This window comes from Chamaea fasciata, unplaced genomic scaffold, assembly GCF_029207755.1.
Source record: "Chamaea fasciata isolate MVZ Bird 193981 ecotype frontalis unplaced genomic scaffold, bChaFas1.0.hap1 SCAF_4, whole genome shotgun sequence".
Lineage (NCBI taxonomy): Eukaryota > Metazoa > Chordata > Aves > Passeriformes > Sylviidae > Chamaea > Chamaea fasciata.
Window position 1 is genome coordinate 22923607 of NW_027094089.1, and position 72089 is coordinate 22995695.

The 72089-nt window shown below is 39.5% G+C and overlaps 2 protein-coding genes across 5 annotated transcripts; both read right to left on the minus strand.

Annotated features, from left to right (window-relative positions):
* Positions 1 to 1573: 1573 nt before the first annotated feature.
* On the minus strand, positions 1574 to 26221 carry C9 (complement C9). The gene is made up of 12 exons (XM_066181079.1): positions 24815 to 26221; positions 19226 to 19343; positions 18371 to 18518; positions 16946 to 17093; positions 15160 to 15298; positions 13451 to 13669; positions 10094 to 10334; positions 8679 to 8807; positions 5225 to 5403; positions 4788 to 5016; positions 3854 to 4033; positions 1574 to 1729 (listed from the first exon to the last, which is right to left on the minus strand). The coding sequence occupies exons 1-11, from the start codon at positions 24898 to 24900 to the stop codon at positions 3873 to 3875; spliced, it is 1797 nt and encodes a 598-aa protein (XP_066037176.1). The 5' UTR covers positions 24901 to 26221; the 3' UTR covers positions 1574 to 1729; positions 3854 to 3872.
* A 701-nt stretch (positions 26222 to 26922) lies between these two features.
* DAB2 (DAB adaptor protein 2) lies at positions 26923 to 51523 on the minus strand. Of its 4 annotated transcripts, XM_066181081.1 has the most exons (15): positions 51342 to 51455; positions 44671 to 44792; positions 39461 to 39587; positions 38138 to 38277; positions 37407 to 37505; positions 36965 to 37096; positions 34927 to 35010; positions 34349 to 34396; positions 34099 to 34161; positions 32650 to 33279; positions 31667 to 31820; positions 30523 to 31050; positions 29988 to 30079; positions 29063 to 29130; positions 26923 to 28313 (listed from the first exon to the last, which is right to left on the minus strand). In XM_066181081.1, exons 3-14 carry the CDS (start codon positions 39552 to 39554, stop codon positions 29068 to 29070), a joined length of 2127 nt encoding a protein of 708 aa, XP_066037178.1. In that variant the 5' UTR covers positions 39555 to 39587; positions 44671 to 44792; positions 51342 to 51455; the 3' UTR covers positions 26923 to 28313; positions 29063 to 29067. The 4 variants fall into 4 exon arrangements, with proteins under 4 accessions (XP_066037178.1, XP_066037179.1, XP_066037180.1 ...); XM_066181082.1 differs by lacking the exons at positions 44671 to 44792; positions 51342 to 51455 and adding an exon at positions 51462 to 51523; XM_066181083.1 differs by lacking the exon at positions 44671 to 44792 and having other exon boundaries at positions 29063 to 29127.
* Between the last annotated feature and the right edge of the window lie 20566 nt (positions 51524 to 72089).

A 72089-nucleotide genomic window follows, 5' to 3' on the forward strand; every position in this document is an offset into this window, starting at 1 on the left:
GTGCAGTTTTGGAAAGACATTAATAACAGGACAAGGAGAATTCTGCTGTTAGGAAAATAATCTGCTTGTCGGAGACGGATTACTAACTCTACTGGAAAGATGCTTGCTCACCATGTCTGCTCACACTGTGTGTTAAATCCTAGATTATGGTAGGTTACCTGAGGCCTGTCCTCTTTGTACTTTTTTAAAGCAGGAATATTTTCACATCCATCTCTTTAGAATTTGCTCTGTCTTTTGAAAGTTTCCTAATATCTGATAGCTCTACTCTTGGTGGAGAGTTCTGCTGCTCCCACTGTGAGACAGTAACACCAGATCTTCACCAAAACATGCTTTATTGCAGGTGCACAGTACAGTAAAAGTCCTGTCAGAAAGCCTCCTGTTTGAGGCTTTCTGAAATGTCCCAGGAAGACTGCAGGAATTCTAGGTGCCTGTGTGTTCTGTTTATTGGGAATATCCCATGTTTGCACTTAGGAACATTAATTACTGGAAACCTTTTAGTGGAAACCAGTTGCCATTCCTATGGCCTGAAGGGACTGTTCGTGGTGGCAGGACCAATGAAAGGCCTTTTTTTGGTTTAATTTTTGTAGCACAGTAGATTTTGTGGTTCACTGTTTTCTCTCCTGCATTCTTTTGTGATGTTTAATCTTGGGCACTCAGAGTCTTTAGAGTCACTCATGGTGCGGAAAAAATGTTCCAGGAGATTCTTCCAGATCTGGACTGCCACTGTGTAAGGACTAATCTCATTGATCTGATGGCATCTACTATTTCTGTATTTCCAAACCACGAAGCCCTCATTTTTCTTTGTTATTAACCATTTCCTTATATTTTGCTTCCAAGGGGATCTTCTGATGCCTAGTGGTATAGCTAAGTTAACGTGGTTACCTTTTCCTCTAAGGGGACACTGATTTATCTTTGTTTTCCTAAGTTTGCTGCCTTTTAGAATGATAGATACCTCATTGAGAACTATCCTTCCTCCTCATTCCAAACAATTTTTCTGGGAATTGTCTGCTGGTTTCAAAAGTCACTGAGGAAAACAGACAGTTAGGTTCAGTGACATCAAAATTACATCAATTACATTTCTTTGTTTTGGAAGTTCTGCTAAAAATATTGATGGTAATAGGAAATTTTTTCTATCCCTCTTTAATGTGCCTCTGATTTCACATAAAAACTTTAACTCATTGACATAGTCAAGATAGAGTGATGGACTATTCTGCAAATACTGCAAGGACAAGCATAATAGCTCTAGTGAGGCTGCATGTCTTCATAAACATCCTGGTGATCTGTGCCATTAGTTACATGTAAAACATAGGGCTGAAATAAATCTCCAAGGGCATTTTGCTGAAGGTTATGACTCTTCAAAGTTCTTCTCTAACAGTGTATCATCAACCAAATGATGCTTATAATTGTGCTGGATTTAAGTTCTTGAAAATCAGTTTGAAAACATGCTAGAAATAATTATGAAAAAAACATTGAGAAAGGGACACTCTATTGACTAATGAAGATGGAGTATTCATGTTCTAATGACAGCCACAGACAAATAAAACGTGGACCACAGCTACTGTATCAGCACATCTATGTTAATATATTTATAGTTTATTACTTTGTTTTGATTACAGATCATTTAAGCTGCAGGTACTTTTAATTATGCCATTCCATGCCGTTCTGGTGTAGCTAGCTGGCCAGCAGAAACTGTGATTCGTGGAACTGGCTTGAAATCCATTAATGTTTTCTAAAAAAAGATGAAAAAAAGTGAAGAAGTGATAGGAGATAGTAGCTACAACATATATATTTGGTCAAAATTAAAAAGAAATTTTACTCTCATATCTCACCAAGGTCATGATTTTATTGTGTTCCAAATATGACTGTAATGTAAAAGAATTCTAATGAAGAACCATCCGGACACAATCATGTGCCACATGCTCTGGGATAACCCTGCCTGAGCAGGCAGACTGGACCTGATGTCCCAGTGTGGTCCTCTCTAGCCTGACCCATTCTGAGACTCTGTGTGGTTCTGTGAAGGATGAAACAAAACTCATAATCTGACTTTCAGAAGACTTAAATATCAGACTTCTGCTTCATGAGTGAGGACTCCACATGTTTGAAACTATATAAATACCAGAAGCCAAAGTTAGGTTAATATTTTTTTCTATGCCATACCAGAGGAAACATTGGTGAATATGTGCATGTCATGAATAATTATTATCCTTGCTCTCATGGCTGAAGAGGAACATGTTAATGATACAGTGCAAGAATCAAATTAAGCTGCTTACAAGGTTTGTTTTTATTTTAATGACACTAGCTTCTTTGAATCAAGCAAAAGCTAACTTCATAGCCTGAATTTAACAAGAGGGCAATAGCACTGACCTACGGAATGTCCAGAAGTAGGGAAACACATAGAAATACAATTCCCAGAATAGTTTCCAATCCTGCAAAAATTGATTCTTTAGGGACTTCCTGAGTCAGCCTAATCATCTACCTTTAATAACCTTCAGGTTTTTTTGTGTTGAGGTTTTAAAATGCATGTTTGCTTTTGGTATGCCTATTCTGTGAAGGACGGGTCTTCAGTCTGTTTAAAATCTACCACTTGCTGGTTTATTTAATTTATGCTACTTATACCTGTCCTTGTGATATTACTCTTGATCTTCCATATCTGTATCATATTCTTCTCTCAATGTTAATTTTTCACACCTGTGGAATAACTTATGGAAAAAGTAGCTGTTAACAGTCTAGAGATGTGATGCTGTAGGAAGGTGTTTGTAATTTCCCTTTGTGGGGCTGTGAAGTCTTGCTGGCCATGATTTCTTCAATGTGCTTCACAGGTGATATACTGCATGTAACTGAGATCTGCTGAAGCTGAGAGAGGGCAGTAAAAATCTTCCAAAATATTTTTAGTGCAGGTAGAGAACTTCCTGCAAGACTTGCTATCAAGCTATTTCAGTGGGGAAACATTCAACATTTTTCTCCATCTTTCCACCACTTTTCCTCCTTCGGCCTCTCGGAAGATAAGGATCTTATGGCAACATTTTAAGCATAAAACCCAAACACTTTTTTTCTGGGCATAAAAACTACTAATGTTTTCAGCAGGTGAAGAAATTTGGGTCTGCCTTGCCATTTTGGAGACCAGAGCATACATTCTCGAAATACTGTTCTGTTTGTTTTCTCTTGTTTCATGTTGGTTTTTGTTTTACTTTTCAGTAAATAATAATAATGATAATGATAATGATAATGATAATGATGATGATGATGATGATGATAATAATAATAATAATAATAATAATAATAATAATAATAATAATAATTTAACAATAATAATTTAATAAACCCCAGCAACCAAAAAACACACCAAATCCTTTGACAAAACTATGTACTTTGACATTTCTTAAAAATATGTTTCCTCAAGCTGAAACTTTCAAATCTGCTGTAACACTAGGTATGTTGGAATTTAGTATTCTTTTTATCAAGTAAGAGACTTCAGTGTCTCAAACTGTCTTAATATTTTTTTTCCTGGGAAATCAGTCTCTTCCCTTTCCTTAAGACATAAGATTATTGATGGGTAGTCTGACTGAAGATGAAATCTTTTTTTTTTTTGAGAGCTGTATTTTTAGTCTATTCTTATCCAGAATTCTATTCTAATCTAGAGTTCTCTAATATAATGTTACTTGTCAAAACATTCAAATAGAAATATAATCATTCAATACATGATGGCTGATTAAGGTGGTATCAAATCAAAGTTTTAAGTGAAATGTGTAAGTGAATTTACCCATCACTTCATCAACTGCATTTCTGAAATGCTCCAGATATTGGCTGAGCATTCATTCTAAACTGCAGTAACACATTTAAAGAGTCTGCTTACCTGGTTTTGAGTAGCATGACTATTTCCCTTCTTCACAGGGCCGTTTTTCAATGCTTTCTCCCTGGCATGGTCTGCCATCAGGTCCTGGTGCAGGATTATTACACTGCCGAGTTCTAGTGCTCTCTCCATGGATGCAGGTGGACCAGGCACTCCAACAGCTCCAGCCACCATCAGTCACAACTGGCATTAAGACACACTACAGGATTAGACCATCTACATCTTTCAAGGTGGACCATGATTCAACTCAATAATGGTGATTCTGCAGATCATTGCAGTCTCCTGAACGCAACCCATCACAAAGATTTGGCTTTTAAAAATGCATTCGTCAGTGGGAGTGCTTAAGAGCCCTGGGCTTTCAACATTTTTATCATGCTAGGAAACAAGCACTAAGGTACATTTTGGGCACCTGTGCATTAAAAACCTGGCCACAGAGAATGGATTTACTGCACAGTAATTTTTTTATGTTGTCGGGACTACATTCTTTTCCCTTTTCCCCTACCTAAACTAGCACAGTAATTGTGAAACATGATCATGTGCTAGCAGACACCAAGCTTTTGCAGAAAACTGAAGACAAAATAGTTTAAGACATGGTGAGATTGCTTTTGCCTGAAATCAGTTTACCAGTACTGCACCAAGTTTCAATAATACTCCTGTGTACTTAAATGAACTTAGTGTCAGTTCTTGTTGACAGTAAGTGAACTTACTGTGAACAAGACACAGTAATGTATGTGGGACAATGAACTCCAAATTAGAGTACGCTCTTTATGGAAAGAACCCAGTAACTTATCTTACCTTCCACACCTTGCCCTTGAGAATTGACAGCAGTAGGTATAAGGAAGTGCTATGAAATGCTTCTTTCTTATGAAGGCTTATTTTGTCAGCATATTGTTACAACAGATGAGATAATTTTAATTTATTTGGAGTATTTACTAACCTTTTACTAATGTAGATTTGGGAATTTGACAAGCAATTCCCTTAAAATGACTTGAGCACAGACATGTACAGACTCCATCTACCAGCACAAGGGTGCCTCCATTTTTACAGGGTTCACATTTGCACACACTGTATTCGGTAATGTAATCTTCAATTGCTCTTTCCAAATTTTGTTTCTTTAAATATGCATCTCTCATCTTAACTGGAACAAGTGTATGTATTGGAGAAGGCTGTTGAAGAAAAGAACCAATGCATAACACACTTTTCCAAAGTTCTGAATCCTTTTGATATAATCATCACTAGAATAAAAATCTGACGAAACAATTAAGATAAAGACAATGTGTGAAAGTTCATGATAAACTTGGAGTCTCGCCTCCATCTTAGAACAAAAAGCTTTCAAACTGTAAAAAGCCACAGCTTTGAAGAAGCTGTACTCACCCGTTGCTGTATCACTACGGGAGCATCAACCAAAGATTTAGCCCACTGTATGTAATCCTCTACATCAACCACTTTGGATCCTCGAAGTAACATTTCTTTGATTTTAACTGAAAAGTCAATCTTCCCCCCCTCAACTAAGGAAAGGACATCATCAATGACAGCCTTATCATTCATTTCTGCTGCAGTAAAAAGAAGAGGATGAAGAAGGATGTTTAATGTCCGTGCATCTGGAAGAACAGCTGTCCTAGTGCAGCCAGTCCCTCTTTGTACAATGATTATAGAGAGAACTGTTGGTTGTAGGAGAATTCAATATCTCTTTGCTCATACCTCTTATGTGGAAGGAAATGTTTTATTTTGCAATTGAATTAGAAAATCCTAGATCTGAAAGTAAAAGAAAGGATATGACAAACTGAGACACGTTATGGAGATCACAGTCCTTTGATGACAAGCAAAAGATAATGAGTAATTCAACTGTATCCCCTGAGCTAAGTCAATATAGGGCAGGAATTAGAATAGTAGGAGCTTTTCTTCATAATTAAAATACAAGAGCAGAGCAGTGAAAATTATTGTCTCTTACGCACATATTAGTAAATATCCTTCCCTTTTACAATTTTTATTCCATGTGAAACAAAGCCCATCTCCAGACACATAAAGGAGCAGAGGGCAACAATGACAGGTAGGGGAACACAAACAGGGTAGTCAGAGAAAGGGAGGCCCTCCTTTGACTCCTCCCAGGCCTGTTCCAGCAGAGCCATTAGCCCTGCAGGATGGAGCAGCAAGATGAGTCAATGGAAGGGCTCTCTGGATGCAAAACATGGCGTTTTGGGATTAAACAAATATAAATACTAGCATGTATTTACAGGAGTACCATTGGTAAGGGGGGGGGGGTTCAACCTGGCTTTGGGAGGAAGAAACTTTAGAAAATAAAGGTGTAAAGGCAAAAAAAAAAAAGTGGACTGATTGCATATAGAAAAATTAGTGATCTGTGAGTTTCTCTGCTGTGTACTATCCTTCATCTTTGCAGTCTGTCCTGGCTTGCCATTAAATTCCATTCTAGCTCTTCCCTAGGGTGTAGGGACTGTATTCTGTGTGCATACCTGTGTACAGAGCCCTAGAGCTGCTGAACAAACTAATAGTGGGAAATGAAATTTACATATTTTTCCCATGTCCCTTTTCATAGCCTGAGTACTTGATAGTAGTATTGTTGTTGGTGCTGCAAGCAGCAGGTGCTTATTTTCTGATCTCCAAAATCAATGTGGGAATTGCCTTTTCTCACTTTATTCCAGCGTGATCACTTTAATCCAGCACAAAAGGCTGATAGGCACTTGGTGTTTGTGGTGGTAACAACTGGAGCAAGTGACAATACATATGCCAGTGTGTGATGACTAGCAGGTGAATATAGGATAAGTGGCTTGGGAGCCAAGTACCAGAGCAGCTGTTGCTGTGGCATAAATCTGGTGGCTTTCTGTGATGCAGTGACCAACAGTCAGCAAGGGACAACCAATAGATGTCATCTACCTGGCCTTCTTTAAGACCTTTGATGCAGTCCCACATGACTTCCTTATCTCCCAACTGAGGACAGGCATATGGCCCCAAAGGGTGGACTTATTGGTGGGCAAGAAACTGGCACAGCCAGAGGGTTGTGGTCAATGGCTATGTGTCTGGGTGGAGGCTGATGATGGGTGGTGTCCCTCAGGGCTCTGTTTGGGTCCAATGCTTGTCAGTATCTTCATCAATGATAGAGAGTGGGGTCAGGTGCACCCTCAGAAAGCTTCCAGATGACACAAAACTGAGCCATTAACACAACAGAAGTATTGGATTCCATCCTGAAACACCCAGACCAACTTGAGAAGTGAGCCCACAAAAACGTTACGAAGTTTAGCAGGTCCAAGTGCAAACTGCTGCACCTGGGTCAGACAATAAGAGGCCTGAGCACAGACTGGGAGAAGAAGTCACAGAGAGCAGCCCTGCTCAGAAGGACTTGGGGGCGATGGTGGGTGAGAGGCTGGACATGCCCCGGCCATGGCACTCACAGCCCAGAGAGCCAAACGTGTCCTGGGCTGCATCCAGAGCCCCATGGGCAGCAGGGCAAGGGAAGAGATTTTGCCCCTCTACTCTGCTTTCATGAGATCCCACCTGCATTCAGCTCAGGGGTCTCCAGCACAAGGAGGATGTGGACCCTGTAGAGAAAGTCCAGAGGAGGCCACAGAAATGGATGGAATGGTGGAGAACCTTTCCTATGAGGGACATGCTGAGAGAGATGGGGTTGTTCAGCCTGGAAAAGAGAAGGCTCTGGGGAGATCTCATTGCAGTCTTCCAGTACTTAAAGGAAGCTTATGTAGAGAAGGGCAATATTTTTACTTGGTTAGGTAGTGACAGAATAAGGAGGAGTGCTTTTAAAGAGGAGAGATTTAGATTAGTTAGAACTCACTCAGTGTGCAGCAGAGCAATGGAACAGATTATCCAGAAAAATTGTGCCTTGTCCCTGTAAGTGTTCAAGGCCAGGTTGGATGGGGCTCTGGACAGCCTGATTTAGTGTGTTGAGTCCCTTTCCAAAATGACGTGTTGGAACTAGATGATCCCTAAGGTCACTTCCCACCCAAACCATTCTATGATTTTATGTCTGCAGAGTGAGACAAGTGGAGGAACTGGATACTGGGTTTCTAGGCCAAATGCTGGAGAGACCTCAGCATTCTGGGTTTGACTGAGATCTCTCTGCATATGAGTGCATTTCTGTCTAAGGTAACTGGTGGTAAGAGGATCTAAGGTCCAATTGCTGGATCAAATGAGCACCTAAGGCCAGTCCCTGGAGACATCCACAGTGTGTGTCTTGGTGTGCATCAGAGAGTCTGCACCAGCAATGGGAGCGGAGCTGTGGGTCTGGTGTTATATATCTCTGTCACTGACAGGAGAGGCTAACGATGCAATTGTTGGATCAACTGGATATTTAAGGTCAGATGCTGGAGTTATCGGTACTGATTATATATAAATATTGTGGGGGACTGAAATACCTGAGGCTTGTGTTGCCTTGGACAACACGGCCTCCAGAGGACTCTCTCAACCCTCAACCATTCTGTGATTCTGTGATATTGCCCACTAAAAGACTTTCTCCCAGGTCAGATGGAGAGGAGAAAAATATGAAGCCAGTTGTGCCATTTGTGTTTGCCTGAGTGCTGTCTGTATTTTTCCTCTATTTATTTGTGGCCAGTGATGTATGTATGTGCGTGTGTATGTATGTATGCATCATGTTGGTGTCTTCATGTGTGTGCATGCTGGGAACAGATTTTCAGGCTGTCTTGATTTGGGCGCTTGGAAGAATGTGAATCTCACATGTATTTCTCTGCTGGATTTGTCTTTTCCCTAACAGCAATAACTATATTGATTATTCAAGGGAAGCAACTGGTATTATCTTTCCTTAAGCAAAAGATATAATGGAAATCAATGATATACTTACATTTGTCCTTCATATGAATACTTTCACATTTACCACCATCAACATTAAAATTGGCTTCTATGTTTACATATGCAATATTGGCATCTAAGTGATAGCCAAGGCATTTTTTCACATCTTCTACAGTGATTCCTGAAATTAGAAATAGGTAGTTAGATAGATTGAATAACCGTAAATAAAGAGACATTGTAATTACCGAATACATTTCAGGGCTACTGGAAATATTTGTGATCCCATTTTTCTTTTACTTGTTCCTTGTTGATGTAGTGAATATGCAGAAGACTGTGATTGAAGTGCCTGAACAGATGCAGGTGAAATCTATGGTGACTAGGAAAATACCAAAAATGAGTTTCTGTTTTCCATTATCTAGTTGAAAGTAGGTCTCCCTTTAGGAACCAATTTTCCCTTTTATTATATTGAAATATTGTCTTTTGCAGTTGCTCAGTGTTTACTCTTTTTATATACCAAAGGACTGAATTATTTCAGTCTCTCTCTTCTAAGACCACTGATGTCTCAGAAGTGTGATTTCTCCATTAATTCTAACCCTCTATCCACTACTGTTTCCAACACCTTTTCTCCTTATTGAACCCAAACATATCATCTGCAAAAAGCGTTGTGTTCAGAAAGAATTTTTCTTAAAATTGGGACTTAAAAACTCCAGAACTACAATCTTGAGGTGCTGAACAGACTAATAGTGGGAAATGAAATTTACATATTTGTCTTATGTCCCTTTTCATAGCCTGAATATTTGATAGTAGTATTGTTGTTGGTGCTGCAAGCAGCAGGTGCTTATTTTCTGATCTCCAAAATCAATGTGGGAATTGCCTTTTCTCACTTTATTCCAGCGTGATCACTTTAGTCCAGCACAAACCTGCATGTATCTGAACTGCACATGAGGGAAGATTAAATTTCTACTCTCCTGTTTTAATCAGGACATGGAATATTCCAGTGTGAATGTTGAAAGCTATGAAATCAATTTCAACTCACTCATGTGCTCCACGTGGTTTCTAGAAAGCACTTCAATTTTTTTTTTTTTTTGTTTTGTCACCCCCATACTCTTGGAGTGATTGTACCACAAAATGGTGCCAAGTACCAAATAGGATTTACGGTTTAGGCAGGTCTTCTTGTCTTTGGAGATCTCTTGTGAATCATGCAATTATTGCTAATGGATTCACGAGGTTTGTTTAAGGTGTTTTTGCCCTTCGGTCACAGATTTAAACCAGAGATTTCAAATATTTCTGTAAGTTATAAAGCTTGACTCTTTTCTCTGTTATCTCATGTAATTCTATAAGGTTACTAGTGTGCCACAAGCAGCATGCACTGAACTATGCTGTTCTCAGTATTTTTCCACATATGCAGATCTACCCCCATGTCTCCTTGAAAGTCTGGGAACTTGGTCATAGGAACAGAAAACATACCTTGTCGAGACATAGCATAATTGTCCAGCACGTAAACAAGTTCATATTTTCCTCCTACAGTTCCAGAGACTGCATAGTGAGTTCCATAATCTTCAAGGAATTTGAAATACTCCCCCTTGTCATATTCAGCAGGGAGAAATTTTAAATCATCAAGGAAGCTATCTGTGAGACGGATATCACGACTCCGAATTTGGAATCTTCCCAGCTGAATCTGTCCTTTTACATGCAGAAAGGTTTGGTTCTGAATGCAGGGAGAGGAAAGGAGAAGAGAGTGACATTCTAGTATAGAGCAAAGCTTGAAAATCTATTTTACCTGTAAAGAAGCTGCAGCGCTTTTCAACATGGCATTCAATCTAGCAGTCTATAAGTGGGACAAACTTGTTTTATAAGAATTAAAAAGATCTCTGATCTGAACTGAGGAAGCAGCAAGAGAGTTATTTTAGTTCTTCCGATTTTGTAGAGCTCCTCCCTTACTCATTTCAGCAAGGCCTTTGTGATCTATTTGACAACAGGTTACTTGAAGCACAATGCCTACTGAAAAGTGGCTTTCTGACTTTCATAACATTGAAAAGTAGTTCTACATGGCTTGCTAAATAGCAGAAGCTGCCCACTCACATCAGATGAAGTTTCCTCTTTGTTTATAGTCAGTGCAGATCTAAGGTCTCTCTCTTTTTGGATCACTTCCCTGTTATTCTCATATTGTCAGAAAGAAGGGCACAACTCCAATTAAAAAACAAAAACAAAAAAACCCCCCAAAAAACCACCAAAAAAAACCACCAAAAAAACCAAAGGAACACCATAAAAGGAAAATTAATGAGGAAAAAACTCCATATTATGTATTTGAGCCATACATATGTTGTAAGTCTAGGTATTGCAACTGATATTTTTGTGATTTACTCTCCAGATGATTTTATATCATATTCTAAGTTGGAACCTAGTTACTGCTGTAACTTGTGAAATAAAAACCTTATAAAATCTTGTGAAATAGTTGCACCTAAGACCTAAAGGAACACATTATTCTTCCAAACATCATTATTATTGGCAGTATTTATGTGACTCCCTTAATAGTAGTGCACAATAGGAGGAATGTAAAAGGGACCTAGCACCAGGCCATCATGTTATCGAGCACCATTTAAAGGGTCTTGAACTGCTGCCTCAGATGCTGCTTAAGTCTGGCAGAAATCTTCAGGCACCGAAATCACTATGAGGAAATTTTTGTAGGTGTGATATTCCTGCCAACCAGCATACATGTATTGTTTCTTTCCAGGCACCTCCAGGCACCTCCAAGATACCGATTTTAACTTTCATTTGGGCCCTGAAGGGATCTCATGTCACTTCACTACCCTGCAGCTCCTTGACTTTGCAGTGATACTCTGCTTGGGACAGATTGTGACTCATTCTCTGAACTGATCTCTCAGCAAGAATTTGAGTCCAAAAATCCTGTCACAAGCCACTAGACTATGACCAGACATTTGGACCCCCTGAGCTATAGATCTTGATCTTTTATGTCTGTGAAAATTCATGGTTTGAGGTTTAAATGGTTTGTTTCCATCCCAAGAAAACTCATACCAGTACAAAGGCAGTGCTGGATTCAGCTTATCTTTATAGTGCAGGTCTTTGTCTTCAGGATTACTTTCATCAATCATTGATAAAACTTAGCTTAGCTTTCCCTTATATCTATTTCACCTCCAGAGCTCTGAATGGGCCCTAGACAACAAGACTGACAAACTTGAAAATTTTAATTAGTTGAGGCAAACCCAGTATTCCTTGCACATGGTGTACGTCAGCTCTATGGAGTTGATATGCTTTGTATGTGATGGCATATTGTAATCACATAATCACACAAAGCCTTGGCATAAAGTGTGAAAAAGCATGTATGACCTGACCAGTTAATTTCATTAGCACACAGCTGCTGGATTAGGCCACAATGCTCAATTTTGCTCAGTTTGGCTGAGGGAAAGGTTAATTTTCTTCACAGTGGCTAGCACAGGACTGTGTTTTGGGTTTTGTGCTGAACACAGGGTTGATAATACAGAGATTTTTTTGTTATTGATGAACATTTCTTACATACAGACAAGGCCTTTTCTGATTTTTGTACTGCTATGCTGGCAAGGAAGTTTGGGGTGCTTGGGCGGTTGAGGGAGACACATCTGGGACAGATGTGACTCCACATCTGGACTCAAATTGATCCAATTGATTTTCCATACCATATGACCTTAGGCTCTGTATGTAAAGTGGGTTGAAGGAGGAAAGGGGGATTTTTGGAGTGATGGCATTTGTTCTCCCAAGTCACGTTACACGTGATAGAGCCCTGGTTTCCTGGAGATGCCCGAGCACCTGCCTTCCCATGGGAAGCAGTGACAGAATTTTTTGTTTTGCTTTGCTTGTGTGCATGGGTATTGCTTTCCTGTTCAACTGTCTTTATCTCAACTCACAAATTCTCTTGTTTTTTACCCTTCCCATTCTCTCCCAAGCCTGCTGGTGGGGGAGTGAAGGAGCAGCTGCCTGGGGCTAGTCTGCTGCAACCACAGTATGTCTAGCATCGTTTTTTGTGGTCTGTCTCATTTTGACCTCACTAAATGCTAAGGCTGCTTCTTTACTATCAAATAAAATGGGGTAGGGTCTTTCCACTGTTTCAGGGCAGGTAGAGGTATGGCTTATCTGCAGTCCCAAAATGGGCTTGCTTTTTCCAGACTGTCTACAGGAACATTCCCTTCAAACATACTGTTTGGAAGTGCAGGATGGGCATTGCTTATGGGAGCTAGCACTGAACTGACTGAAGTCATGGCAGCATGCTAGTAAAACTGTGAATTATCCTGTATCACTAATGCCCATGCCTTTTAGCCCTGGGTAGTTCATTAGTACAAATGTACCCCAGTGTCTGAGATCTGACCTTTCGGTCATTATTCCAAAAATTTATTTTGTGTTTATGTAGGCCCTACTCAGTGACAATTTTTGATCAAAGGCTTGTTCTAATCTGCCCACACTACACTAGATCAGAGATGCTCTTAAATCAAGATAAGACCAGAGGTCTTGATCCTTTCTAACACCAAGCCCCTGATGAAGACAAGGGTGCTTGCTAATCAAAGATAAACAGTGGGAAAAAGAAGATCCTTTGAGTTGCCATTTGGCTGTGTCTGAAATCTTAATGCTAGTGTCACCAGTATTTCATTTTCTTAAAAAAAAAAGCAAAATTAAAAGAAAAGCAGCAGCTAACTAGAATACTTAGATTATTATTGCCTAATTCTAACACTGCATAAACTGTATCAATTGTACCATATTGTACTGTTTATGCATTTACTGCATGAACTGTACCATAAATAGTCACATTAAAACCTTTAGAAGAATTATTCTCACCCTTTCTTTGTAGCTTTGCAGGATAGAACCAAAGGTATAATTCTTTCTGTAGTCATATTTGAAATTTCCTTCTGAAGTATTTTTGTTACTTCCATCAGTAGGTGTGTATTTCACAGATAAGTCAGCACTAAAATATTTCTGTTTCTCTATGTAAACTTCTCGTATCATTTTCACACAATCACGGTAGTGCACAGATGAGAAAGTTTTGTCTGCTTTTGTCTGAGAAAAGATAGGCAAAAGATTGTATGAGAAAACAACAGGCAGTAGTAGAAAAATCTAGGTTGCACTTTAAAGCTGTACTTTTTACAGAGCATATCTATATATTTTCTTACAGCCCTTTTTCCTTTTAAACCAAAGCAAATGAAAATACCACTCCCTCCACAAATTGCCTCATTGGGATCAGTTCAGTGGTTGAAAAGTGAACAGAAAACTGCAATGACAATAATTTAGTGAATATTAGATCTCAAAATGTAATGCATTCAAGGTAATTTATGGGTGTCAAAAGCCTCTTTACGCTATCTACAGCTTCCTTCTGAGGGAAGAGGAGGGGCAGGCACTGATCTCTTCTCCCTGGTGACCAGTGACAGGACCCGAGGGAATGGCCTGAAATTGTGTCAGGGGTGGTTTAGTTTGGATATTAGAAAACTTTCTTCACCCAGAGGCTGGTTGGGCACTGGAACAGACTCCCCAGGGTGGTGGTCACAGCACCAGCCTGCCAGAGCTCAAAGAAGTGTTTGGACAACACTCTCAGGTGTGACCCTTGTGGTGTCCTGTGCAGAGACAGCAGTTGGACTCAATGGTTCTTCCAGCTCAGGAGATTCTATGACTCCATGTGAAGAATAATAGTCTCTCTTTCCTAAAACACAGTTAAGATTTGCTAGAAGCTCCCAACTTGTGCAATAAATCAGAATTATGATTCTGCCTTTTTTTTCTTACAGCAAGCAATAACTAATTCAGAATACCTGTTTCAATGTTGTTTATTTGAGTATACTTTAGTAGTACATCACATTTTGGCAACTGAAAATTGTTGTAACAATACATAAACATAACCAGAGATCTCTGGGTCAGATTTATTCATTTTGGGAAGGATCCCATTTAAATTGTATTTGTTTTATCAAGTTCCTACTTACAGTAATTTAGGAGACAAAATTGTGCTTCAATTTCTGGAAAGTACCTGACTTCTTTTTCAATAATCATCAACATTTTTGTTGTTCAAATCTCAGTGAAACTCATAGTCTGAAACTTAAAAGCCTAACAATTTTTTTTTTCCCAGTGGGACAGGGAAAATCACCACTGGTTAGAAAAAGACAACTAGGACCATAATATTGTGTTATTATGTCTGCCTTTTTATCCGTGGCTTTTTCATGTCCTTGAAAATGTAGCTTATTTGCTCTTCTACCCAGCAGAAGTTGGGTATCATAATCCTTCCTGTATATCTTCTGTTCATTTCTTCTGCTGATACTTTAAATTTCCCAGAAAGATAATTTCATTTATTGTGCACAGGTGCAGCATGAAGGTGTGGGAGTTTTTCTGGCATAACTGAGCTTAACTGCTGAAGTATGTGATAACAACATCTTTTCCTCTGGACTGCAGCACAAGCCTAAACAGCTGCTACCTGACTGAAAAGATATGCTGATATACTTTCAAAAGTATGCCAGGAGTTGGCATTCAATTAAACACATCCTATCTTGCAAAGGACTGAGACTTACATCGTAAGTGAGCACAGCCACATTCCACGGCTTGCGGTAGTATGTTCTTGTGTTCCCATCACGCACCCGCTCACAAAGACCATTGAAAAAGTCATTGTCAAATGGACTGGCCATTGGCTGCATCCCTAAAACATTGATTCTACAAGAGAAATACAAGAGAAGTTACACTTCAAAAGAGGGGGTGTCAGCACACATGACAGAGATGGAGACTATAGCTGGGAAACTGAATCCTGCTCTGTCCAAGCAGTTTGACTCATCCCTTGTGGCTTCTCATCTGTATACTGGAGATAGTTACATCTTTTGTAAAGTTCTTGAAGGATCATGTATGAGAAATAAACAAATAAAAGACATTAAGCCTCAAACACAGCGAAAACTTTAGGCACAAAAGGTGGTAAAAAGCACTTTCCCTTGACCAATGTATTTGTGAGAATGAACATTTGTTCTTGACAAGTACATCTGTGAGAAAGCATTCCTTTTAGATTTAAAATGTACATCTCAACAGCCATATATATATATTAATAACTTATATTAGTTTGTTTGCTGGTAGGCACTTGGTTGTCAAGTGTGTACAACATCCATCAAATCTTTAGAGGGAATATACAGCTACTCCAGCGTTGCCTCTTCTTGCAGTGTGTGACCTAGTGGAATAGCAGCATTTCCTGGACCATAAGAGAGGAAACCTAAACCATTACAAAACCAGGGAGGCAGGCACATCAGCTGTATAGCCCTATGCATCTATATACTGATGTACAAGAAGTACTTCCAAAAAAAACTCCTTAGAGGATACTGAATAATTTGTTTGCCGTTTTGTGCCTTTTTCATACATTTCAATTCCTTCAGTGTTTCCTCTATTTACAGATGTTTCCAACATCTTTTCAGTATTTCCATTATTTACATCTTGTGAATGTGTGTCTTTCTGTAGAAAGTGGTAAACAAGTCATCAAAGTCACTAGTGTCATTTCTGCATCTCTACACTAAACATTTTCTCATGCAAGATTTTGGTAACAAATTGTAGTAGAAACTTCTAAAATTGCCTATGTACTCGGTTTACTTCCCCATGCTAAGAAAGCAGCATTTTTGCTCTTGCACTGTAAGAAATGAAATGAAAAGGATGTATGATTTTCACTAAACACACGGTGGTGCTGTGGTATACTTTTCTATGCAGTTTGGATTGCTGCCTTCTAACTCTATGTGTAGGTAAACAGTATGTCACATTTTCTTTTTGTTAGAGATGAAAGAAATCCAGCAGGATCTGAGAACAGAAAGATTAATTTTTTAACTTAGATTAATGATGAAAGCTCCCATAAACAATGAAGATCTGGGAAGTGGACAATGCAATACTGGAAGAAAGCTGCACACAAAATGTTGCAGTACGGCATCCCATTGTATAAACAGTCAAGAGATATTTTCTCCCTTTTAGACATGCATTTTAGCAAAGTAATTGACAATTACTCCTTGGTAGTGAAATACCATTAGAAGCAAATCTATATACTTATAAACTTTACATTTATATAAAATGTAAGTTTGTTCATGTGACATGTATGTATGATTCTGTTTACTAACATTATGATTGATTTTTACAGTCTGCATATTTTATCCTCACAAGGGTACAATATAAAATGGTAGTTGAGTGTTCTTGCAAATGCTGCTTAGCATTTCTGAATACAAATGCTACCATGATTCATATTCCTCTTTTGGGAATGTTACTGTGCCCCAGATTTTTCAGCTGGCTTTGGAGACAATCCCAAACTCTACACTAGGCTCAATATTACTTTTTACTACATACCCTTGTCCTGCAGTCCTGCCAACTTCAGACACATCAATATCATGGTTTCGGCATGGTGATCGTGGGTCAGATTCACAATCATCTTCATCCGAATAGTCTCCACAGTCATTATCTACATTGCACACAAGTTTTTGCTTTATACATCGACCTGATCAAGGAATAAAACATTGTTTGAATGCATTTTTGTCAAGATGGACTTTAAATGGATCCCTCAGCTACACTTTAAGGTCTTCCTCTACATGTATTTCTACTGTTGTGATGAGGGATTAAAATCCTATGCTCTGCCACTTTTAAATGAAAACAAACCTGCAAACTACTGTTACATATAAGTTAGTAGGATGACTGAGAAAAGTCACTGGCAGGAGGACTGCTTTCATCTGAAGAAAATTGTTGCATCCTAGACTGTTCTGTAGTAAACTTCAAATGTCAGCTTGGTTGATGGTTTTTTTATTTGTATTAAGAGAATACAGGGAGATATAAATTCAACATCAACAAAAAATTCTTTCTAAATCATTTAAATTGTTACTATTTTTATATTATTTGAATTAATATGGACATGTAGTGTTTAAAACTATAGTGATTTGTGCTCCAAAGCAATGAGGAAGTAGTAAATTTCCTGAGTTTACATATCACAAGTTTTACAAAGACTTGTTTTTTTCTTACAGGATTTAAAGACTTTGGTAAATTAGCCGTAGCATAATAAAACAACACTTTGATATCATCAGCCTCCCCTCTAAATGCCACACAATCCCGGTGAACTAATAGTTAAAGGTCTAGTTTCTAATTTTAAATTGCTTTATTTTCACTTTTTGGTATTTGAGTATAAAGCAATATAAAAAATGGCTTGGAACTTCAAATTCATTTATCATCTTTCTGTTTTTGTTTTTACTAGTTTTACTACAATTAACTTTTCCTACTTTATTTTAATTTCTGATGAATCTTGAGCACTGTGTTCATATGCCTTGTATCCCTTTACAGATGTATATCTTATTTTGGATCTAGATGCATGCTGGTCTCTGACTAGCATCTATCATACCAGTTAGATTGGTAAGCTTCCATATCCATTCTGTTAAAATTCCTTCAGTCCTAATTTTTTTTTTCTGGTGTTTTTTCATAAAACCTAGTGATTCAGTAGCGAGTAGGGCAGTTAAGGTAGAAGAAAGGGTATGGTCAGTATGGTCAGCTTCTAACTGCGAAGTAGAAGTTACAGAAGAATTTAAACAAGGTGCAAATTAAAATGAAAGATGAGAGGAATATACCCCTTCTTAAGTGGTTTTGCTGCTGTAACTTTGGCATTGTGGCTTTGAACTCACATGTCCATGGACTGTTTTTAAATGCTAGCATGAGGCTAATGTAACTTATTCACAGAGCTAAAATGTGGTTTCTCAGTTACTGCTTTTCTTGCTATGGCTCATAAAAACCTACCTGAACTGCACTGAAAATCTGCACCACAGTCTGGTTCTGGTTCTTCAGGACAGAGTTTGCTGGTTTTACAGGTTTGTGTGTCTCCTAGGGCCTCCAGGCATCCTTTTCCACCAAACTGCCCAAATCTTTCAATACGTCTGGAGCGAAACTTGAAAGAAAAATATTAATATTGTTCAGTGAGGAAAGAGAACTCTACCAGAATTTCAGGGTTTCCAGCTGAACTTAGAGCTTTTCCAAACAAAACATCTTTGGTGAATTTTTTTGTTGAAAACCCACAGGCATAATTAATGGATAAAATAACATTGAATTAATAATTATGATTAATAATACTTAGCTAGTATGTAAAGATGCTAAATTTTCATTATTTAGTTTACTTCATTATTTTATTTCCCTCCCATGTGGAAATGGCTCATTTATATTTTGTATGTTTTCAAGCCTTAAAAGAACTCCCCTAAGGAAATAAAAATTTGCTTTTGGAAAGAAATTGTGGGTGGGTTTTTTATTTGTTTGTTTTTGTTAGTTAGTTAGTTTGTTTTGTTATTGTTGTTTAATTGTTTTTTGTTTTTTTAATCTAAAAAATGAAAAATTTATTGAAAAATAAATGTTTTAAACAGAAACACACGTATGGCCAAAGCAGATACTTTATATGAAGAAAACTTTTTTGAATGAGTATACTTGAGCACTACTTGGATGTAGTGTTCTCTTACTCTGTGGCTTCAAATCTGACATAATTATTCATCCAATCATGAACATAAGGTATTAGGAGCTGCAATCTGACACTTTCTTGTAACTAACAGGCAGACAGATATCCCTTTGGTTGTGACTTTGGAACAAAGACTTTCCAGGATAGCTTACCCTTTGATTGGTGCATGGGTCGCAGGGCCCCCATGAGCTCCAGCTGCTCAGTTTGCAGTGTATTGGAGATGGAGCATTCAGTTCCCTTGTTCCCCTGTGGAAAGCTTTTTCTGAAGAGCTGTCAAACAAAACATTCCAGTACAGTCCTGGGCAGTATACTAAAATCACATGTGAGTTTATATTTAAACCATAGACCGATATTTTGAAAGCATCTTCCACCTGATTTCTGTTTCGCTTTCATAGCAGTACTTAGTTGTATCAACAGCTGCCTAATATTAAATTCTTTGGTGGTTTAAAATTACATTAAAAACGATTTTGAAGACTTAATAAGCCAAGTCTTTTCCCCTTTTTTAGATCTGTGTGCATATGAATGATCTTATGGTGGGTCACGTATTGAAGAGAATGAAACAATAATACACAGAGAACATCTACAGTCAGACAGTGGTTGTGCTCCCCAATGAGTAAAGCTAAAGACTAACAGACAGCAGCACATGTCAAATGGATGAGGCACTTCAATATATTTTAGTGATTTTAGCTAATTGACTTTGATGGTGTTGCTCCTAACCCTGCATAAAAGCATATTTGCCTTCCAAAGCTGAAAGAAGACTCATAAATAAAGGTATTACTTGGTAAGAGGATAATTTTCATTGCTAGAAAAAACAGACATGTTTAGCTATCTTACTATTCTTCAGCTTGCCAAGTTGAATACTCTTGCAGTTAGGCCTATTTTTTTTTAAGAGTGACTTGTCATTTTGGTGCTCAGTTTTAAATATCATCAGTCTTCCAGTTCTCAGTATATGTAAGGCCATTACTTAATAGAAATCAGGTTTCTTTATAGCACCCACTGGTAGATGTTAAAAACTGATGCATTATGGAACGACTTATCAAGTTTAAAAGCCAAGGCTAGTAGTTTACTGGTGACCATATCTTCAATGGTAAATAGCAGAGGAATAAAGGAGCACTGAAGTCTGACTTGCTTTTTTACCCTCAGTAACTTACTCCAATTTGGCCTTACATGATGAGTATTCATTCCCTGTGAAACAATTCTCTCTCTACATCTCTCCAAGTTAATGCTCTTGCCCCTGCTGTACAATGAGACCTTTGCTGAGCCCAGCTGTTTGGCAGATCTGCAGCTCCTGCAGTGGGAGGTACCCATGGGTTTTCACTGCAGGCAGGGCTTTGCCCTCAGCTCTTTGACCCCCTTACACAGTACAAATATCGCAGGAGTCCAAACAAATGTAACCTGATTTCATAAGATGGAGAAATCTGAAGTTTGAACAACAAAGACTTAGCAGCTGGTCCAAGTCTCTAGTGCCATTTATTCTATGTTAAATTAACATGTGTACTAAGTTTATATTGAGAAAATAAATCAACTTCTTTTCAGCTATCAATCCTTAACCAGCTCAGGGATCACAGACTTCCCATGACAACTATTAAACAGAGAAATAGGTTACCCAGGGAAATGGTAGAAGGTCCTTCCCTGGAAATATGCGACACTTGTTAGAACCCCTGGCTAGCCTAACCTAAAGCCCTGTTTTGAACAGAAGATCTCCAGAAGTTCCTTTCAACCTAGACTTTTCAATGTATTCAGCAGTTCTGTGAAATTCTGGAAAGTATTGTATTTGAAATTTGATGAGGCTAGCTCCCTAGCCTCTTCAAAATCAACTCTGCCATTTCTAAGTAACTCATCTTACAGGTGCCTCATACTAAGCAAGTAATTCTTTAAAAGTTCCTGTACAGTTTTCTATGTATTTCCCACCACTCAGCATGACAGTAACATCAACAGTGGGAAAAAATTAAAATCTACTCCTCTGGTAAATCTGATGAGGGTCAGCTTGTTCCTTACTGTATCTGCAGGATGCCTTTCCATCTTCTTACTGATGGGAAGACTGCAAACCCCTGAGTATCAACACCTATTCTGGCATCTTGGGTTGAAGATGGGCAGATTATCCTTAAAGACAGTAGGAGCGAGAACCCTTAGATGATAGACCTGTAAAATATCTTGTGGCATCTGATGGTATGTCTGGAAGCAAATAGTTAACTTATTCCTACCAATTACAAAGTATTCTGATGTTAGACTCATTTACATTGACATGTATTTCTTAACTGTTAAGTTCTTGCTGTAAAAATAGAGCCAAAAACCCTTACAGGCAATAAGGATTAATCATGGAAAGCAGACTTGTGCCTAAAGAAGCAATTAGACTCAAGCTACTTCAGGTCCTAAAGATTCTCCCAGAGGTTGTTGGAAGGCATTATTTACAGTCTAAGTAAAAATCACAGGCAGAAGATACTGAGTTGAAGTCTTCTATGCAAATGGAAGTCCTGCCATCAACTGTCTGCAAACTAGAGCTGATGGTAGTCTCTGACTGACTTTCAGGTAACAACATAATTAAAGATCTTTTCCAACCTAAGTGATTCTATAATTCTACGGTAATAACAATTCAGCAATGTTTGCAAGAATATTCATTGAGTAATGTACACACTCCCATAGGCCTTCTCCAGCATAGTGTATGAGATTAACATGATTTGCTGCAGATTCAGCTTTAGGGTTTTGAATTTACTTGAGGTTAAGAAAATAAAAATAAAAAATAAATAAATCAGAAAAATCTCATTGCAAATGATCCATGAACTCTGAAAGAACACTAATGCATCCACTATTCAGATTATCTGGGAAATCAAAGGGACATATATTCAACAACAATGTTTAAAAGAATCAAGATACGAAAATTTGCAAACTTTTCACCTCCACATTAAATTTGAAGAAAAAGTGTTACTGAAAAACCACATTGAAACAGATGCTAAGTCACACAAATTAAATAGGAGAGGGGGTAAAAACAGTTCAGCCACTGAAGAACATCACTGAAGGTGACAGTTGAGAGCATGAACTTCAAAGGTGGGCATGGAAATCAAAATACCTTTTCTGCTATCCTTTATTGAGAGGTTTGAGGGACAGAAGAGTACTCTTTGGAAAGCAAAAGACATTTCATTATCAGTACACAGAACGGATTGCACCTTGTCTTGGATTGCACTCTATACACCCACTGGCCACATGGCTCTGGTGATTAGTTGTTGAGTCATATTTCAGAATAGAGAGCTGTTGACTTCATCAACTGACTTCATCAGTTACCAAAGAATGTAATGGATGACTCAAAAGAGAGGTCTTGATTTTATAATTGTCACTGACCAAGAAACAAGGCACATCTCTCTTGAATTTGAAGACATGATAGCATCACATGAGGGCATGTGCCATTTGCCAACTGTAGTTGCTAACACCATCTTCAAGCTGCACAGCCTTTGGTATGCTGGGGAGCCAAGCTCCTAGCCAATGTAACCTGCTATGGATTATCTCTAATAATCATATCTTCTGTCTGGACCATTTCTAACTGAACATGCTAAACCTGTGCTTTAATTGGATCTGAATGTTAAAATAATAATAACCATCAAAACATAAGGAGCAAGTGCCTGGCCAATCTAGTGGCCTTCTATGGTGGAATGACTCCATCGGTGGACAAGAGGACTGTAGATGTCATTTATCTGGCCTTCAGTACAGCCTTTGACATGGTCCCTCACAATATTCTCTCTGAACTGGGGAGAGATGGGCCCAATTCCATATTGATAGATGGATAAGAAAGTTCTTGGATGGTCACATGCAGAGGTTAATGGCCAATGGCTCAGAGTCCCAATAGACATCAGTGACAAGTGATGTCCCTCAGGGGTCTGAACTGGGACCAGTGTTATTTGATATCTTCATTAATGACACAGACAAAGGAATTGAGTCCACCCTCAGCAAATTACAGATGAGACCAAGCTGAGTGGTGCTGTTGACACTTCTGAAGGATGGGATGCCATCCAGAGCAATCTGGACAAGCTCGAGAAGTAGCCCTGGGGAATCTGATGAGGTTTTATACAAGGCCAAGTGCTGGTGCTGCACCTGGGTAGGGATGGCTCCTGGTGTCAGCACAGGCTGGGCATGAACAGACCCAGAGCAGCCCTGCCCAGGAGGACTAGGGGGTGTTGGTGGGTGAGAGGCTGGACATGCCCCAGCCATGGCACTCACAGCTCAGAGAGCCAAACGTGTCCTGGGCTGCATCCAGAGCCCCGTGGGCAGCAGGGGAGGGAGGGGATTCTGCCCCTCTGCTCTGGTGAGACCCACCTGGAGCTCTGCAGCCAGCTCTGGGGTCCCTGCACAGGAAGGACAGGGACCAGAGTCCAGGGGAAGTCACTAAGGTGATCAGAGGGATGGAGCACTCCTCCTGTGAGGAAAGAGTGAGAGAATTGGGATTGTTCAACCTGGGAAAGAGGCAGCTTGGGGCTGATCTAACTGCAGCCATAGCCATGCAGCGCTCCCTCCCATGCCTGAAGGGAGCCTACAAGAAAGATGCAGAGGGGCTTTTTAGAGCATGGAGTGACTGGATAAGGGGGAACAGATTAAAACAGAGTTCTTTGATGTGAGGGCGATCAGGCACTGGTACGGCTTACCCAGAGGAGTTGTGGATGCCCCATCCATGGAAGTGTTTAAAGCCAGACTGGATGGAACTCTGAGAAACCCAATCCAGTGAAAAGTGTCCCTCTGCATAGCTGGGAGCTTCAAGATCATCTTGTCCCTACCTTCCTGCTGTGTGCAGGGACACCTCCCACCAGACCACGTTGCTCAAATTCTAACCCAACCTGGCTTTCAACACTCCCAGTGCTGGTAATCCATAGCGACCCTGGGCAACCTGTTTCAGTGTCTCACCACTCCCACAGTAAAGAACCACTTCCTAATAGCTAACCACGTTTTCCCATTTTCCTTCAGTAATGGGTTCAGTGCACCCATTACTTCTCCTCCTATCACTATCGTTCCTGATGAAGAGAACAGCTGCAGGTTCCCTGTAGGCACCTTCAGATACTGGAAGGTCTGGGGACTATAAGGGGTCCACACAACCTTCTCTTCTCCAGGCTGAACAGTCCCAACTTTCTCAGTTGTTGTTGTTGTTGTAGGAGAGTCTAATTAAGTCTTCTAATTAATGTCATGGCTTCCTCTGGACTTGCTTCAACATGTATCTATTATAAGGCTCACATTTTTTCATCATTTAGTTTTGGCCATTCTTGTGAATGACACGTTTCTGGAAGCATAGCTCTTCAGTTGTTTCCACGTAAACGTTTGGTAGAGACTAGGCCTTCGTTGTCCTCCTAGTGATACTTGCAGTGAAAACATTTTGAAAGTATTTCCAAAGATTAGAAATTTCTGTCTAGGAGATTTTAAATATTAAGAGAAGCACCATCAGCATAAAATTGTGCCGTTTCAGAAGGACATAGATTGAGATTAGGGATTTTCACACAGCACACAACAGAAAAAAGGAACCTGAGTTTCAACAGCCTGGAAAAATATGCCTTTAACTTCTATATAAAGCACCTTTATTGTGTCACATATATCCAAAACAAACAAATCATTGCTATCTGCCTCCTCAAAATACAGCAAGAAGTAGTTTTCTTTTTCGTAGGATTATCTAGGCAAGGTACCATTAGAAATGTCCACAATGGATGTTTATGCTCTGTGTTAGAGAAACAAAACAGTGGAGACAGCTGCAGAAGAAAAAGAGCACTTACCTTCTGCTTTCCCCCCAGACTGAGGCAACTGTCTCAACAGTGCATAGTATGGCTATAAGTTGCAGAATAACATGCATGATTCTCATTTTGTAGGTGAACAGACTAGAATTGTCATGACTGAACTTGTAATTTATTTATTTGTTCCTTTTGTTATTTATTACCAAGAGAACAAACAAAAAGCAGTGTGTGCTGAAGAATGCCAGTAACTGGCTAAAACTGCCTTACTGTAAGTACTCTAAAGTCCACTTTTCAGAAAATTTCACTTTTTCCCTGAATGGGGAAATATTGTGAAGCACTTGCAAGGTTAAAAATAATCCAATTTTGTTTAACAGTACTTTTTGAATATAGGAAAAAAAATGATGTATTGAATTAAGAGACCCATTAACCGCCTAGTAAAAAAGCTGTTGTAACAGTGACTCATGTAAAGAACAAATAGTTCCTAAACCAGAGCTGTTTACAAGAGCAAGTTCAGTGTATAACAACTTTGGAATCCTCATTTGGAGTACTGGACGACTAAAGTCCCAAGATTCATTTTTTAATTCCTTCTCCAGCCAATATAAAAGAACAACACATTATTTTGTGTGGGTCTGAATGAGACTAAAACTCTTTTAGCTTTCACTCTGTCACAAAAACCCAAACCACAAGCCTGCTCTTTAGAAGAGCATTCCTTTTCAGAAGTTTGCTGTAATCCAGATTTAAGGCGTCATGTGTTGGACACAGTCACAAGTCACTCATAAATAGCCTGCTGTTAAGAATTACATATCTGGATACAGTCTTAAAATAATGATCCAGGGTAAAGATATTCCAAATGATCATGAATTATTACCATAACTGAAAAAAAAAAATTAAAGTAGTTTTATTATTTTCTGTTCCCTGCTTTTTGTGGCAGGGTGAGGGAAGTGTGTAGAGTAAGGCAGGCAAATTTCCCCCCTGCTCAAGCCTTGGTTTGGATTATTTAATTTAAAAAAAATTTCATCTGCTGTAGCCTCAGTCCAGCTTGATAAATCTAGTTAAAATAAACTCATTTATTAGGCAAAAATGTAAGACACAGACACTTGTAATATTGTATTCTTTCATCAAAACTGCTATCACAGTTCTTTAAGACAGAGACTCAGAGTAAACACCTATTCAAAATTAGCTAGCAGACCAGCAAGCATCTTTGGCCAGCTTGTAGGAGGTCCTGCTCTAAATGACCATCCTGAAGGCCATTTCAAAATTTAACAGCAGTGATTTAAATCCTTAACTCAAATGCTGGTAAACGTATTTCATCATATGGGCAGTCAATTGGCATAAGACAGTCAATTGTCCTTTTAGTTTTAGTACTAAATCATATGTTTCCATGCAGTCAAGAAGCTAAAAGGAAAAAACAAACAAACAAAGCAAAACAACCCCCTCCCCCCCCAAAAAAAACCCAACCAAAAACAAAAAGGTAAACAAAATCCCAAAATTCAAATAAACAACCCTCTCCCCCCCCAAACCAAACCAACCAAAAAACCCCCACTGTGGCTCTGTAACTCCCCTTAAGACCTATGTTTCAAGATGGATAACAAATTTCTTGAAATGAGCTCTTTTTAACCCCTTAACTATCAAACAATATTAGAAATAAGCCAAATAGTTAAAAAATAATAAATCCGTTAGTAAGCTGCTGTTTTAGACTATCTCTGTTAAAGAAGTTATATAATTTCTTCTGAACATGAGAACATGCTCTAACTGAGATTTCCCAGCATCAGTTTAGATGTCCTGCAGAGCTGGAATACACAGGCTGAATTACTGAAACTTCTGAGTGCAATGCAATTTAAGTACTCAGCTCCCATGTTCCTGCAGAAAGAAGCAAGAAAGCATCTTTAGCAGCAACAAGCTCAGGCTAAGCAGCCAAAGGGACAAAGTTCTAGTGACAGTTTTTACTAGATCAGTTGGAGTTTTGTTTTGTTTTGTTTTTTTTTTTAATATAGCACAGCATTTGTTGAACAGGCCCAATGCAAGAAATTATAGAAAGACATTTTGCCATCAGACAGCTACAGAACCTGTGAGGAATGATTCTCGGCAGGCTTTGTCAAGCAGACCGCAAGACTGAGTTAGAGAGGACAGAATTAACAGCCACACTGATGTTCGTTTGGTATGAAGAGTTGCTTCTTTTTAATGCCATTAAGTAACAGATACTAAAGTTTTATATAACAGTGTAACATCAACAAGTTTCTACATTTCCAGTTTGAGACAAATACTTAAATTTGTGATTTTTTTTTTTTTTTTTTTCATCACAGAAAGTGCAAGAGAAGTTTGTATACAAGACTAATTGCATGACTGGCTGAATTGGATACTAAGGCTGAATTCAAGTTGACTTTCTTAGCTCTCCAGTTTAGCAACATTAACAGAAAAAACTTCTGACACATCAGTCATCACCACTGGCCAAGAATGTAGCTGTTACAGGCAGTTGTAACTGTTTCAAAAACCTGTTAGTAAAAAGGCTCTCCAGAAAAGGCACGTTTTCCAAGAGATAGAGTACTACCTCACATTAATGGCACAGAAGCGGTGCATCTGTTCACAAGGAGACTAGGCATGGAGTGAAGCCATTCTGGTGTTTCTGTTTTCCAGCGTGCTGGAAACATATCCCGCTACACTGTATGACAACTCAAACCGAGCACATCAGGGATTCACTGTGATATAAGCAAGAATCCTACCACCTTGTTTCATTTGTTTGCCAAGCCATCTTAATAGAAAAGTAATCCTAGTAGATTTCCCTCCCTGAAAACACCCTATTAGCACCAAGACAATGGTTAGTGTCCACGACTACCTAAATGTTCTGCATGAAGTTTTTCAGCTTACAGTGTAGGCCTCTAGTACTCAGGGCTTCAGCAGCGCTGTTACAGACTCCGCAGTCCCTTAATGTTACATTTATGGTGGAATGATAGCTTTACTTTTAGTTAAATAGACTAATATTAGACTATTTCCCTCTACACATAGTTACATTTTTATGGCTAAGAGACCAAGTCATCTGTCCAGTCACCAGTTAGAACTGAGTAGCATCCACTTAACTCTACAACTGGCTGCTGCTGTCATAATGGGCAACTGACCTAGTTGTTTAAGGTGTGGAGTTTTAGCTACCAATTCACCACCCCCATGTAAAGGCAACACCTGTCCCCTAGGTACATTAAGTTCCTCTATTTTGGGACAGTAAGTGCTATGCAAAGGGAAATGGTACAAGACACATTACTCAGTGCTGCCAAACTCTGTAGAGGAGTGCAAAGAACTAAAGTAAAGGTAACATCCACCAATTTGAATTTGGGTTTTCAGCGTGAGTCAATATCCCCATTTGCTTTGCCCTGAATTATCATCTTCACAGCATGTTCTTTGAGGGTCCATGCTTCAATCTACCTGGATATATTTTAGATTGCAGACATCATGAAACAACAGCAAGAATAGCAGACAGCAAAGTGAAACATGTAGAAAAATCACGTTGTGAAGAGGTCCCATTATTCCATTTGTCCTTTTCTGGTTACTCCTAATATGACAGAAAGGAATTAGTGTTAGGATGGTTATCAGTTGTGTTTTATTGCTTAAAGAGAGCTACTGAGAACAAAACTAAAGCAATAAATACCAACACTTGTCTTTTATCAGAAGCTAAACAGTATTTCAGGGAAAGGCTGAAAGTTATGGCAGAAGATTTGCTGGATCAGTAGATCATGCTCTTCAGTCAATGGTATGACATTTCAAATCATGTAAGTTTTTAGCAACAAAAGCACTTGTAACAGCTTTTGATTAAAATCAGAGTTCGAGTCTAATAGCCTTATTCTAGTGTTATCCTGATTAACTCAGAATCCAAAACTGCAATTGTTGAGGTAATTAAACTTCAGAAAGCTGTATGCTGTATACAGGGCACTCTATGCGAACATTCTCCCACAGATATCTGAAGGTATTAAAGTCAGCCCCTCTGAGTTCTGAAAAAAATATTTAGTCATTAATTTTTCTCAAGGAAAGGAAATCTAGATCTGTTGTGGGCTTGGGATTTAAGTCTGTGGAAAAACAAAGTCTTTATTTCTAAGAAAGTGAAGCTGGCTAGGCTTAGACAGAATGCAGCTACATACAGGTCTGCTGGAGTTACTCTAGCAGAAATTCTTCCGAGCACTGTTTGCCATATTTCAGAGAGCATTAGTGTTAAGCTACTGCAGTTTTTAAGCTATCTCTTTATCAAACATTTCCTCAGCAAATTTCAGAGGATGAAGTATGTTGGCTTATTAGTGGAAGACTTACCTGATCTACGCAAATGGGTTGCCAAATTGATCACCAAAAGGACCAGAAGGTGGATTCTGAGATTCCTTCTAAGGAAAGAGAGAAGCAGTTAGTGGATCTCCAGTTTTCACCAGATTTACACTGCAGGGCTCTATCAACTATTTCCTGTTGAAACACCTGGAAAGAATACTTCAAAGCTCCTGCTAAACACACATTTATTGTACCACTTCAGCAAAAAAGGGGGCTCTAAGCTGTGTTAGCAGTTATGCTAATCCAAGGCAAGGTATTTTCCAGAAAATCATGTTTGCTACTGAACATGATATCTTTTAGTCAAATGCTAGAAGCCTTAAGTCAGCATTCTGGAATTGGTCCAGAATTTTCACTGAGGGCTTCAAGTGCTCTGTCCCAAATGGAGAGATCTAGTGAAGCCACTTTCTCCCCCACAGAGTCCTGAACATGGAACCTCCCATTTGTTCAGCTAGAGAGCTTCACAATCCACACTGCTCAGTCTGCTCTAAAAAGGGTTATATATAACCAAAGCGGAATATTTCTGCAGCTACATTACTGGACACTCTTTTGTAAAGGGTCCCAATACTACAGAACTTTGTACCTTGGGAAACTGGTTGTGGAGCCAAGCCAAATGGAAAAACGCTTTGTTAACCTTCTTGCAACAGATACCCTCTGCTAGATTACATATTAGCCTCAAAGATGCAAAAGGTTTTTGCTGTATAGCCTCTAAAACCAGGACTGAAGTAGTGCTCAAACATAGGAAAAACAGTTATTAAGGAGAAAAAATGGGTTTTGATGGCTTTTTTTTTTTTTTTTTGTGGTGGTGATGTCATTTGGGGGTTTTGGTGTTTGGGTGTTTTTTTGTTGTTTTGGTTTTTTTTGTAGTTTGTTTTTTGTTTTGATGGTTTGTTTGTTTTGTTAGGTTTTTACTACTTACAGATGAGGCACTGAAAGGGTCTGTTTCATCTTGACTTTCAAACAGGCCATCAGCTGGCAGCACACTTTGTCGAGGAACGGGCTTTGGTGGTTCTAAAAAAGAGAGACATGATCACTTGACAGATTTAACAAGAACTCAGGTCTGCTTGTATAGCAACACCACAGCTAATCTAATTAGAAACACAAAAAAAAATTTCATGGAAGTTGCTTGGAGTGGCTTTGAGCCACAAAATTAACTCCTGCTTGTCCCTCACCAAGCCTAAATCAGATGGAAATTCTAACATTGTTGTACACACTTAGGTTTAACTGGTTCTAGTCAAGTAATTTAGGCACTAGATGTCAGTGTTCAGCCACTGCCACTGATCAAGTCTTCAATTTATTAGCTGAGACAGCCCTTCAACCCTCTATTTCAGCACCCATTAACTCCAAAGTGATTTTGGCAGACAGCTTGCTAGCTCCCAGTTCATCATGATCCGTACTATCTTCAGAAATGCCTACTTTACTATTAAAATTACTGCTGAAACCTCTAGAAGCACCTGAAAGGTTTTGCTGTTCTCCTCTCCTTGCTGGTACCGCAGGTGGCTTTGTCAGCTGGAAGTCTTTGAACATTTCCTTGACATCCTTCATTTCTTTATCCCCAAGTGGATCCAGAGCAATGAATGCATCACTCTCTTTCTTGGACAGCTCCTTCTGAAGTGTAGCTCTGGGTGGCAGCTGAGGTGGGCTAGCTGTTGTTGACATGGAGGGCAGTGCCGAGGCTGTCTGAGCTGGTAGCGTTGGAGATGTGAACACACTGCTCTGGAAGGGATTTACAGCACTGGTTGGCTGTGCCCAAGAACTAGGTGGAACTGGTGCTGGCTGCAACCAGAGACCAGAAGACTGAGTGGGTGTAGCACCAAAAGATGTAGATTGGTTCCAGCCTTGCACTGCTTGAGTACCAAAGGCGAGTGGTGGAGTAAATCCTGGAGCCTGAGCAGGCATCACAGATCCATGAAAGACTGATGCAGCCTGAGTGAAGGAAACTGTTTGTGGGGTCCACGGTGATGAAGTTATTGGCAAGCCACCTGGGGGGAGATTGTTGTTACAAAGCACTTTAGTCATCAGAAGACCACAAGCAGGAACATATCAATTTCGCAAAGGGTACCAGCAAAAGATCTTCATTTACTGTTTGCAAATATCTCTTAGTTTGCACTTACAAATCAAACTGTTTGGGGGAAAGGGGGTGGAAGAAAGGATTTAATTTTTTACTTTTACTTTTTACAAAGTTTTACTTTGCTGCATTTCAGTGCTGCAAGGACAAAATTGAGGTTGTTGTAAGGGAAGGAGGAACATACTTAGTTCTAGCACAGAAGTGACAGGTGGATTTGCCATACAGTTACTTCTGTTTACATGATTATTAAGACACTGCAGCAATGTTACCATGACTTCACAAGTTGTGTTTGGCTCACTTAAGCCTTGTGTACCTGATGCAGGAATCTGCCGTCAAAGTCAGTTAATTGCTTTAATCCTGATTCAATTAAGGATGCAGAGTTTAGCCCTCTATTCACAGAACTTCATAGTTTAGGGCAAACAGCATGTGGATTAAAGGGTATAGGACTAAACAAGAAGTAAAGGAAAACTAGATTCCATGTTTTGGTGTTAGCATGGGGCGGAACAAGACCTTTACTTTTGTAAACTAACCTAGACCAGCCAATGGAGATGCTGCGGTAGAACTTGTTTTGAAGAGGTCCAGTGGACTGATTGGCAGAGCTCCTGCTTGTGTCCCTGAGCTCAAGCCAAGGCCCTCTGTAGATGGCACAAAGAAGTCTGAGCTGAATAAGCCATCTGATGCAGTCTAGAAAGAATTAAAAAAAAACAGTGAGATGCCATGGCAGAACACACACTAGCATGATTAGGTCTCCCTAGTCCAGAGCTAGAAGACTTTGTCATCTAAAGCAGAGGAGGGGGTTTTGACATGTCATTTGGAGTATAAGTTTCAAACATCACCCTTTTGTTCATGCCTATTGAGATATATGTCATTAAATAGGTAAAATACATAGTAGTCACAAGTCAATAACAGAAGAGCAGGACTTAAAATGGCTGAATTATTTGCTACAAGTGAGCTTCCCTCTGCACCCTACCCATTTAAACACTACTGCTTAGTCTGCAGAAACCCCTGTGGTTGTGGCAAGGCCAGCAGAATTTTGCATAATTTGAGTACAAGATAAATGGAGCTGACCCAGAGCCACCCTGTGCCTAATCATGCAAGTCATTGAAATTCCCTTCAGTAGGCAAATACTGAGAAACCACAAGGGTTTTGGTAAGCTAGTACTAGTACCTTATTGTTATGAAACCCTAGGTTGATGGGCATACTGCTATCATAACAGATTCTGGCATTATATCAAGTGTTAATATTCATAGCAGCATACTTACCAGACCTTTTCAGGAGTATGGCAGCATTAAAGAAGAGAGTATAGAATTTAGTGACCATAGCTACTATGAAGCATTCATAGATAATAGAAGGTACCATGGCTGCAGTGAGATTAGTGTGAGCAGAGAAGGCAGTAGATGTGTTGTGAAGCTAGGCAGCCAATTATACAGTAATAAGAAAGAAAAGCTTCCTCCACCCAGCTTCTCCAAGTAAAATCATGCATATCACCATAAATTACTTGAACACTGTTCACCTTGACAGATCTCCTTCCTCTTCCTGGCTTGGTACTCTGTGGTGGTGGGCTAATTGTTATAGGCTCATGTGGCATGAATTGGATATTGCTTTCAGAATCCAGCTTTACTCCATTCTGCAGAGATGTTCCTTTGGAAGCACCTTCCACAAACAGGCTTGTTGGGACTTCAAGAAAGCCATTCTGTTCTCTCTCTGGTATCACATTGGGAATTCTTGCTGCAGGTGACTTATTCTCAAGTGGCCACAGGCATTTTACTGCTTCTCGTTTGCCAGTTCTATTTGAAATCTGGTCAAACTGTTTATCAAAGTAGTCAATATCACCATTTGGAGCACCATCACCAGCTGATGTCAAGGTACTCAGACTTTCCTTCTGATCAGATTTTAAAGAATCAAATGAAGTAGGTGCAGATTGCGTAGGCCGTGTGAAAGGATCATCACTGAAAGGGTCTGGATTAGGTGTAGGAAAGAAGCTGAGATTGGCAGAGAAAGAACTCTCAGGCAAGAAGGGTGTCTGTGTGTTTGGTTGTGGAAGAGAGGCTGTGATGCCATTCAAGAAGAGATCCTCTTTTGCAAAGGTTTGTTTGGTCTCAATTTCAGAATTAAAATCCACTAACAGAATCTCTTTAGGTTCCTATTTTTTTTCAGAGAGAAAAATGAAGTTAGTTATACATAGATTTTGCTGCACAGTGAAAAAGCTCAAGGAAAATAGTTGCAAAAGACGAAATCCAATACATCATACCAGTAAATATTCAAAATGATGCAGGCAAACACTGTTGTCTCTAGCCAAATTACAGCTATTTGGTTTCCAAAGCCCAGTACTGAAACATCAGTTTTCAGATCCCATTGTTAAATATCAGATTCCTGTTCTTCAATCTAGTGACTGTAAAGTAAGTAGGAACTAATTACATCTAGACTTGCACTTGAGTTAAAGACCCCTGTTTGAGTTCTCGTCCTTAGTTTTGACGAGTTGTGAAATCACAGTGCCTTAGTATGACTTCAAGTTGCAGTCTCAGCTTCAGAATAAAGCTGAAGAGCTGTTTGCCAGTGGAAGGGAACATGCTAATTCTCCACCATGCATGTGGAGAATTCTCCACATAAGGGTAAGTCTTGGTCACTGGCTGGGTTGACAGCACCAACTGCATTGCACTGATGATGGCTTAGAGTGCCAGATTTAAAATGATAGGATTTCTGGGGTCATACTGACCTATGATGAGGTTTCTGCACACTTCTGTGCCATTAGGCCAAATTTTGAGCTAGAGCTACTGGAATGACATTAGTAGAATTAAGTACTAGAGTGATATCTAGTGATTAAGTGGATACTTCTATAGTCCTAGTCTACTAGTACAGTGATGATTGCTAGGCAGAAATCTTAGTAAAACCAGTACTTATTGCTAGGACTTAATTTGCTTTCAAAGAAAAACCCAAGGGAAGTAAGCTAGACTCTACTTACTGTGGGACTGCACATATCAGGGGGTGTTGACATATCCCCAAACAAATCCATCTGGTCAACTCCCTTGAAGGCAGAAATATTGAAAGAATTGGTATCTTTTAGAGCTCTCACAAGAAAAAGGATCAAGCATCATGCAGACTTACTGCAAAATCTGCAGTAAACATTATCTATAAACACTGCAATTCCTACACAATGTGGAGACAGTTAGTTTCAAACTCTGTAATAGCAACAGTCTTAAAATTTAACCTACCAGTTTATTTTTTTCAGCTTGATCAGCAGGCGGTTCTTCATCACCATTCTATAATAGATGGATAACAGCGTCAGAAATAACTGAATTTGAAAATCTGTCTTAAGCAAGGCAAATGCTTTAAAAAGCAAATGATGGAGAAGGGAAGCATGAGAGAGATCACTACTCAGTATTAGTTCTACAGGCTCCTTTCACTTCCATTTCAAAGTAATTGGGCATCTGACATTGCCTTCATAATGCTGGCAGCATGAACAAAATCAAAGTTAGATGTGGCACAGCAGCATACCTAATCAAGAGATGCTGAGTGGGAGTGACCTACCTCAGTCTCACTTGCTTCTTCACTCCAAAGGAAAAAGAAGACTTTTAATACCTAAACATCATGTAGAATATCAAAAGTGTCTCACTTTGGAGGAGCTTATCAGACCTAGGCAGTCAGACAGCTGGCACAACTGCCAACCAGTAGCTTCCATTGTTTTTGGATTTAGGAAGAGCTTAGTATCAAGTCTTAAAAGAGCCCAAAACTCAGCCAAAATTGAAACAAGCTTTATGCTGTGTCATGCAGTTTCTGTAGTTTTACTCACCTTTTTCTTTTCTTCTTCTTCCTTCTTCTTCATATTATAAATTAGTTGGAAGAGGTCCTTAAGATCAGAAACCAGAGGCTCAGCCTGGTAAAGAATGTACATTTTAGGCCATGTCCTATTTTTACCTGGACTTCTACTGTTGCAATCTGTGCAACAAACCAAACTTCCCTAAATGGTGCAAGACTTAGGTTGAGGTAACAGGAAAAGCAAGAGTTTAAAGACCTGTTTAGTCTTCATACAAGATTCTGCGTATGCAGAATTCAAGGGGAAGGGACACAAGCAGTGTAGAACTGTTGTTAACTCTACAAAAGCGGCTGTACATGAATTTGTGCTAACCTGCTATGTTTTTGCTAAAAAGCTGGTAGCAATACTTCTTAAGTTCATGGCAAGTCCTAGAAGTGCAAAATTTATCCAAGCCTTCTGGTAGTGTCCTGAGAGGTAGAACATTTTGCATTTGTCTATTTACTACCAACTCTAGCACCGAATGTGGAGAAAGTTTCTATATATAATACTATTTTTATTTTAAACAGTATACAAATAGCAAATGAGAAAGGCGAGCATAAGGTAAAATTATCATCACCCCACACGTGTAAAGCACAGATGAGCTTTAAATGGGATCTGTGACATGATGATGGTTTAATGTGAATAGAAAGGCTCAGTGTGCCCTGCATATCCATTAACAAGAATGTTGAGATGGTGAGTTCAGCTACACTGCTTTGGAACACTTGTGTCAGCAACTTGTCAATGCCTAGAGTAGGACATATCCCCATCTTCAGCCATTACCACTGGCACAAGCAGAGAATCCTCTGAACAGATCTCACTGCTTACACCTGAGCACCATCCACTCCTAATCAAGGGATTTAGAACAAGCAGCTGCAGGAAGAGCCATTTCAACAATTATCAGCTTTAACAAGGAGTACAGCTGAAGCAGACTAGAGCTGCAGAAGTCCCTACTTGTGAGCTAGACAAGTTTATAACAAAAACACCCAGCAGCAAGTCAAGAGCTATCCTAAGGCCTGGCTGAGCTTAGAGGCTGGCAAGCAGCACCGCGTGGTGAAGGAACAGACTCCAGAGTACATACAAAAGGCTTTTCTGCTTAATCCACAATTCCACTGAAATCAATACAATTATTGGTCAGAATGTTGACAAATAATAAAACAGAAGAAAGCCTTATAGCTGTTACTGAAGCAGTAACGTGCTCCAACAAGGAGCTCCTCAGTCCCACCTGTAGTGGGTCCAAAGCTGCCAACAGGTTCTTGAGGAGAGCAGGCAGGAATGGGTAAAAAATATCTGGCTTTGAAGTCTGGGCTCATCAAGTCGTTATAGTGACTATTATAAAACCATTATAAAGACAAGCTGATAAATAAAAAAAAAAACCTAACTTTATGAAGATGCATAATTCCTAGAGTTATTTTTAAGTAGTTTTTTTCCAGTAGTTCTTACGTACAGATTCCCCTCAGAGATTAACCTTGCACACACGATTTCTTCATGTGAGGAACTTACCACAGAAGGATCAGAATACCTCCCAACAGGTTAGGGTTAGGAGGTCCTAGGAGAACCAGACCTGCCAGTTTCAGGTCCCAGAATCATCGTTGTAATTGAATAAGTGATTTCCCTGCTGCACAAGGCAAAGCATCACATGAACTAGACTAATGTAGTTCTATATTCCTGTTAATTCAGAGTGAATCTCCAACTATTTTACTTAAGAATTAGTACTTTCACTGTGGGAAGCCTGTGCTAATGGCTCTGTTCGTCTCACTAATGACTTTCATGGTACATAGACAAGTTAAGCATTGTTAATCACAGTAACCAAGACTAGCTGGGCGCTTTTATTCTGGACTACAAAGAAACTGTAGAAGACAGAAGCCAGTGGTGACACAGTCAATTCCTATTTTTCTTTCCGTAAAATCTAGCCGTGCATGCTGGTATTCCCCAAAGGGATTTTGTAGGATTACCAGCAAAACACTAGACCCTTATCACATGTTATATGTTTACACAACAGCATTATCCATAGGACGTGAAAGTGTCTGATTCATACCTGTTGGGCTGTTTTTATGGCAAAAAATTGGTGCTGGCCTTCTCCTCCACAAATATAGCCAAAGGCACGATTGTCTGTTACGTCCCGAGCGATGAAGGAGATTTTGTTTACTGGATGCTCATGCTCTATAACCTGGAATTTGGAAAAAAACCTACTGGTTTAAATTCCTGGAAATATAATAGCTGCTATTCTCTGTAGTTATAATGACTGAGATTGTTAAAAGTCTTCAGTCCAAACCTCAGATTTATCAGCTTTTGACTAACCACAATAGGATGCAGCTGTCTGACAAGAGTCTTCAGCATTACAAACATTTCAACAAGTGAATTTTTTATACGTGGATATGGGGTATAGCGCCCAAATAGGAATCTAATTCATATTGGTCTAACTTCCAGGTACCTCACTAGCTTTAAGAATCACATTAAGAAAATAAGTTATATCTTACCCCAGTTTTTTCGTCTATTATCTTGATACCAGAGAGGGAGATGTTTACCCAGATCTTCTGTTTGTGTTGACCCTGGGAACGGGCTGCTGCTGCCATCCCCTAAAGAGAATGAATGCCAAAGTATTGATGAGATCTTTGTTGGATTTAGCTTTAACTTTTTTTTTGTAATATATTACTTCTTAGGCTTAAAGTGATACCACAGATCTAGACTGTTTTCTCTGTAAATGTTTTAGAGCTTTGAAACAGATGTTAGTCCACAAAACTGCTGCAGTAGCAGCATCCTTACCTGCTTTTCCTGTCTGATTGAAGGAATGTGAATGTTCTGTGCTACAGAAATAATGGTCTTTGTTGCTGCAGAGATTATTTTTAAATTTGTTTGTATCTCTCAGTGTCATAATTGACACAGGATGCCAACTTGTACTTTGAAGTCAGTGTTAAATTGCACAGCAACCCCCCTTCCCCTCCAAAACCAAGCTCATCATGTGTGATGAAATTCATACTGCCAGCATTCATACTGGATGCCTACAGACCCGAAGGAATGTTCCCAGACTTTCAGAGGAATGTCCTTTGAGCCAGAGGTTACAGTTTAGGAAGCAACATCCATCTAGACTGTGCTGTTAGTAACTACGTTACCCTTCAGCTGTGTTTGAAGTTTTGCCAAAGTGGGTGTTTGATCTGCTTTTTGAAGGCTAACCAGAGATAGTTCCTTGTGTGACAGATCAATCCCTTACCTTCAGCTTCATCATTGAATCTTGACTCATTTTGTCTCCTCTTGCCTCGGGAACATCATCTATGCCAATCAGCTTAGCCTTGTATTTTACACCATCACCTTTGAATCTAGCCAAGAGGGATTCATGTGTTTTTTCTGGCCCTGGAGACAGAGAAAAGGTTTGGTGAGTCTGTTTGTCTTTTGAGGTTACTTTTGCATTTGGGTGAGTTGGGATTTTTTGTTTGTTTTCTTTTTTGTTGGTTGGGTTTTGTTTATTTGTTTTTTTGTTTGTTGTTTTTTAATTATAGAAATGACTTTGTGAAGATCTGTGATCTTTAAAAAAAATCAAGTACATGTTAAAACTGTCTTTTGAGTACAGCTGACTAAGAATCCATACGCACTGCAAGACTGCTTTAAGGTCACAGTACTATTGAAGAATGTGGCCTCAGTTCAGAGTTGAGCCCAGTACTTAATGTCTCGGGGCTTCAGAACAATTGTTCACCATGTAAAAGACTAAAACATGGATAAGCAACATTCAAGTAGATATTGGTGCTAAAAAAGGACACCATGCAGAAATGGTACTTCCCATGGCCATACAGGGTGTTCAGTAAGGCCTTTAGCTGTTATCCCCATGTTCTGAGGTAGGCAGATCTCTTCTTGCTGTGCAAAAATCATCTCCCAGTTCCCATGCCAGAACCTGATATCAGCACCATCATTTCTACAATGAGTCCTGGTACTCTCATCCTTCTGAGCATTTGGGACTTTAACTAATTTGTTATTTCTACTGTTCCTCCTAGTAGGAACTGCTTGCTTTTCTTCTCTGCATGCTCAACATAGCTGAAGTATGTACCTAGGTATGTATTTTCATATGAGGTAATTGTGTTTACATGATCTAATCTATCAAAAATCTATTATCTGATGTACAATAATTCTCATGGAATGAGTTTTCTAGCTTCCCTGGACTGGAATTTGTATCTAGCACAAATCTCCTTTCTGGAGGGTGGGGAGGATTCAGGTTAGTTCAGACTAACAGCTTCCATGATGATGCAGGGTCTGGTCACCTCCTCAGGAGACTCTCACTCCAATGGGCTCCTGCTTACTTCTCAGGCTCAGCAAACAACAGTGAAACAGACAGCTTTAGAACTTAAGGCAAGGAAAAAATCTTTTAAAACAAAAGCCTACCTTTTGGTTAAGTTTATTATACTGGCATATTTACTCACTCTTCTGGTCAGCTGGAAAATTCAGAGTTATTTCAGCAGTAGTGGGAGGGTGATCTTAGTTTAGGCAAATGCAAAAGATTAAGGACACAGAATAGAGAAGGATTCAAGTGGTAAGCATTTCTCACCTTTCTTTTTTTCTTTCTTTGAATTCTGTGCCTTTGGTGGAGCCTGTTGCTCAGGCTGGCTGTTGGTAGCAGTAGTTTCAGCTTCAGTAGACATGATGGTTTTGTGGCCAGTTATGTTCACAGTAGGCTTAAAAATCCAGATAACAGTTAGAAGACAGACATAATACTTTAGCTTGAAGAAGAAATATTCTTATTAGAGCTGTTAGTCCATTTGAGTTCCACTGAGCACTGATGCCTGACAAACCCTGAAAGTGTAAGGAGTGATAACACGGCAGGTGTGACTCAAGACTACACAGAGCGTGAAGTTACAGCCAGGAGGTGATGAACCCTGACCTCAGTAATACCTAAGCAGTAAGGCACACTGATCTACATCAACAGGTTACGTTTGCACCAACATCTTTCAACCTCTCAGTCTTTAGCTTTCTTTACCTTTTAAGGCTATTTATACAACCTCAGGTATTTTGGTCTTTTCTCATTCAGCACTGCCAGCTGCAATTCTAAAGTAGCATAGGAGAGAAAACAAGAAACATTTGGTAGGATCTGCTCCAAACACCCATGAGGATGACACCAGAACACTCAAAACATGCCAGTAGAAATTATCAATTTTTCTATAACCAGCAAAAGTCAGAGGTTATACTACCCAGCAGGTAAAAACAAATAATTTCCTCAGGCTGCAGATTGTTCCAGTAAAAACACAACAGAACTTCAAGTCAACCCCCCACACACTTGTCTTAACAGTAATCAAGTAACCTTGATATTTTCAAAAACCCTGCAAATTGACAAAAAACTATGGACTTTTAGGACTTACCTCTATGCCATGCAATCCTTTTGCCTCTGAGACACAAATTTAGAAAATAATTTACAGTCATGATACTTTGCTCCAACATGGCTGAAGCATTCACTATTACCAAACAGAGGTACTCAGATCAGTTTATAGAGTTATTAAGACCTAAACCAAACCAGAAAGACCTCGATATCCACATCTGCTACAGAAACCATTCTATTAATCTTCTGTCTGGATATTGCAATGGCTGCAGTTAGTCCCTCGAATTTTAGGATAACAAAGTCAAGAAATTGTTTAGGTGATTAAATGATTTGGCTCCACTCCAGTTCCCCCTACATCCAGGCAAGCTGCTACAAATCAAGCCACCCCTTTTATCCAGCATTTGAGACGCAATTTGTATGTAGATACAAGTGGTAGAGTATTGCATAGCCCCTTGCACTAGAAGTTTGTTATTCTCAATAGCCAATTCCTCATTAGTAATAGCTGATGCTTTACCCATTCCTTGAAGTGTACTTTCAGAGTTTTGCTCTTACTCCTGCCTTCTCCTCCTCCCCCAATTTACTGCTAAGTCAATAACCAGACTGACTCAACCAGCCTGTTGCTGAGTAATGGATATAAATTCTTAACTGACTCTTAACCCAGGAAGAATACAAATTCCTAGATCTTAAAGAGAGAATTTCACCCTGAAAGCCTCATTTTCCACTTAACCAGGTGGAAGGCCTTTAGGGAACGAGCTAATCTAAGCAAAATTAGACCTGGCTTCTTACCAGATGGTTAGGGAATTGCATTTAGCATTGGTCAAGTAAATCAACAGAGATAAGGGTACTCAAATGGGAAAGAACTGTCAGCTATACCTGTTCTCCTCTGTAAGCAACTTATCTGGCCACAGTTAGGGAACATTTGATGCAATGGAACAAAGGTGTTGCTGCGAAAGTTTCAAGTGGTTCTGAGTAGAAATAGATGTCAGAGGAAGAGTTTGTTTAGCAAGCCATGGTTATTTAAGAAATGTTATCACTGAGAGAGTGGCTTGTATGTCCATACTGACAAAGGGTCAAGGGGGAAACTATTAAGCCTGCAGGGATTTTTGCAGAATATTTGCTGCAGTGCTAAAATAGATTGTGCTATTGAAATCCACATTTTAATCAGATAAAATGAAGTCAACTGAATTCTTCTTTCAGAGTAGCTAAGCTAGTTTGCCTAATAGTATAGTTTTGGGTGGAGATAGCTTTCAGACATAAGCATAAGGAACTCCTGCCTAGATTTATCAAGACCTATAGAAATAATGAAGGAAAAAGAGTTAAGGTTGTATCATTAGTTAAACACTCACTCCTGTATGGAAGATTACTGTTGACAGAATAGAAGGAAAAGGCCCAGAAGGGAGAAATAAGACTTACTCTCAAGAAGCTGAGTTAAAGCTTTAAGACATTCTGCCTAGCTCCATTCTGCAAAGAAGAAATAAGAACCTCAAGGCACCGAACCCTGCTTGTCAGTGATCTTTGTTCTTCTAATTAGTAGAGCTACACCCAGCTGTGGTGTTATACAACTTGTATCACAGATCGAAGTACAACTGGGAGGCAACAAAAAAGAACTTAGGGGAGAACAAATATGCACAAGCAAGACCTCACTTTGGCAATTGTAAAGTGGTCTATATGTGCAGCTGCCATCTTTGAATTCAAGGCATCCCTGGTCATCATTGACATCTACCTCCATTGTATGGAAGTCAGACCACTAATTTTTATAGAATCAGATAGCAAAAAATCCCACAGTTTAGCAAGATGGGCAGAGATGCACACAAGTGTGGCTGAACCTTTGCAAATACCCTGTGTTACTATGGAAAACCTCATTTTTAGTGTTAGCAATGCAATTTTCGGTTACTGAGGACCTTCTGGCTACTTTACAGGACCTACTCATATCTGAGATCTGGAAAAACTCATGCTCCCTGGTGAGATTTCACAGTACACGATGGTCATTTATAATACCTTTGGAGAACTTGGTGTCTTTGAAAATCACCTCAGAAACAAAAAAAAATTAGTGAAACTAATAATGCAATGATAGACAAAGGTAACCTTAATAAGTTTTCATATTTTGAATAACTACTTCTTCATACCTAAGTGAAGCCACATGTCTAGAACTAAATTGGCTCTGGCTTCACCTTAAAATTTCACTGGGGTGGGGGGAAACATGTGGCTTGAGCTAGCAGTAATCTATTCTGCTCACTATAAAAGACCCTCAAACACAAGTTAAATATTGTTTCTGGGCTATACACTCAAGCTAAAGCTCAGCAAGGTCTTCATCATAATTAAGTTTGTGTTATCTTAATGGAAAGTGCTGGTGTGCTTGACATGCAAGTGACTAAAGTTAAAATCTTCCATTTGTTTCTTGGGGGCTTCGTTTTACAGTACTCAGCCTCTTAGAATTTCCTTACTGCAGCTGCAGGTGGAAGGCAACAAGACTGGAATTGTTCTCCTACACTTTAATTTTGAGGTCATCTCAGAAGAGTCAGCCAACAAGCATGGCAAGGTTAGAGATGCATATGCTTTCATGCAAGGGTGAAAGGACAGTTGAGCCTTCTGATATACTGGCATAGGAAAGAACAAGATCATTCCCCCAGCAACCAAGTCAGCCCTTTGTTTAAAGCGTTTTGAATCTTGTCCATGTAGATGAGTCCATTGATTGGTATTTCCACACTTTAATTACTCACTGATCAGTTGTATGGCCCATCTTCATTACTGTGTTAAATGCACCGTTTCAAAAATCCAAAGACTACAGATACAAAAAATACAAAGATTTACAAATGCTGCCACCTTGGGAGAAGTGCACAAAACTGCCTGTATCCCCACATATCACACATTTTTCTCATCCACTTTTCAATTTACTCCAGACAGGGCTTGTAAAGAGACCACTAGCAGTATCTTCCTCCTTTCTTTCAGGGACTATCCTGTGAAGAGCAGACAGAAGCTGATGACTCCTCAGACAAACACCATGTCAAGCCCTCAACACACTGTCCTTGATATACAACTTGCTACCTACTGTCTCAAGTCAGACTACTCTCCATTCAAGACTTGCACTTCATTTCTACATAGTTACCTTAGGAAAGTCAGTGTTTACAACTTCTGGCATGCTGTGCTCTTGGTGTCTTCTGCAAGGAGGGCTGCCAGTAATGACAAGTCATCCCTGAAATACCTGTTTCTTAGCAAGACTTTGAAGAACATGCCGGACAATTTTGTTGAGCAACATATAGTTTGCCTCAGAGATGCATTTACAGATATCTTTTATTTGAGAAAGGGGTGGTGACATGATAGATACCCCTAATGATTATGTTTTTGTCCTGTGCAAAAGCAAATTGAGAATCTTCATTATGGCTGTCATAGAATTCATTATGGTCATAGAATTAAGGACTGAACAGAATCCTCACCAACAGACAGGCTTTCCCCCCTCAGCAGGCAAAGATAAAAGTCTCGAAGTTGATGACAGATTATCTGAGAAGAGGTTAGGGACACCCAAAAAGTCAGAGGCAGATAAGCTAAACATCTGCTCAGCAGCCTAATGCTTTGTCGTCTTCACAGCCTCAGCTCCTTCTTTGTTCCTACAAGTACATGATTCAGCTTAAAGAGCTAATGCATGTAAATATTAACCTTGAATTAGAATCTGCAAGGCCAGGAGAGGACAAGAGAAGCTTTTACTGCCAAGTGAAATATAGCCTGTTAGGATGAAGTAGTACCAAGAAGCACAGCAATAGTTCAACTGCTGAACATGCTTCTGGGGCAGGTTCTTTCCTCCCCCACTGTTCTTGAAGGGTTAGTCAGGTTCTTCTGGTGAGAAGGCTGTGCTATTGAATTCAAGACTTTAGTTTTCAATCTAAGAAAATAGATTAAAGGCTGAACAGCAATTCACACAATGACTAGCAAGAGTCAAAGTTGTAAAGCCAGATAGTCTGTTGTCAGTAAATTATCTTGACTGGCAGCCTTCTGCTCACATCAGGAGTATAATAGTGCATTTGTGTGAGCCCCTGTAGGGCTGACTGACATTTACCTCTAACAACTCCCCATCTGATTATCACATTTTCTGCTTAGCTTCTGCTTCAAAGGTAGTAGCCTTGAGAAGCTATAGGCATGCATTAATAAATCAAAACCATAAAAGTGCTAATCAGACTTTTGCTTTTTAAACAGGATCACTCATGCTGAGGAGTCAAATAAAATATATTCTTAAATGTTTTCTTTCATTGCTAGAACACTCATTGCTCTTGTATCTGACAGTGTCTAAAGAGTTCAAGTTCAATAAACCTTCTGTAACATGACACAAGAGATTACAATGATTTAGATGGAACATTCCAGATGCTTGTTCTGATGCAAGCATTAACATTAGTCTGTTTTCTCCCAACTATTCTGTTATGAACCAGCATATCCATGAGAAGTAATTGTCTTACCTACGAGTAGGTTATACCTGATGTATTCACACTTTTACATGTCAAGTACCTGCTTGAAGGCAAGTGGTAGAAGAAAGTTCACAGACAGCTTGGGAACTATTCACCTCCAGTTTTAGCCATGTCTGGAATGCAAGAGCAGTATTACTTGTCAGAAAGATGACTGAATACATACTTTTATACTGCAGAGTATGATCAAAGGTCCCGTGGTTGGTCTTGTAAGAGAGACAGCTGAAAGGGATATTAAACTACACTGCCTGGCAAGTGCAGCTAACTGTCATTCCTACAATTGAGTAAGGCCTAGATTAGCAATACACCCACCACTCAATTCAAAAATCCTGTTGAACTGTCCTGCTTAGGCTACTGATTGGTAGAAATGTGCTTTGTGTTCAAGAGATCATTTGCTTGCTACTGTGACTTTAGTTAAAACAGGCGCTTACCTGTTGGGCCAGGTATTTCTAGAATAACAGGATTTTATTTTAGGGAACTTCTTGTATGCAACTTGCTTTTCAAGCCCTGTTTGATGTTTTGTCTTCTTACTCAGGAGGTGCATTGATACTTTGTTGAGGTATTGGAGGCAGATTTATGCTAAGGACTTCCTCGGTCAACAAGAATTCCAGTTTGGAATAAACTGCAACAGTACTTACATATTGCAGGATGTGGAACACAGTCCAGCTATCTTCATCATATACAACCAGTAATGAGAAACAGGGAAGGGTGACTTCCATCTACTTAGCAGGATAGAAGTACAGCGTTAGATACTTCAGGGAATGCCTCCCTTGTGCTGCTCCCTTCCCTAGTACCAACTACCAAGTTTGTCTTAGTGCACTAATTAGCCACATCAGCTACAGAACTTGTTGGCATGTACCATTGCTGGTGCAGGACTATGCCTGTGAAAACACACAGACATCTCACCGTTCAGCCAACTTGCCAGCTGCTATTTCATCAGTTGAACAGAACAGTCTGTTCTCATCACATCAGTCTCCTCTGAACCTCATGGTTTTCAGCAAGAACACAGAAATTCAAACCTAGTTCCTGAAAGTGTTTCATACACACTTGAATCATGGCCAAGAGAGCATCACAAGTTAGCAGCTGGGACTGAACAGGTCACACAGTTCAAGTGTTGCAACTGGATTGGTACTTTTTATCATTCTACTATGCTTTTAAACATATGATTTCTGATAAGATTATTAGTTACTTGTCAACCCAGCTACAGCAGTGATGCTATTTTGGATTTTTCTTCCACTTTTCATGGAAATAAAAGTATCTTTTGCAGGAAGATTAAAGCAGTGGGCTCAAGAGAAGTAATGGCCAGTTTAAATATGCTGTACCTGATGAACATATGGAATGACATAAATTAACGAGTGAAAAGCACTTAATGAGCTAGTTCTATCTGTTTCCCTGAAGACCGGATCACAAGATGAAGGAAACTAGCACCGTCATGGTGTTTGACAGAGCTATTTTTTTCAGCCAGGAACTACCGTATCCAAAAGTAGTGCCCAGATATCTAGCTCGTCCACCTCAAATGGATAGAAAGATATTACTTTGGAAACAGAGACTAATTAGATTATATATTTAAATTACCCACAATAATTTTCTTCCTATCGGCCTTCAAGAAAGACAGCATGTTTTGCAGCCTGCTAAGGGAGCACTCTTCTATACCCCTCTCCAGTTTCCAGTTCTGAAGCCTCACAGATCAGTGGCACCTGACCCAAAGCTCAGCTGTCTGCTGTGGTTATTGCTAAGGAAAGCATCACCTGCCCATGGGATGAGTAATCTCAAGATCAATCTTTTATCAATATTCCTTGTTGAGACTCACTGGATATACCAAACAACACGGAGCAAAGCAGTTATTGTTCAAGGCATCTAGTGTTTACTCAGATGCAACTGCGTTTGAACTGAACAACAAATCAAACTGTTCATTTCCAACTGTACTCCTAAAGCCCTCCTGCCTAGAAGGCCTGGTTCTGATCTTCTTGCTTGTTAGTATAGTGAAGGACTCTTGCCAATAACCATGCTTTTCTCCCCTCCTTCTCAGAGCAGGAACTTGACACATATTGAAGCTGTTATCACGGGTTATGTCAGCTGCGTACAGTTAACTGTCTGCTGCTGGCACAGTTATCCTTTTTTGCAGTTTGGTTATATGCAAGCTGTACTGAGAGAGATGGCATATACTCTGCACAGTTTACTCTTAATTGTGTTCTCTACCAGTTCACAAATTTATTTGCATGAAAATAGGATTTTCCTGTATTATTCTTGCATTCACAGAACCTAAACCCATGTAATCCTGGCCATGTTGTTGAGTACTGCAGTTTGCTTACCAAGCCTCATTATCCCACAAGCAGCCAAAGGCCTGTCACTAAACATCCATTTCAGCAGTAATTGAGGAGCACTCCACCTACCCCCCAGATACTGTGCCTCTCAATACACAAATTGTTGTAGCAGATATTGTCACAGGAGTCACTCCATCCTGTCTCTTGTAAGAGATGCAAATTATGTTCATTATGTATTCTGAGAAGACTGATGAAAATTTTGCTTGCAGAGCCCGCTTGTTGTAGGCTGTTCTACAGCAGTTCCAGTCTCGTTAGGTATTATGAAGCATACTGCTTACTATAAGTGTTACAATTGCCTTCAAGATTAGTTATTACCCAGGCCCCCAGCTCTCCCTTCTACATGCAGCAAGAAAGGAATAACTGCACACAACTCAAATATAAAAACGTGTTACAGAAAGAGCTAAAGCAGAGGTTAGAAAGCATTAATCAGGAATTTTAGCGTTCCACTACAGCTCTTCCAGTAGATATCATCTGAACAGCTAATAGAGTTTCATAGATGACTGTTCTACAGTAAGTTTCCCTACCAGTAATTATAATTACAAATATTAGAGGAAGTTTACACTATTATTTGTAAATCCAGACCACAAAGCATTCTTAACCAGGGTCTCTCTAAATTCCCATCTATATGATAGTCTTGACAGCATATTTTAGGGATGCCCCCATCCCTCAAAAGGATATAAGGAGTAGTGTCAGATCTAGAGTTTACCTTCCATTAACCAGGGTAGCTTTTGTTTGCAGACAGATCTGTGATTTAAGCTACCAGAAAACTAGTCCTTACTCATACAGTGACCTTTGTCCCTTGCCTCAAAGCACAAATGACTGTATTCCGATAGGGCACAGAAGAGATCTGTAAGGTAGAAAAACAGGTTGTAATATTAAAACTACATCCTTAGTGTTCCCAACGTCTTTTGTCCTCTCCTAAGAGGAAAGTTTCATCCATAGGCATTTTAGCCATGGGGCTAAAGTTATTAGGTATATGGCACATCTGCATTAGGATTTGCATAGACTTTGCTAGAGGCAAAACTTCCTAGCTGACATTGTCATGAAGCCTCCTGACTGTCAAGGTAAAGGTCTATTATCCTGTCTCTTAGACCTAGTTTTTCTGCTGACAGATAATCCTCATCTTATTGCTTAAAGATGGAACATGAACTGACAGAACAGCGGGAAATTCGGCTCCAAGGCCAATAATCTGTCCTTAACTGGCCCTGTAATATCTGACCTTTTAGATTTAAGGGGACATGCACCACCTGTGAAGCTATATTAAAAACTTTTAAAACTAATTTAAAAACCACACAGATAATTAGGGGTAAAGATCTACAGGGCATTTCACCTGAGACACTTCATCCTCAAGCAGTCCAGAACATATGCAAGGCATAGTCTTTCAGAGGAGGGGAGACTAGAATGGTCTATGTCTCCATCAGCCAGGGCTGAGAAGACCCGGATGGGAGAAGATGCTTTTTTCAGCATTCAACTGCCCAGCTTGTATAAACAAGATAATCCAGTTGAAACTGGTACTTCTTGTTTATTGACTAGGCCTGACACTGTGCTTCATCCAGGTTCTTTATAACCCTGAGACCCTTGAACCCAGGCACAGTCTCAGAATCAGGTTTCTAATGACAGTTTTTCTTTTCAGTTACAATCCCTATACACCTTATTCTATTTGATCTCTTTAACACAACCCCAGGGTGTACTACTGCAGGGTCCATACTGAGGTAGCAAGTAGTGGCTTATGCCTGTTTGTGTTTTACAGCAGAAGCTCATTAAGGCCTCTTGGCAATCCCCCATCCCAATGGTATCATCTTGATTCTACTACCAGTCCATTAGTCTACATGCAAGATCTAAAGTTTTTCTCCAAAATCCTTGCAGATTACAAGTTACCTTCACAGCGCTTCATCATCTATTTTGACAGAATCTAGCCAGCAAGCAGGATTTGTATCAGCACTGTTTCCAGATCAAGCTGGCTTTCTCTACATGAGGAATTTATTGCTTTGTACAGGCAAATTCATACTTCTGTAGTGGTCTCATATTGCTATCCTTGCCGACTAAATTCCACCAGCATTCCCAGTGCTAACCCAGCTGGTCATGCAAATTTTCTAAAAGTGTGAGGTTTAACTAGGAAAGGAGAGCATCAGTAGGAGAGAAAAATCACTAGGCTTGGCAACAATACCCATCAAGTATAGTATATTGGTGCACTTCTACACCATATCTCAAGCTATGGCTTTTCTACTTTGATTTTTGAGCATCCACACATTCACCCTTCCTTGACATTAAGTGCATTTATTCGCCTTCCCACAGAGAAAAAATCTACCCTTTCCATACCTAGACTGATATGTAATCACCTAGACTGATTAGTGCTTAGAATGTCTCTTCTCATATCTGCTTGAGAAATAGAGGCCTTGAGCAAGAAGTACAGTATGTCCATAGCAGCTACTGGCCTGCAGTGTGCAGGTAGTTTAACAAGTAATGCTCTTCTCAGTGAGAAAATAGATTGTGTAGAGATACCTAGCAGCATTGTAGAAGACATATGGTAGATCACACAATCACCTTTACCTTCACAAAAAGAAACTACATAAAGCTTGAAGGACTCAGCATTCACTCCATTTTACACTGAGCTTTCCTATGCACCAAATCATGATTGCTAGTTAAGCCTCTGTTCTGATGGCTCACCTGACATTAATTTAGCACCCTCATCCTCCTTACCTTTGTTGCCATTTGGTTGTCCTCCTTCCAATGCAAACCTACTATCAATAAAAATGCCTGCTTTAGACTTGACCACATCCTTACACCATCCAGGGAATTTTGAAAAGCTGATTATACCTCAAGAAATATTTGATGACACTGCTGGATGCAACTGCAGTGATTCTTTGAACAGATGTTCAAAGTCAGAGTGACTCCCTCAGACAATGCTCAACTGGAAAGATTTTCTTTGGATTACACTTCATGCCCCCAGCCTCACCTGCCTCCAGGAAGGTCCTAATGGAAGCTGGCACAAAGACCTGCTAGCATTATAATTGCCTAGCAGGTCACTATCAGACACAATGACATCCTTTCGATTTAACATTGTCTGTCAAATCCTCACAGGAAACAAGAACACACACCTCCATAATTAATTTTCTCTAATTGAATCTGCATCTTTAATTTTGTCTGTTTACAGAGATGTTGCTATCCTAGAGCATACCTCTGGCCATTCTTTAGCACTGAGTGCAAATCCAAGCCCTTATGCTCTCAGATTCAGTTAATTTTGGGCAGCTTTGTTTATGGAAGTTACAGAAGACTTCTGAAGGAAAAAAAGTGTACCTTTTGAAGGCAAACTAGCTTAATTAGGAGAAGACTTAAAAATTCCTGACTCTCAATAAAATCATCAGACTTGCCAGTGAATTTGTAGTGTGCATTTGAGTAACCAGTCTCAACATTTTTGAGGGGTAAAAGCTCTTTATAGGGAAGTCCAGCTGAGGAAATCTGGCTGTGTTGGCAACACCTGCGTTTATCTTAAGGCGCACTGCACTGGCACCATCCCAACATTAAGTGTCGCCATATAACGGACATTAGACCTTATATATAATCACCTGAGAAGTCAGTTTCTCTGTCAAGGTAGAAGACAAATTCCAGACATCATCATCAACATCTACAGTTTACCCTAGACTCAAGTAGCCTGCAGAAAGTCATCGTCAGACAGAGGAGTGCTCCATCAAAATTAGCAAGGACACTCCATCCAAAACCAGAACAAAACTCTACTCCTGCTTCACAGCATCCTAACGTGTGTTCTCATTGTCTCTGCTGTTAGACAGATTCTTTCATATTAGTTATTTATTATAACTAAATAGTTATAGGAAATAGGAAATTTAGTGTTTATATAGTTAATCTATTTAATGATCTTAACCCCATCCTCTCCACACACAAAACGAAAACGCGCGTTTATATCGCTTTGCTGTCATGCTTCCCCCGCCCGCCCGCCCGCCTCGCCGGAGCCCGGAGCAGGATGCGGGCGGCTTCTTACCCCACCTCGGCCGGGACACGGTCCCCGCAGCGCGGCTCGGGCGGCTCCGAGCCCCCCGCGGGCCGGGGCCACCCCGGCGCCGCCGCCTCCCGGCGCAGCGCGGCCCCCGCGGCGCCTCCGGCTCGGGGCTGCGGGAGCGGCGCCGAGCGCGGCCCCGGCCCGCCCGGCCGCGCACAAGCTCCGCGGCCGGCCCAGCGTCCTCCCCACGGCGGGACCCCGCCGCCGGCACCGACTGTCACGTCGTGGCAGAAAAAGCTCTTTCCCCCGGTGACAGCTCCCTCGCCCCCGCATCACCGCCGTCCCCGGCTGTGCGAGAGCCGAGCCCAGCTCGCAAAGCTGCTTACAGGCTAGATCCGTGCCGCTGCGTGCATGATCCGGTAACCACAGCCGCTAGTCTGGCTGGGACCGGGGCCCCGGTTAAATATTCTGTTGCGCTCTCGCCTTCAGATTAGTTAGCCACTCACAGCGAGTTGATATGGTTTTAATCAGATGCTGGCAGCTGAGGACTACCCAGGAATGCGCGGTGATGTTTTCGCTGCCCGTTCTTGGCTACTCCCCCTCAACGTGTCGGTGCTCACAAGTTTAACCCCTTGCGAGCCGCCGCTCCGGTCGCTGCTGGGGAAGCGGGAGGACGCTGGGGCCGCACAGCTTCTCGCGGGGGCACGGAGCCGCAAGGGGGACACGCGGGGAGGGGAGTGGGGGGACACCGGTGGACCCTGCGGGGGCACGGAATCGTGTGGCATCCACAGATTGTTCCACACTCTCCATTCTCCATCTCTCCACGTCTGTGACCAGGCGAACCTAAATATTGGGTCACTGCAATTCAGTTTCTGGGTCACATCCAGACCTGACCTTTGTACCTCTCACTCATCTTTATTCAAACAACTATCATGTTGGGTTTGTTCCAACCCCCCCCTCCCCGTCCGAGTAGTACAGCTGTTTTCCAACTTGTATGAAAGAACCTCTGATTAAAAAAAAAAAAAAAATCATATTTTTGTCCGTGTAGCTGAATATGTTTTATCTTTTCAAGGCTGTAAACCTAGCTTAACTTTTTTTTCTTTATTCAAAACTGTGCATTTTGCTCTGCACCAATACCCAATTAAAAAAAAATAAAAGAAACACTTTTTTTTTCTTTTTTTTTTTTTTTTTTTTTTTTTTTTTTTTTTTTTTAATCCTGATGGTTAAATACATTTAATAGATATTTCAACGTTTTCAAAAAGTGGAAATATTTAACACAAACTTATTTTGCCACCGGAAAGGTTAAGTTTTAAAACTGGTGGATGCGTTTGGCAAACATCCTCATCCAAAACTACTAAATGACCTAAATGACTAAATGATACAACACTTTCCTAGATACGGTGTGGTATTGTTTTTTTCTCATGAATAGCTAGAGCCTGCTATTCCTCCCTGTAGCTGAGGTGACTAGGAGCTGATAGTAGTGTCTCACTTTTCTGTATCAGCCCTTCATTTGAGAAGTGCTAATTTTAACCAAAAAGGACACGAGAAACGTCTTTTTATACTCCGGCCTAGTGAACATGGAAGGAAATGCATGCCGCAGAAGTAAGGAGGCTTTTGCTACAATTAAGGTTGCTGGCTATACATGCGTCGGTATTTGCAGGATTAGATCTGAACTGCTTGGGACACAGCTATATTCATGTTTAACAATGTTGATTTTGTATAGCTGGCAGTGCACTGTATGTTGTTTTGAACAACTTGTGCTAAGCACCCACCAGCAGACCGGAGCTTCTTGGTCCTGGGGCAGTATGTATTTTAAAGAATAATACTTAGCTCAACGTCCTTTATGAGAGTCACACAGGCTGCCTGACGTGAAGGTTGACATTGTGCCTACTTTAAACATGGTGCAGTAACAAAGCAACTTCTATGAAACAGGCCAGCCCGGAGCTGGCATAAGCAGGATTATCATCTGTGTTCTGCCCAAACAAACTCCAGGCACATTTCTCCAAAATACCTTGACTAGTCACAATTATGATTACAGATATGGTTTATACTATTTGTTGTTGAATTTTGAAGAAAGGAAAATGCTTTTAATTTGCTAAAAGTGAGCAGTTTAAGAGCCCTTTTTAGGTGCAATGAAATTACATCTAGTACAGAAATGGCAAGAGGTCTTTCAATATGCACCAGCACTCAGAACATCATTAACAGCTTCACCAGAATTTTTTTTTAAACTGAAAAGTACTTAACTAACTTGAAAAATTACAGTTTTCTTAGAAAATAAAAAAATGTCTCAAGACTTGAAGGAATGCACTATTTCTTTTTTCTTTTCTTTTTTTTTTTTTTTTTTTTGTAAACTGGCTAAGAACATCTCCCCTTATATCCCACATTGTTGTGCTAAATGCTAAAATTCAGAACTGTTACATTAAATGTATGTAACAGGATTGCCTTGCCTTCTGAATGCAGGAGGAATCCAGGCTGAAAGCCCCACAGGGATTCATTTATTTCGTCTATACTGCACAGCATGAGGACATGTTTTGCACTTTATGAAAAATAAAATTATTTCTATTTCTCTACAGAAAGTCCAGAATCAAATGCACAAAGGCTGTTATGAGTTTAGGAGTGACCATTTAAAGGCTATAGCAGGGAGGGAGTGCTGTTTCCCAAGATGATGACTTTTCTCTTACTTTTTTTGTGTCTGATTTTACTACTGCTGGCATAGGCTCAACCTCCACATAAGGATTTTTTTTGTGTAAGTGAACTGCGTTTTGTGCAGAACAGGATCAGCCCCTGCACTTTCCAAACACAAGTCATTTTTCAGCAGGTCTAAAATTATCTTGAAGTTGCAGCTGGAACCCTTCACCTCAGTGAGTTTTTCTGTAGCTTTCCGGATGTTAACTCTACTCAAACCACAGCCTGTCATTAGGATCACCAGGATTCCAGTCTGGGTGGAAACTGTGGTAGCAGCATGAAAAACCCATTCGAAGTGCAGAGACTTTCGGAGACATCAGCTTTCGTGAATGCCTGGAAAGTGGTATCAATAACAGTTTGTGAAAAATCTGCTTGCAGCAAAGCAATCTGGTAGCTAATCTTGCGATGGCTTGCTCAGGAATGCATGGTTTATTATTAAAGTAATCTTTTAAGATTTTATTGGAATGTGCTTCCACAGAAATGTTTTTGCCTTTGTGTGCTTTACTATGTGTGTGTGTCATCTTGTCCATAATTAAATTTTTCACTGACAGAGCTGGGTTTTTTTTTCCCTTAAACCTCCCACTTTGAATGCTGGAATTTCATTTGAACTTTAAATACTTCCTTGGAATTTGCCATAAGGTAAACTGTCTGCTCCCATACACTTCTCTGCACTGCTACAGATGTTGCAGACACACAATAAATGACTGAATGTAAGAGAACGTGCAAACTTTTATCTTACCGTTAAAAAAAGGCTGGCAGGAATGAAGCAGTTGTTCAGATGCTCATGTTATCCCTAGAGTATTGTCACTTTGAAATATGTGGAGAAAAAGTTAATGGAAAACTGCCTTAGAAAGTACATTTTCAGTGAAGCTTCACTGCTGACAACTGGAAAAGGCGAAGTATGACAAAGGAAACATGAAGGAAGAATTCGTACTTCAGCCTTTGGACTTCTCAGCCAAGTTTCTCATGTGACTTGGACTTGCTGGCCACTTCTTTTTATAAATTCAGTTAAAGATAAAGTTCACACAATAACTGAAGCAAAAGGCATCCTTGATGTTTTAAAATCTGAAATTACAATCTATAGTTCATTTTAGTACAGCTCTAGGCATACCTCCAGGAAATACACATTGATAACTTCAGTACCCAAATGCTCATTCATCAAAAGAACTCAATCTTGTCTTGAGAATATTTTTATCCTGGAATCAAGGATAGACTTGAAGAATTATTTAATTGAAGGCTTGCTTCTTGAGGCCCAGATCTGGGTGTTTCAGACTCAGACTGCCACAGGGATTTAAATTGGTAATATGTTCAGCAATTCAGAAGTGATTGAGTTGGAGAAGTGTAAGAGCTGTTGAGACTCAAATGAGGTAAAATTGCTCTTAGTCTGTGCCTTAACCACTGAGGTAAACCCAATTATTTTAGATTGTTTTCAGTGGTATTTGCTAACAGGTGAAGCTTACAGCTAACTCAGCTGATGACTACTAATATGTGGCTGAGGGGATAATTTCCAGCACTAGTTTACTGTCTGACTTGCTTCAGGCAGGAATACTTGAGGAGGAGATGGTGAATTTTAGGACTAGCAGTGCTGCAGCCCTCCTGCTCTTTGAAATAAAAGACACATTGAGTTGTTCAGCAGTTTTTTCTGCATCCTCTCATCTGCAGCCATGTTCTTCTGTAGGACCATGAATTTGTCTGAGCAGAAAATACCTTGATAGGCAATATTATCTCATTTAAGAGTGCATTACCCCAACCCAGGTTAGATAAATAAACAGAGTATTTTGTTTGGCAGCCATCAAGATCAAGAAAAGCCAATACCTAAGCCACGTTCTCTGGCTATGAGGCTACTCTGTAAATAGTGGGAGGTGACCTCTTCCTCTCTTGACAAAACATGGCCAGAGTCTGTGCTCTGGTTGACAGTACATTTACACATACATTCCTATGTTTAGGAAGGAATCTTGGCCACGGTGTGCTTCTTCCCTGGAGAGGTGTTTTGTCCAGAAGAGAGGGAGAATTTCAGACCATTCTTCTTGGCAGTGTTTCCCGTTGGCTGGCCGCAGGTCCTTCTGTTTTTGTGTATTACATATTCTGGCTCTGTTTTTTGAGTCCACAGCTGGTGCTTGACTTTTGCGCTTCATAATATTTAGCATCCAAACATGTGAGCCTTTCCTGGGGTCTAGCTCATTTTTTCTAACCTGTTAAATGGAGTTTGGCAGTTGAATTTCTTAGCTGTGTTTGCAAATTCTGGTTAAAATGCTTTGATTTTAGATAGTTTCACAAACCACTCTTACAAACTTAGTCTTGCTTCTTTCAGTTTATTGAAACCTGTATTTGATGTTCTGCATGATTCCCTATTTATATGTGTCAGCGTGAAAGCTTGTCCTCAATTCTTGTGGCTTTTGAAGTAAAGTTGGATAAATTAGGCATTATACTTAATTTAGATCTAAGCAAATCTAGAAATATGTATTAAAATGCACAGGGTCTTATTTGATGTAACAATCGGGTGTAGACATCCTTGACAATATGGGTTCTGTTGCATTTTTGAAGATTGTCTCTGTAGTTATTAAGTACATAAGTTTATCAGAAGGGAATCTGCTACTAAATAAATTTATATGAAATTTCAGGAACTAAGCCTCGTCTTTGAATTTGTCCAACTCAATGAGTAAGTAACTGAGGAGCCCAAACAAGTACAAACTGGTGCCTGTAAGGTGTCAGCTTAATCTACATGAGACTGTGACCTTATTTTTGTGTTTAGCTCATAAATAGTAAAGGCCAGGAAACAACACTGCTGGGATCAGTCATCCAAAAGAAGAAACACAAATGGTTCTTTCTTTTATTATTTTTACAGAAGCTACTTTGGTTACAGCCTTTCTGTGCTCATGTACTTTCAGAAATCTTCCTCAAACTGTGTTTACTATGTAGGTTATTTCACCCTGATTCAGTCAGTGCATCCTCAAGCAACACACTACTCTGAGGGGCCAGCCCTTGTATATTTCTGTAAGAATACTCAAAAGGTAGCAAAAATACTTTCAAAAACGTTTTTGGATAAAAATATGCAATGCAGACCTTTGGAGCGGTATGATTTAAACACTTTTTTTATCTCCTCATCTTCTTTTTCTTGGTCCATGTACCTTTCTCCTCTAAGTCAGAAACATGTAACATAATGAAATATATTTTTGTAAACCTCTCAACATAGAACACAACATTTCTATTATGTATTCAGAAAACCCTTTGCAAGTAAATTGCTTTTATTAACTGAGATTAAACAGAGTGGAGTTCAGAGGTGTAGTTTTTGCCACAGAGGAACTTCACATTCTAAACAGAATTATAGGTCAAGATCTCCTATAAAAGTACTGAAATTAACCTGCTTAAGCAGATGCCGTCACTCATTTTCTAATAGTTCCCGGGCTAAATTTTGTTCTTCTATGCTTTTAATCCCATTTAACATCCTCAAGGTAACAGAGGTGATAACTTCTATAAAATCAACAGGATGTTTACAGTATTTAGATGCTGGTAATGTGATATGTTGTCTATGGAGAAGAATCAACCCTCTTTGTGCCCTTTACTTTTCATTAAACTTTTCTTCTCACTTTAGTTTCTCAGCATTCCTTACAGCTATCCCTGCACTGTTCACATAAGGCAGTGCATATTACCTTTGCTTGTTGCCTGGTTCTTGTTTCTCTAAGTCTCTGGACCCTCATCTTCAGGTAGGATTGCCCATTTGTCCTTGATCCTAATTTTCTAGAACAGCTTCTTCTTAGTAGCCTTACTGTATAATTGTCAACTCCTATTTTAGGATCTTCCTTTTCTATCTTGTAAAAAGAACATCATGAGGAATACAGCAAAACTGCTGCCTCTTCCTTTTTTGTTCTTTTTTAGTTTGTCAGCCTCTGGCATCAGTTCATCAAATGTGAGCTGCTTCCTACCAGTGTTTGTGAGCTGACATATCTCCAATTCAATGCGAGTGATGAATTTGGGGACCGTCTAAACTGACCCATCCCTTCCATTCTATGGGTCTTTTAATTTATCCTAAATTTGCAAAGTCTGGTTGATAATATTTTGTTCAGGTTGACTCATCCTTATTGCCATCTGAAATCGTGTTTCACCCAGGGTTAATATTTTTATTTTTAGTTAACAGAAAGGGACACAGAGGATCATTTATGCCAACTCCTATTACGTGTTCCTAATCTATATAAGAAAATGGAAGCTCAGCTTTTGGTGCTTTGCCTCTGAGAGAAAAACAATGATTTTAGCTGTTGAAAGCCTGAACTGGTCTCTTATGACTTACCTTCGGGGTAGTGAGCTTTAACAGACTATGATTTGTGCTTAATCTGAAATGTTTCACCTTAGACAACTGAGGTCTTGGAGTTTTGATGCTTAGTTTGTGGTCATGACCACATCAATTTGTCTTTGATTTACTCAGACTAGCAGGAAAGTTAGGGCAAGGCCATTTAGTAATTTCAAACTAAATAAAGTTCGTAGGGTACTTGTAAGATCAGTGTTAGGATATGACTCTTACTTCTTGGACTTTGCTCATTCCTGTAAACTTCCTGTTTGTAAAATTTTTTCTTCTAAAAGGCTTTCTCTTGCTGTTTTTCAGTTTGATATTTTTGCAAGTCAATTAGACTTTGTGCTTTCATTTGTATTGACTGATATAAAAATGTTGAGAAATATTCACTGTGTCATAGGATGATTATGATTTGAAAAACCTGAGAACATTCAAATCTTATTGCCTCTCCCCAGCTGTAGCATTCCAAACAGTCTAGAGGACAAGAATACATTGTCATTGCTAGAAGACAGATGGTTTGCAAAATGGATTCAGGATATTTCTAATAAATGCAGATTACTAGGTTACTGCTATATGAAAGAAATTTGGATTTTGATAGTGTAAAATATTAGAGAAACATAGAACAAATTCATTTACATAAATCCAACTATAAAAATGTATGGAGCTAAACACAATTTGCTTCTTCTTGGGAAAATGATTGCTACATATACTCTAGCTCATGCTGAGGAATTGACATTATAGGCCATAAACTACCATATCAATGCACTCTACAGTGCATGGCACTAATTACTCAAAATACAGCTTTGTTGTCTATAAATTGGCCTAGAAGTAAATAGAAAAATCATGGTACACTTCGGTTTTTTTTTGTTTTAATAATAGCCATATAATTCCACACACACAAAAGAATTGCTGACAAGAAGCCTCATTTTCCTTAACCTCATTCCCATACTTACTTCAATCAGAGCAGACAGAGGTTATACTTTTTAAGAGAGGGTATCTATCCAAGTTCTGTCACATCCCATCACTTGGCAGTATATAAAAATGATTTGCTAGTACCCGAGGTCCTCTTTTTCTTTAGGTCTCATTTGTTTGAAATACAAATTAATGAAATATCCCAGGAATAATACCTATGTTATGAGTGTTTGGTAAAAATGTGGCTTTCTTTTCTTTTAGTTTTCTTTTAGAAATGTTCCTTTAAGAGTTACTATAGCAATGCAAACTGCTATTGAGACTGTAAACAGTAATGATGACTTGGAAGTTGACACCCTGCAAAAACATTTCAGTCATTCTAAGTAAGACTTCCAACTGCACTGCCATAATATGCAACTCCTACTGAGAGCAGCAGGATTCTGAGTTTTTGAAGAAAATAGTCTATATACTAGACAGCAAAACTGCAATGGAGGAAAAATAATACACTCTAATTTTGCGATAAACCAAAATTCCCATTTCAGCATATTCTGATGCGATATTCATTATGTTGGGAGGCCTGTCAAGCCATGTTTAAAGCAACGTTTGCTTGCCAAGTCCAAGCTGGCTCTACATCTCTCTGGAATGAAACTTTTGTTGCTGTTGTTGTGGCCTTTCTTTTGAAAATGCAGTAAAAATATGTGTTAGGTTACATGTGACCATGAATAAAACCTATCATGTAGAAAGCACAGAAACAAACCAACCACCAGCCCAACTAGATCCTCACAGCATATTTTGAGAGGGCAAAATCCAAATGTGGGCTTCACTCCAAATCTGATAGCTCTAAAATAGAAAAAGGAAAATCACAGGTTTGTGTCTTGAATATATTTTTCTGATTGTTTTTCACAAATGCAGTTGGCAAAGAAGGCTGAGGAATGCTGTTTTCAGTTTCTCCTTACAGGGACCGACACTTCAGTATAAACTGTTGTGTACTTAATGTTCACTAACACACAGCCTCTCTGGGAAGAAACAGAGTAGCCGTTAACAAAACTGAGTGGGAAGGCAAATAGTTTTGGGGACTCGTGACTGTGCAGTTTTCTCTCAATTACATATACTATTTGGATGCATTTTACAGCACAATAGGAAATTTTTCTGAACTAAAAATTGTCAAATCAAAAAGGTACTACCAAGTGCCAATTCAAAAAAATATTCCTCACCCAGGGACTTCGCTTTTGTCAAGGCCAAAGGTGGTGGGGGTGAGCTGGATCTTTCCTTCCCTCTTCCTGTGCCACACTGGAGTCTTTGTGGCTTATGGTGTTTTGCACCATAGGTTGTAGGCTTGTTATGGGGTGTTGGGAAGTGTTTTGTGGTTTGTGAGGACACTTCTGGACTGAAGAACTCTTTTACATTGTTGTCTGTGACTGTATGAGTCTGGACTTATGGTCCTTTCCAGCACTGTGTTTCTGGAAACTGCTTTTTTTCACAACAGAATTGATCTCAAGGGTGACCTGTGTTCCCCTGCTGAGGTTGTATGTGTGGACCCTTGTACAGCAGCCATTATTTTTTCTTGTGTTGCATTGCCCTTTCACAAGACTTAATGGAGTGCTGTGCCACTTCAGCTTTGAGGCTCCCCAAATCTGGAAGGTACAGACTATTCAGTCTTGGTTATGGGCTAGAAAATGTGCAAATTCAGATTTTAAATAACTTTAAAATTATTTTAAAAATCCCTTTTCAAAGGGATTTTCAAACCCATAATATTTTAAAATTCAAATTCCACATTTAAATAAATATAAAAATGTTGTAAATCAGAACTTGACTTCCGGTGATTTATACTGAGCCATCATCTTACATTAGACCATCAGACCACCAAGTAACAATACCAAAATCCTCTGTTTTCAAGATCTCACAAAGGCAACAGGCTTGTGAATCAGATCACAGGAAATGACGAAGGGCACAAAGAGTTTGCTGCAACAGTATCCTACACAGAACTAGTGACAGGACAAACATTTTTAAGCATGTCCATCTTCTACAAAGATGGAATTTCCCCATAATTTGGAGAAACTCTGTATGCAGGACTTGAAAACTCATAGCAAGGTAGCTTAGAGTCTACTGATAAAGCTGCCATAAAGAGCATCTTTTAAGTGTGTGGGCTGACAACAAGTGGTAGTCCACACTAGTATTCCCAGTGGTTGTCAGAAGGGCCACTGTAGGAATGGCTCTGTTACTTTGCTGACACAAACTTCATCTTAACCTCAATTTTGAACCTGTTAATCCTGTGCTGCATCTTCCTCCACTGTCCATGCACACCTCACTGTGTACTGCTCCAAAAAAGGTGGCAACTGTGTGCTGTAATACTCTGTCTTCCCCTCCATCCCATGTTTTTACTTCCTCTTTCCAACCCTCTCTATGCCCTGAAGTTTCACGATACATTCAAGCAATCTGAGTAGAAGACAGCACTAGCTCTTATAAGTTATCCAGCTACTTGGTACTTAAATCCCAAGAGGCTATACTGTTCAGAGTGTCTGTTTGGAGCTTAGAAAACATCTTCCTTGTCAGTTTCCATGCTGATCATGGAATACAGGCTATCTTATTATTTAAGATTAAATATCTTATTATAAATATCTTATTATTCTTAACAAACAGTACCAGGAGAAAGAGAGGTTTATAAACTATTTTTTTACATCACCACGTTTTGGTGGGTTTTTTTTTTCCTGTTGTTTGAGAACCCTTTTCCTGTTGTCTGGGAAAATAAATGTAGCCTTTACAGAAAAATAGTGATTTTTTTTCACTCTGGGAAGATTCATTCAAGGTCAGCTTTGATAGAGCACAGCTGCATAAACTTGGATTGAGCTGCTGTGAAAGCAGCTGATAGATGTCTGGTCTAGGGCAGCTCCCAGCCTGGGAACCGTGTTCAGGATCAGACACCTGCTCTTGGTGCTCGCTGGAGATGCACTGCAGATGTGCTGGGCCAGCATAGACTCAGACTGGCAAAAGATTCTTCTTGAAAGCTTCCTGTCATTGCTGCTGTCAGCTGTGAGGTCTGCATGGCAAGCACTGTGACCAGTCTAATAGGTACACCCCAAATTTCTATGAGAATTTGCCCTAGACAACTTAGCTCCTCAGGGGGCACCGCGGGAGGACCATGATGATGACATCATTCTTCCTGATGAGGGGTGATGTACACCTGCAGTTTTTGCTAAAAGATCGAAGTGTGTCTGCTCTGTAAATAATGCACATTTTGGTTGACACTTGCAGAAGCATGAATATGCAACATAAAACAAAAATATGTTTCAAAGAGTATTGAAAAATTCCAGTTTATTTGTTACCTTCTTGCACGAGGTGAAAAAGCACATCCAAGTGCAGTGCAGCAAAAATATCCTGGAACCCAAACACCAGCCTCTGCAAACAGGAGTATTTATCTGAAATGGAGACCTTGGAATGGAAGTCAACAGGATTCCTACTCCATATATACAGCAAACTGTCCAGAAGTATAATAAAGGGAAAGAATGGGAAGTGTGTTATCCAACTAGATTTTAAATTCACACAGTGGAACTGAGTCAGGAGCAGCCTATCTCTTCATGCTCTTCCTGCCCACCTCTGCCTGCTTCCTCTCCTTGAGCATCAGGATAGAAGAGCACAATCCTTCATTACATGGCAATTTTGCAGCTACCCTAGCCCATGTCAGAATTAAAGAGAAAAAGGAATGAGGAATACTGTGTGTTTCCATTTACTACCCCTACTTATTTCTTTCCTGGACACGGTTTTGAGAGAAACATTTGCACTTCTCTACTGCTGTTCAACTCTTTAAAAAGTCTTAACTTTTAAACTTTCACTTTTTATAAAATTATTTCATAATTAATTCCACCAAGGGTAAGGGTACAAATTCTGGGGTCTCATGGCTTGTTTATGTAGGAAAGTTGAAGTTCAGTGGGACTCTGTTGATTTTCTGCTAAATCAGTAAATAGTTGTGATGAGTGATATACTTGAATTCTTTTCCAAAGCAACACCAAGAAAATATTGCAGTACCCCAAAGTATTGTGAAATCATTAAACTGGCTTAATTTAATCATTAAATTGGGGTGAGGAGAGGCAGGGGGTAGGGGCAAGGAGGATTTTTTCCATTATTTTGTTTATTCTACATCATTTCCATGTTCTCTAGCCATCAGATTTTGTTCAGGAACCAGAATTTGCTTTGTGGGACTCCACTGTCTGTTTCTCTGGTTTCCAAGGTCCCCGTCCAGACCTTCTCAGCATACTTTCCTCCTTGGCCTATCCCTTTTTCTGGGTTTTGTGGATGGTATGTGCATGGCAGAATCTCTCTGCCGGGGAGCTAGAGGACCACCAGAATGTACCAGGTAAGATAATGGACGTGGATTACCTCCTGTTAGACTTCTGCTGCCGCATTGCTACCATCCAGCAGCTACAAAGTCCTCCTTGAATGTTTCCCTGCACCAGTGAGGACAGACTTCAGATTTTGGTTCAGTCTACTTAGATCCCGCATTTAAATTTGCAGTTTTATGAATGCAACTAGCCCTGGAAAGTGCAGAGTGACTCATGCACCATTTCCAGAACTGAGACTAAACTTGGCTCATGGAGAAGTGAAAACTGAGCAAGATAATGATGACACAAGGATATTTGTTCATTAACAGCTATTGTTGACATTACAGCTGTGGCAATATGGGGAACTTAGTGCTTTGAATTTGTGAATTATCTAGTTCATTAAATTGTACATTAAATTCTCCTTTTCTTTGAAGACAAATAGATTACATTGATTTTAGACTGGCTATTTCCAGTGTGCTGCAAAACCCATTTCTGCTGCTTCTCTGTTTGTGTAAAAGTGCATTCTTAACAGGAAAAAAGGGTCCAAAGAAAGTAAATATACTTTTTTAAGCTCATACTACTAAAAGTGATTTGATTAAGTGCAAGTATACATGAATTTATGTGTATGTAGAGAACTATAGTGCCCTTACAGAGACAAAAAAGACAAGTTAATGTAGAAATACAAGGAAGGTATATTTGATAGTGTATTTTAATGAGAAACAATATTCTCATTTGGAAACTTCTACCTGCATAATAGGAAAGGAATTTTTCTAATGTATTTAATTAGTGACTGAAATTCAAAACTTAATGAGGTGATATTTTGTGACAACGAAGATACACTCTAATTAGTGTTTTTCATTTAATTGCATCAGTAACCACAGTTATGACTTTTAATTTAATATTTTATTCTTATTTGTTAATTGTGTTATTCATCCTGGACATTGTCTGCCAGGGTGATCTTTCATCTGCATGAAAATGAAGGTCTAATCTGCATTCAGGTAATCATACAAGCATAGTAGTAATTGACAGGATTTTCAAGGAAATCCTGTTATAATCTTATGTAATTGGAAAATAATGCAGAAGTTGCATAAATAGACCTCATAAAAATTAATTGGTGTGTGCTGTGACACCGAAAGAAAAAAACCGCTACTGATCAAAAGTGAATGGAGTTAGGACAGATGTGGTTATCCATTTATGTCTTCTGCACTTGTCTGCCAGTACAGTGATGATTCTCAATGCTGAAGCACAAGTTAGACTTAGAGAGTGCCGTCTTTACAGCTTCTTTTTATTTTTGTTTTTCAGAGTCAGGGTTTAACTGTTTCAGTGTTTCTTTACAAAATCTTTGTAACTGAAGACAAAAGATAAATTGACACATTCCTGCTAAAGGAAGGGTTAAAGCCATCTGTAGCCTGGGAAGAACAGGGGAACCTATTGCAGTCTGGGGAGGGTCTGAGTCAACTGGAGGGTGTGCCTAACTGAGCTGTGCTCCCGAAAGCAGAAGTGGACCCATTTATCCTTCACGACCACAGTGAAACAGTATTAGCATGCCACCTGCTTACCTGTGGCTTGTTCCGGGCTTTTCATGCCTGTGGAAGCTCCTGGAACCTGCTTCACAGATTGCTGGGATTTGCAACACGATGACAGAAAGGCTGCAAATACTCAGGTTTTCTTGGCATGTTGGGGATCTTTTGAAAATTTTTCTCTCAGTATAGGAGGACAAATTCAGCTCCTTAGACTAGATATTGCTGCAAACCCATCTGCTTTTGCAGCAGGCTAAATCTCCCAGCTCTCTGAAGGGTTCGCAGTTGTAAGTGTCACCCATGAAATAACCCTCTGTGAGCAGTGGCAGGTAGGAAAATGTCTCCTGTAACAGCAGTGTGGTGGGTAACTGCAGCTGCACCCCAACCTACACACCTCTCTTGATGTCAGGGCTATGTTGAAAAAGACAGTAATGACTATTTTTAAGACCTTGTTTTTTTTACGGTATAAAGAGGCAGGTGTCATATGGCACACGTGGCGTTCTCTTTGAGGCGTCCCTGAGGGACTAACAAAGATTTATCTGCAAGTGCCATGCAGCCTGGACGGTGACAGAGCCAGCCATCATCTGAGTAGTTTTCCAAAGTAGATGAGAGATAGCCTTTGTGAGATAAGTGTAGAAATAAATCCTGGTGAATACAATTGGGTGAATCAGATAATACTTGGAAGGAATCCAAAGTTTCAGCTGTTTCTATAGCTAGATGGAAATGTGTCATCTAGGGTGTAGTGTATAGATGGAACAGATAATTCTCTGCTTGCCAAGAATCTGGGTTATTTAGACTACTACATGCAATTACTTACCTTACTAAAAGAAAATATGGTAAGAAAAAGTTTTGCAACTCAGTACTGCCTGATACTGAAAAGCTGTTTGCCTGGGGTGGTGTTGGCAAGCATGACTGCAGGACTAGTGTGGAGACTATTTTTCTGCCGGCAGGCAAGAAGTGTCTAATGTAGCCCTTCTACATTTGGGTGTATTTCTCCTCCAACCACAAGACCCACCAGCAGAAATTTTGTCCTCTGTCAGAATGTTATTCTGTGAGGCTGTAATGATGTAATTTTGGGGATATTTGCTTTCTACAGAGTGTCAAATCAATCCGCCTGTGCATATGAGAAACTGCTGATTGTGAGTTAATGTGGCTCATGAGATACACTGTACTCTGTTATTCTGGAAATTGTTGGTGAGACTGGTTATTTTCAAGCATAAAATTCTTAACTGTAAATAAAGCTAATTTACACCAAAACCACAGAACAGTTGGGTTTTTTTATTTGACTTCTAGAAAACTATAGGTGTATTTATTATTCAGTAAGGCTTTAGGAGCAAACACAGATACTTATAGACCAATTATAAGTATGCACACTGGGCGAAGGAAATTGAGTATAAACATTCTGGAGTCAGAGGGCAAAAGTGATGAACTTCCACAAGTAGCTGCGAAGCATTTACGTGGACAAACACCATTCCCAGGCATGTAGGCTACTCAATACTAAAAGGTATGCATCTCTTGTCAAAAGAACAAGAATTTCTTAGCAATCCATCTTTCTTTTGTGTAGAAAAGAGATGCCTGGGGGCAATATACAAGTCATCTATAAAACGACAAAAGTCATGGCTCAGAGGAGACAAAATGGCTCTTTACAATGCAGAGCACTTGACCAAAGCATGGTATGTATGGTACGTAGGAGCACACCTGCGCTCAAGGGATGACTGAAAATTCAGGGTGGAAGGATACAGAAAGGATAACCAAGTATCTGGAAACTATGTCCTGCTTGCGAAGATCCTCAGGTGAAATCATGGGAAGCTTGGAGGGTCGTGTCGGGTAATACTTTACACTTTTCTTTTATGCACTTCCTCAGCCATCAACTTAATGCTACTGTTGAAGACAGGTTAGCAAGACCTTCAGGCTCATTCAGAATGGTGATTATTCTTGTGATGATGGTGGGGTAAACGGTTTGTTGAATGGCCAGTTTAGTGGTAAAAAAAGGATCCTTGGAGCCTGATAAATCACTGACTTTCTCCTTCCCTTTCTCCTTCTCTTCCCTTTCTCCTTCTCTTCTCCTTCTCTTCTCCTTCTCTTCTCCTTCTCTTCTCCTTCTCTTCTCCTTCTCTTCTCTTCTCTTCTCTTCTCTTCTCTTCTCTTCTCTTCTCTTCTCTTCTCTTCTCTTCTCTTCTCTTCTCTTCTCTTCTCTTCTCTTCTCTTCTCTTCTCTTCTCTTCTCTTCTCTTCCCTTCCCTTCCCTTCCCTTCCCTTCCCTTCCCTTCCCTTCCCTTCCCTTCCCTTCCCTTCCCTTCCCTTCCCTTCCCTTTTTTTTTTTTTTTTTTTTTTTTTTTTTTTTTTTTTTTTTTTTTTTTTTAGGAGACAGTTGAAGAATGCATCTTTGCATGATTTACGAAAATGATCTGAAACTTTAGAGTATTTCCTTTGTTGTGAAAACTATTTGATTTTTGCATATGAAAAACACAGTGGTACAGTGGTAGCTCTAGAAATGTCTTGGTCTAGCCAATTGCAGATCAGACTTCAGCTTCGGTGTTTCCTAAGTCAAACAAGTGAAAGAGGAAGGAATTTTGTGATAGTGTTCAAAAATCCTTTTCAAAAAGATTGAATTGGCAAAACATTTAGGAGAACCAACTGAAGACTCAACTTCTGATTACAAGTGTTTAAAAAAAAAAGGCAAGAAATACGGAAAGCAAACTAAGAAATAGAGATATTTTTCAACCATCACTGTGAACAGTGAAATAGTACAAATCTGCAAGCCAGATTTCTTAAATTGATCTCAAATGATCCCAATTTTCCATTTTATATGCTGTAAGCTGACAGCATATGAAAGGTCTGGACTAGATTAAAGGCAGTCACTTGTTGATTTTGGGTGTACTTGTGTATCAAGTGTTAATATTCTGTGGTTCAAACAGAAAGAATACAAGACACCCAGGGGTTAATCAATAAAAATTTTCAAAGCCATTTCACCCTGCAAAAGCAATAGTCAGATTTGAAGGTGAACAGAATGAAGTCCTGGTGGCTCAGCTTCAGAAGGAAACCCTTGCACTCCTACAGATGATGCAGGTAAAAGGAGAATAGGCAAAAAAAAGAGCAAATGAACAAGGAGCCTTAGGGGTTGCAGCAAAACAAAATCAGCTCGTTGTAGGACTGTGGCAGGGAAGTGGATGTGCAGCTCCAACCATCTGTGCCCATGAAAACAATGCTTTCAGCCAATGGGCAGATACCTACCCAAAGAAAAACCCAGGCTGCAGAAGAGCTCTTCATCTTTCCTGCTAAAGAGGAAGAAAGTAGCAAAGCAAAGCCTAGAAAGAAATGAAATAGCTAAAGGGAAAAGCAAATACAGTTTGCAAAGCAGAAATACACTGGAAGCAATTTAAGCCTTGGCTTATATTTTGCTTCTCCTTTTGTCAGTTTCCCATAACTATACTCTTGCTTCTCTACTTTTATTGTTTACATGGCTTTTCTGTCTCATGCACTCTGTCACTTTGGGTTGTACAAGCAATTACTTTGTGAACTACTCATTTCCTTACTGGTACATTAGAAAAAAGCAATTTTTTTCATTTTTATAGTAGTATTTGTAGTAAAGGAAGTAAAAGTATTTCATGGGGAAATACTAGTCTGTGTAGCAAAAGCAACCTCTTTGTCTATGGGAGACAGAAGATGGATTGTATGTGCTTCTCATTTACAAATGCCTGTGCTGGTATTTTTTAAATTGGGATATTGCAATAAAATGTAACATGAAAATGAGAGCACTGTATGATAACTTGAAATGAAAAGATTGATTCTTTCTGGGCATGGCAGGAACAGTTATCAAAAAAAATTGCACAGATTGTGTGGGACACAGTGGTAAATTTTTTTTCTGAAAAATTTATTTCAACAAGTCTCTACTGTTGGTGTCACCCCAATCACTGCATCAGTGAAATCTACTCAAAGTGCATTGACTAGTCCTACAACTCTACTTTTGAGAAGACACCAGCTTGTTCCCTCCCTTCCTGATGAAGATATCTTTGCATAAGATATATCTGCTTGCTGTTTTCCTCCTTACTTGAATCATCTGTAGTGGTTCTGTCAGACAAAAATGTTTGGCAAAGTGAATTGAATGTAGGCAGAATGCAAATGACCTTTGCTGTAGTCTGAGTCCTCTCTGCATCTCATACTCTTGTCCAAACAGTGATATTTTAGTGCTGAAAATTTGTGTTTTCTATATTAATTGAAAATAAATGCTAACATGCTGCCACTTGTTGAGTCCTCTAGAGAGGACTTTAGCAGCTCTCCCTAAAAAGGGAAAGGAATGGGTCCAAAGTGAGAAATGTGTCATTGCTTTAACACAGATGGCTTTTGCACGTGTGCAGAAATGGAGGAGGGAATGGAAGGGAAAGAAATTGCCAAACAAATCCAAGATTATCTTGTCCAATATCAGAGGAAGATGATAATGTGAGACAGATTTCTCATATTTCCTTATTTGATTTTGTGCAAAAAATGACTGAATATTGATAGTTGTTTTCGTACTGACCTCACAGAGAAATTCCTTCAAAAATCTTTCCATTCACTCTTCATTTCACTTAGTGCTTGGAAAATAGATATTGTTTGGGTCTATCACCTCTGACTGGTGTTAAATATGCCTTAGGCTTTTACTTAACTAATGCTGTTGTTTTTCAAGGAAACAAGGTTCAGATGGGTAATTAGGCCATGGAATAATTGTGTGAAAGGCAAAAGCAATGTATTGAAAACCAAACTTAGCTCCACAATGTAAATATTGCAAGGTAAATGAGTTTAGCTGAGGGCAACCCTTCTTTAATACACCCATGGGAAAAATTAATTGCTGAGTCATAATGCAACAAAATGCACATTCAAATTAAAAGCAAATTACAAGATAGAATAAAAATCTCTGTGAGCACTAAATACCAGATTTAACTCAGACTGTAGTATTTTATGTCAAGGAGTCTACCCAAGCTTAGTTCTACCTTTGTAAAGTAGGCATGACCTAATGCAGATACAGATTGAGCATTTAATGAACTGTACAATACTCAGGACTTCCAACTACTTCTCTCTCTCTCTCTCTCTCTCTCTCTCTCTCTTTTTTTTTTTTTTTTTTTTTTTTTTTTTTAATTTGTAAAGACTTGAATATATTTTCTATACATTCCCTTACATCTTCATTATTTTGTTTTTCATTTGGAACATGAAGTGACTGTGTGTATTGTCTATATTTGAGATAAAACAGAAACAAACCAAAAATGGTTTGCGGATCCCGGGGGAGGGTTTTATATCCAACACTAGCATGCACTAGCATGCATGAAATTTGACATAGATAGTTTTTCTCCTTTCAGAGCCATAGGATTTAAACGAAATAGATTTAACAGGCAGCTGAAAACAATTACTAAACTTTTTAATGGAACTCTACAATGTTATGATTCTGCTCTTCTTCTTCAAAAGCACTGATTTTTATTATTTGGAAATAATCCCTACCCTCTTCTTGTAAGTAAATCCTGTGAACCAAATTTTCTCAGAGACCAGAGACCACAGTTTCTTTCTGCAAGGCTGGACTTGTCAGAAGACACCGTTATGTTCAGACTTTGTCTGAGGGGCAAGTAAAAAGGGAAGCAAGAAACTGTTCTCCAATATGTTTTCATTTCTTCTCCCCATACACATTTTGCATTTTTCTAGGTTTGCCTCAGTGTTCAGAATTTCAAAGCAGTGGAAACTGGCTGCTGGTTTGGGAAGGAGAGAGAGTTGTGTACTTTCAGTAGGAAAAATTCTATTCGTACAAACAACGTGGTCCTTTCTACCTAAAAAGAACTGATTGAGAAACATTGTCTCTAAGTGGTCTTCTCGTCACTGGGCTGGGGAATACATTTAGATACACGGTTAGAACTGAATTCACAGAATGATTTCCTGAAAATGTTTAACCCCTTGCAAAGGTTTGTAAACTTCAGGACTTGGGAAATGGATCTGTGAACAACAAAACAAAACAAAGTAGAAAAGTCAGCATAAACTCTCAAGAGATAAAGAGTGTTTTTGTGGGAACAGGAACAGCAGTAGTCTGATTCCTCACAGAGCCATTAATGACTTCGTGAAAGAGAAGAGAGGAACTTACTGCATTCCAGACATGTCTGTAAATATTACACTAGTCTGTTTATTACTCAGTGGCCTAAAGTCACATTATATAGACTATTGAAGGTCAACAATTATAAAGACTCCTAGTCACTTGTTAACTGTTTGCTTTTCTTTCATTGCTACAGTAAAAGAGTAACTCAGACTACTGATTAAACCATGTTATGCACAGGGGTCTGATAGACCAGAAACGACCACACCACCAGGGACAGCAGGTTGCAAAATGCAGACAGAGAAGGGGCTGGGAAACAGAAAACATCAGGCAGCCTCTTTCTCCTCTTAAATCTCCCTCTACAGCTGAGCTGCAAAACTTATCAACTTCTATGTGTCCATCCCTTGTAGAATTTTTCTTTCTTAGCTCTTCCATAGACTTTTGCCAAAACCTCTAGGCTTTATTTCACTACAGAAACAAAACCCTTCATGTTTTCCATGGAGCTGAGATCTTTACATTGTTGCTAGTCATGCAACACAAAATGATTAGCCAGTATACCACATGAATAAAAGCCATGAAACACACTATCAGATAAAGCACAAGAAATTCTTAGACAGTAAGGATTCTGTCTTTCAGCTAATGTGGATTCACCATTAAAATGGTGATACGCACTGAAGGCCTTTGTATGCTTTTCCAAAAATTAATGTAATGATAAGCAAAAACACACAAGGATGATAAGACTAGAAGGGGGGTGTTTCACAACTTCATCGTATGCCCTTTTTTGTTATGAGGCAGGTCATAGACATAATATATGTGATTGTTTTCATATAACAGCACCTTCCTACATCTGTCTTGAGTCATAGTCTCTTTATTTTCAGATGGTGGTAAATAATGACCATAGCACCAGAGTTTTTTGAGATACCAGAAAAGCTCCACTTTAGTTAAGATTAAAGAAAAGATAGAAGTATCTCTCCAGCAGTTTGTGCCATCCTGTTGTTAGTTAAGTGTCTGTTTGCATTGTAAATGACCAGCCTGTGCGTGGGAACTCTAGACCCAAGTTCCTATTTCTCTGGAAACCTGTGCCCCTACTTTGGGTTCCAGTATCCAACTACAACTAAAGTGTTTTCATAGAAGATAATATAAATCAGAAAAGCCAAAAAGCTCACTTAATATAATTATTTATTTATAGACACCATTGTCCTGTACTGATTGTGACACAGCAGTTTCCTTTAGTCAGAGTATATGGCATAAATCGGTCTGGGTATGTTTGTGTTCTCTGATACACAATCTCTTTCAGAAATCTCTGGAATGGATCAGGCATGTCCATACTGCAGCGATGCAAAGCTGCATCTAAATAGCACAATTTGCCCT

Bases quoted from the DNA above. Each gene is read 5' to 3' on its own strand.
- DAB2 (XM_066181082.1), bottom strand. From the start codon at position 39,554: ATGTCTACTGAAGCTGAAACTACTGCTACCAACAGCCAGCCTGAGCAA. The intron at 35,011-36,964 runs GTATGAATCAGA...ATTCTTTACCAG, and splicing joins CCATAAAAACAGCCCAACAG to GCTGAGCCTCTGGTTTCTGA. The intron at 31,051-31,666 runs GTTAGTTTACAA...ATCTCCCCCCAG, and splicing joins ATCTCCATTGGCTGGTCTAG to GTGGCTTGCCAATAACTTCA.
- C9 (XM_066181079.1), bottom strand. From the start codon at position 24,900: ATGAGAATCATGCATGTTATTCTGCAACTTATAGCCATACTATGCACT. The intron at 5,404-8,678 runs GTAAGTATATCA...TTTTTACTGCAG, and splicing joins TATTCATATGAAGGACAAAT to CAGAAATGAATGATAAGGCT. The intron at 4,034-4,787 runs GTTAGTAAATAC...TCTTAATGCCAG, and splicing joins CAAATCTACATTAGTAAAAG to TTGTGACTGATGGTGGCTGG.